Raw genomic sequence first — 72,089 nt, forward strand, 5'->3', positions numbered from 1 at the left:
GCAACGACTGCAGCGGTGCAGCAATGGTGACCCGGCTGCTTCGATGATGCTACGATGGCATGCGTCGAAGAAGGTGGTGGCGTCAATGGTGCTACTCTAAACATTAGCAACCTTCACTTTACCACAATCAGCATCGAGAAAGATGGTGTTCTAGTATTTGTACCATCACATGTGTAGTTACCTAGCAAAATCACTGCATATGGAGTACGTTAAAAAAGATCATTTAAATAGGCAGTTGTCCGAACGCTACCACATGTCACGAACTTTGGATACTTTTGCGTGTGGAAGACAGAGCATTCGCTACCTTCTTGTGTGGGAGATAGCGCTCGCGCCACACGATCATGTGGGATCGGACGGCTCCGGACGTGATGGATAAAGACAAGAAATCATCCGACTTATTTAAAACATTTTCCCTCGCCGAATGCTCATCTTTTACTCGCAATGGCCACTTGTCGGTTAGCCTGGTTGACGCATTTCTGTTTGTTTGTGACTTTGCAGTGTTTTTGCTGCTTTATTTGTTCTTTTATATATTTTTACTGGCCTTTCTTATTTTATCAACTTATGATTATTTTATTATATTATAAAAAATATGTCTGTTTTATTCTAGGTAATGCTTTTTATTTGCACTATTGACAGAAATAGTTCGTATTAAAAAGGTCCTTACTCATTTCAAAATATATAATACATTTGAAATTTGTTAATATATTCTAAATAAAATGTTCTTGTACTTTTGAATATGATTTACCTATTTCGAAAAATATTCATTTAGTTCGTAAAAAAATCTTTTATTCAAAACGAAATTACATGTATTCGCAAAGAGTGTTCACATATTTCTAAAAATGTCCATGTAATTATTAAAGTATTCTCACATTTAAAAATATATTCACATAAGTTTGGAAAATAATCATTTAGGACATAAAATAGAAAATACACTTGAATTTTTTTATCGCGTATTTAAAAAAAATACTCATCATATATTAAATAAATTTCATTGTGTAAAAAAATATTCATCATTTATTTAAAATACATACGTTGGTCATGTGTACTGTTATTTTCTAATTGCATAAGTAAAATAAGTAAGAAGAAAATCACAGAAAATAAAGAAAGAGAAAAATGTGGGAAAAGAACAACAAATAATAGGGAAATGAAAAAAGAGGCAAAGATAATTAAAAGAATTCAAGAAAAAAAATTGATTAAAAAAACCCACAAGAAACTAGTCGAAAACAAGAAAAAAAGATAATATCATGAACAAAAATCAGGTAGATACACCAAGAAGAGAGCCATGTGTTCAACGAACCTAAAAGTAACCAGTACATCGCATGTGCGTATCGGGCCATGGCCCGGGTGTTCTGCAGGCGAGCTCTAACTAAGAGCATCTCCACCCCCCCCCCCACCCCCAGGACGTCCCCCACGACACCTTTTTAGGCTCGGTTTTACGCTCGGACCATCTTTTTGCCGAAAAACGGCCCAGGAACGCCCCCAGCGCCCCCACAGGACATCAAAATAGCGCCGGCAAACCCAGGAAAAAAGCAGCACGTTGGGGGCTTTTGGGGGCGCCGGCAGAAGTTTCGGCGAATCGTGTCTCACCACATGTCTTTTTTCTTGGCCCACTTAGTCATTTTCCTCACAAACTTTTGATTGGGGTGGGGTGTGGCTGAGAAGATGCCCTCCTCATGCACCCATATTTCGGCCGGATGAAGCATTTGGACCCCCAAGACACCTACTTTTTTGGTTCGGTGGTGTTCTTGGTGCTCCAACGGCTGGAGATGCTCTAATACTTGGTACAATCGATATATATATATTATTTGCCACCCCGAAGCACGTCTAGTAGAAGAGTTTCTCAAGAAGGTTGGGCGAATGTGTGATAGCCCACCCTGAGATCTCCCAACCTTCTATATATATTATAGAAAAGAGTAAAAAAGACATGTTTAACCCTAAAACCGTACGAAAAGATAGTTATTGGCCAAGCTTGGCCTAAAAACGTGGATCTGCCGCTGGTTTTTAAGCTAGCAATGCCTACTGAGGCTGTCCTTCTATTATTAAGCGTAAATTAAATACTTGAGTAATTAAAAATTGGATAATGCCATCAGTGTGTTTTGACGCAAGCTAGAAGGTAGAGTATTTTTAAAGTTAAATATACATGTATCAAGTAACCGGTGCAGCTAGACTCGCATGATCGAGATAAACATTTATTTTGTAACCCTACCAAGTAATTAATAAACGAATACATTTGCTAAGGATTACAGTAATTCTAATGCACAGACGGTTGAATTGTTTTTACGTTTTTATCAATATTTTCTTTAATGTTTTTTATCCATCTCTTTGAAGTTTTTATTTTCTTTTTAAATTGTAGTTTTGTTATTTATTTATCGAGGTATTCATTTATATTTTGTTATTTTTATATGCACAATCACGACAAAAAGCCACGACTCCGCGTGCACTATGTCACCTCCCTCTGTTAAGCCCCTATTCCCTCACTCATTCATTCAAACTAGATGACACCCCGCACATTGTTGCGGGAACTGTTGTAGGAAAAATGGGATATGTTAGACAAATGAAATATAAATAATTTGGATATGCTTTCAGCCATATCGTTTCTTGGCTAAATTAAAACCATTTCATGAGATTGAACAATGCAGAACTGGCTAGAAAAAATACATAACATTTCCTTTAAAAAATATTAAAATTAGTGGTTTCAGTTCCCACTGGCAAAATATCGTGGCCCTGACAAACATTTGTGCATCAAATTGCCCACAAAGAATAAAAAATATAGCACAAATCAAATTGGCATTGGAGATTTGCTTCAGATGTGGTAATGATTCTTCTTATGTGCCCGCATCATAACTCACTACTTATCGTCATGGTGAAGAAAACAAACAATCACCTCCATTAATAGGAACTGAGTGCTGGCACTTGAAAAGTGGGAAAAATAATAGTGTGTAAGAGTTGATGACAGCGAGAACATAAATTGCCAATTCAGTTTGTCCCATAATTTCTGCACATAAAAAGCCGAACCACTCCTACATTTAGTGAAGGCAACATTATACAACAATTAGCATGAAAAAAAATCATGATGAAATAAAATGGTGATGCAATTTTGACTTCATAAGGCAAGACCATTCAAGGGAGAAATCTTTTGAACATAGCACGATGATGATCTTTTGGTCAATAACTGAACATGACAATTCATAAGCATATTATGCATTCAATATTCTATTCTAGATAATATTTTAAGTCTGAAATATCCATGGTTTGGGAAGTCAGGATGACCTGTTCCAAAACAAAGGCATGTACGTAAACCGAACAAATATGAAAATGAAGAGAGAATGGTGAAGTATGTATCTTACTGATTCCGCAAAGGTGAACATAATTAGATTAAAGGTGTTGAACTGAAGTAGTTATATAAGGGTCAAAGGATAAAAGTCAATAAGGAAAATTAAAGGAGGGCATGTTCTTATGTATATAGAATTGAATGAAGATTTGCTTCAGAGGTGGTAATGATTCTTCTTAGTTGCCCACGCCACAGTACTATTTTAAGGCCATGCAAGACTAATGAGAGTTGAATGAAAGAAATAGGCTGACCGTCCTTCGACTATTTTTGTATCATCTTCCTTCAACTGCTCTAAATAGGCTGACCGTCCTTCGACTATTTTTGTATCATCTTCCTTCAACTGCTCAGACCAATACTTGTCAACACTTTCGGGTGTGCATATATGCGGAAGTAACTCACAACATTAAAACATGAGAATGATTGGAAGCGAACTAATCCAGACAAAAGCTTTCTTTACCCCGTAAGTCAGACCAAAGTAACCTGCGAATATCAAGATATTTTGATTATTCTGAAATATGTTCAGAACACATCAGTAATTAAAAATAGAAGATGTATTGCACATCAAAGAAGATTATGGATATCATACCATCAAAAGAGATTTATGCATTTTGTAAGACAATTTCTTCAGAGGTCTCCTTTAGCAAGGGACGATAGAGTCTGTGTAGATTATGTAATCGTACCAACAAAATGGCTCAGCAAGAGTCACCTTTAGTGGATGGTCACAAAGAAATTCAGTAACATTAGTGATTCAACCTGCTAAAGAAAATAAGGTCAATAACAAATATGCATCTTGAAAGTAGTATTTGGTATCTCGGGTGTACCTATATATGTTCTTTAGTCTTGACTGCTAGCGTCTCTTCTCCTCTCAGCAGATCATAATGCAGTTGTCTCGAAAAACTATTTGAAGCAGCAGCTCTCCTCCTCCTGACCATGTCTACACTTCCGTTGGCTGCTGCTACTACTTTTCATGAAGTTAACACAATGTTTAATAAATAAAAAGAAATTTCATGAATTTACAAAAACCAGTGGACTAAGGATTGCTATGACGGGAAAAATTAACAAAACCTATTTTTTCTTTTGATTTTGCAGTGTTTTTGCTGTTTTATTTGATCTTTTTATTTATTTTTACTTGGTTATTTTTCTTTTTCTCCTATTGTATTTATTTAATATATAAAATAATGAGTGAATTCCGGTTTTTACCCCCTATTTTGCCATTTTTGACACTAATTACCCCGTTTAGTGGGATTTTATCCATTTTACCCCATTTAGCAAAAGTGTTACCTCAATTTACCCCGTGGTGAACATATGTGGACCAGCGAAGAATAAGTATATGTTTCCTGAGATACTATAGTGCAATCATATCGAGCCTAGCTTATCAGAAGAAGCTAGGGCGGTGCGGTTCGGCGTGCAGAAAAAGCATCAAGAAAAAACCTGTCGATGTGGCATCTAGCTAGACCTTACAATTGGGACCCATCGGTCAGAACACTCATAAATTTTAAACATGGTGAACTGTGGCAACACTTTTGCTAAATAATGTAAAATGGATGAAATTCTGCTAAATAGGGTAATTGGTGTAAAAAATGTCAAAATAGAGGGTAAAAACCAGAATTCACTCTAAAAATATTCTAAACTATTCTGGTTCAATTTTTTGATTCAATGAAACTGATCCATGTTGATTAAATGAAACTGATGCATATGCAATGATACGCATGGATGCTGATTAAACAAAACATATGCATATCAATCTTCGTATGGGTGCGCGGACCTTTTTCTTTTCGATTGCCTAGCAACTTAATAATTGATTGATGCATCTCAACCTTGGTATCACGGCGACCAAAACCGTGGATTCCTTGCCCTTCACTCCATCAGATCACCACCGGCCAACATTCCTCGCTCATGTCTAGTCTTCTTTCCTCTGCCTCCGCCTCCACGCACTCCTCCTTAGATATAATTAAACCAAACTGACCGCCCCATGGTGGCCCCCATCCTTGTCGGCATGAAATCCAATGCAACGTGCGGAGCAAGTAGTCATCCCTCCCTTGTGGCGAGCTCGGCGCCGTGTGTGGATGAGGCCGTAGGTATTCGCATACCAGGAGCACAAGACCATGTCAAGGAGTGGAGAGGAGGTCTATATGGAATGTTGTGTTGGCCAGAGACCACCAAACACATGTCACATGATCACATAACCCCTACCCACCCTAAATCATTGGTTCAGTGGCCAGAACCCCAACTGACCATAGCTCGATGTCTGGACCATGTCAAGGCACATGGAGAGAGAAGGGAGACTAGGGACTCACCAGAACTAACTCGCTATCTGGATCAGCTTGAAAGTTGACTACACGAGGATTGTATCAGCTTCCCTCCTTGACACTCTGACTTCCAGGGTTGTTTTTCCCCTTTAGCTCTCGTCATAATCAAAGAAACAACGATGTTAGATCTCTCTCAAATGAACATAACAAGAGACAGAAAAATATAGTTTGTGTTCAGCGGAGATAAAGATTATGCACCACTCATATAGCTGGTGAGGATATAATAGTAGCGAGCTACTCCACAACAGTTTAAGCAATCGTAATATTAACCAAACCACAAACAAAACCTATGTTCTGGAACCCATTCATCATCACCTAAGAAATAGCAAATTGCACAACACCTACACTACTCATGCGTGGGTAAAGTATCAAATATCTTCATCTAGTCTAAGTAGATAGTACCAAGGGTTATTTAGCAAGCCTATGTAAAGAGTTGCAATTCCCAAATTCCGGCATCAAGAGATATGCCCATAACAATCACATCCATTTGTTAAACATATATAATAGCATGACTAAAGGCTCTAATTATTAATAGGAGCATTAATATTGACCCCAGGTAAATGTGGAGCGATACAAAAGCAGCTACGTATCATCCAATGGCCTAGAATTGTCAACATCGAACGAAAACATGCCATCCTATTCAAACTGGCTAATTACAAGTAGGGAAAATCATATCTAGCAGACTATCATCACCAAAATCATAAGCAGGACAGTGCACCATGACAATATCATAATCATGACTTCAAAAGGTTAGGATAACTAAACAACATGCATCTTGACTAATATGTTTTTTCATAGAAGTTACAGCCTTACCAAGCCACTCAACCGATTTGAAACACCACGACATGTGTGGCCCATGCAGGTCCTTGCTGGCAGTCGCTGCGGGGTGATGGGAATTCAGATTGGCTCCGACGTGATCTACATGTCGGAACCGAACTTCATCGTCGACGTCGGCATCTGTGTTGCTGGCTCAACTGGTCACCTTTCCTGGACCAAGGACTACGCTTCGCGTCAAATCGTCATGATCAGGCGGGTGCCTTCATCATCAACTCTGATCCTAGCCGAAGTCATAGAGGAATTCGTCCATGGAGCTTGGGGGCTCAACGTCAACATTGCCCTCGTGTGATCATGCCATTTTTGTTGAACAATGGATTGTGTTCACCTTCTCCGCCTCCTCGAGTGTCGCTTTGATGATTGCTTCGGTGAAATTGTGTGGAATTGAGTCTACAACAACCTTGTAAAATTTCCTCGCGTTCCTATGGAGGTATCTCCGGCAATCTCCGACATACCGGAGCCCAATCGAATCTGGACGGGAATCTGGATGACTTTGTGGCGAGGAGTCTAGCGTCCATCCCGGACATCCGTTGGAAAATCCAACTGTTCATCGGTTGCGCAATTCCTATGTTGACCACCACTCAAATTTCAGCTTGGTCCGACCGTTCAAACTCTAGGGAACGTCCGAGTAGTAAATCAATTCTCTGATATGTTTTCTGCGCGCAAACAAATCTGACCCGAGTTCATCTTTTCATGAACAGGTTATCGGACATCCTTTTTGAATGAAATTGCTACTGCTGGTACACGTATGCCTACGGCCTCGTCCACACACGGCGCAGAGCTCGCTAGCACAGAGGGACGGCGGCCTGCTCACCGCGTAGCATTGGATTTGATGCCGCCAAGGATGGGGGCCTTCATGCTGTGGGCAGTTTGGTTTAATTAGGCGAAGGCAGAGCAGAGGAAAGAAGACTAGACAAAAGTGAGGGAGGTCGGGAGGTGGTGTTTTGAGGGAGTGAAGGGCGAGGCGTCCATGGCTTGGTCGCCGTGATACCAAGATTGAGATGCTTCAATCAATTATTAAGCTAGCAGGCAAACGGAAAGAAAAAGGTATGCATCAGTTTCGTTTTTATTAGTTTTGCCTTTTCTTTATTTCCCTCTTTTCCTTTTTTTTTTCCTTTCCTGTCTTAGTTCTTTCATAATTTTTTTGTTTTGACTTATTATCCCTTTTCATTTAGAAAATGAACAACATGACTTTTTTATCATATGATTTACATATTTTAATCACCTGATGAATTTTTTTAACACACGATGAATGTTTTTTGATATACAATGGCTATTTTCTTAAATACAGATAATTTTTTTTAAGTGTATATTCTGTTTTATATGATTTCTTTTCAAAATTATGTGAATTGTTTCATAAGCATGGCTACTTTAACAATCACATGTACATTTTCTAAAATACATAAACACACTTTGTAAATTCAAGATTTTTTTCTAAAGATTTATTTAGAAACTAAATGAATATTTTTCTAAATAGGTGAATTGGTTTGATAGTATAAGAAAAATTTATTTAGAATAGTTTTATCGTGAGTAAGCATTTTTTTTGTTTACACAAACTATTTTGTCAAATGTGCACAAAGAAAAATTGAACAAGAATACTTTAGAAATACTATATATGTAAGAGGAGAAAAAGTAAAACAACCAAGTGGAAATATATAAAAAGAACAAAAAAGGGCAAAAGCACTGGAAAATCACAAATATAGGAGTCTAGCTGCATGGGTTACTTGATATCATGTTTATTTAACATTTTTTCACTCTACCTTGTAGCTTGCATCAAAACACACTAATGTCCTTATCCATTTTTTATTTCGTCAAGTATTCATTTCACATTTAAGATGAGAGGGACTGAATCAGTAGCCATTGCTAGCTAAATAATAGGCGGCAGAACCGTGTTATTAGGCCAACCTTCTTGAGAGACTCTTTTATCAGACGTGCTGTCGGGCGCCAAATGATATATATCGCTTGTACCGGGCATTACCTAGAGCTTGCCTGCAGAACCGTCTTGATTTATTTTATTATTTTTGGCTTTTTGTTTATTCCCCTTTTGCTGTTCTTCTTTTTCTATTTTTTCTGTTTCTTTAGTTTTCTTTTGATTTTCTTTTTTTACTTTTTTTACTTTTTCATTTAGAGAATTAATATTAGACATGACTTTTTAATCACACGGTTATGGTCACGTAGCACGGTTTTATAATAACCGATTCCTAAATGTGAGCCAATAATAGTAACGATACAATTTGTATATAGAAAGTAAACCCTGGCCACTCCATGGCATATTCATCATGGAACCTACAAAGGACGCATATAAACTCCATTTTTTTTCCCTTTTTGCTTTCGTGTAGGAGGCGCATGACTCCATGGATGACCAGCCATCATTTTTTCTGTGACGTTGACCGTCACTAACAATTACGATGATGCATTTGACCGGTCAACTATTCTGGCATGAAGACCCAATGAGATGCTGACATGGCTGCTACCAAGTGGGTCCAGACGTGGGTAATTTGGCTTCTTACATGTGGATCCAATGCCATACGCGGGCGACGGCATGCATACCTATCCCAATTTGTAGATGCGGTCAATTTATTATATATTGCAATTGGCGGGCATATTTGAAAATTTAATCATTTTTATAATTCGTATATGAATTTGTGCGAGATTTCAATTTTAATGCCAAGTCAGCTATCCTTACTCGATTAAATGACAGACAATTATCACACAGACTTTCTGAACCATTACAATAAAAAACCATGGGACAGAGCCACACAATAAAATTAGGCACATGGCGCATTTTCATGACCATCAAACAATGCACTAGTATGATGGGGTTTGTTTGCTCAGCTATAGACATGGGATCCTGGCGTCGCAATCGTGGCGATGTACTTAAGCGTCCTATCAAGATCATTAAGCTTCTTTCGATAGCTAACGTTTTCTCTTTCTTAGCATTCTTGATGACTTCAAGTTCTCCCTTCTGGTTGCGCCAACCTCGGTTTGTGTCAGTGGTGGCCGCCCGGTGGCGCGAGGCGCGTGATGCCCCCCATCGCGCCCTTTCGGCCGTTGACTCCTGACACTTTTGTGCTAAGCGGTCCCGGCAATTCATGAAAGGATGGGGTGCAAATGTGGGCCGTGACATTCGCGAGCGTAAGAAAGCCCTTCTTGAGGCCATCCAGGCCCTCGATCTGCGGGCTGATGCCGCAGGCCTCTCTGCTGAGGAGTGGATGCTTAGGTACGACCTGGAAGACTAGCTCACGGTCATCTACACGGACGAGGAGGCCTACTGGCGCTTGCGAGGTACGCAGAATTGGGTCCTCAAGGGGGATGCCAATACCGCCTACTTCCAGGCCATTGCCAACGGTCGTCGTCGCCGTAATTCCATCCCGCTTCTCTGGGACGGCGAGACCCTCCTGCAGCTGCCAGAGGACATCCGGGCCCATGTAGTCGGCTTTGACAGAGACCTATTCTCTGCCTCCCCTCGGGGAGGTCTTGCCCTGGCGCAAGACATCTGGCCGGCCCACAGTTGTGTCTCTCCTGCGGACAACGCGGCCCTTACGGCCCCGTTCTCTAAGGCTGAAGTGTGGGCGACAATTAAGGGTATGAACCCTTCTTCGGCCCCCGGTCCGGATGGCCTCCCAGTGAAGTTCTTCCAGACTTTCTGGGAGGTAATAAAACCGGAGGTGATGGCCTTGTCTGAGGAATTCTTTGTAGGGTCCATTGACCTCGCCAGGCTGGACTTTGGGATCATCACCCTCATCCCCAAAGTAACTGGGGCTTCGGATATTCGCCAGTTTCGGCCGATTACGGTGATTAATGTCATCTTCCGCATCCTCGCGAGGGGGTACGCCCTTAGGGTGGCCCCCATTGCCGACGGGATCACTCATCCTGATCAGTCGGCATTTATTCAGGGCCAGTATATCCTTGACGGAGTTCTGGTTTTTCACGAAGCACTCCATGAGGTTCACTCCAAACACCTCAAGGCAGTCTTCCTGAAACTGGATTTCCACAAGGCGTATGACACGGTCAGTTGGCCCTTCCTTCGGGAATGCTTGCTGCGGAAGGGCTTCAACGACAGGTGGGTCTCCCGAGTGATGCAAATGGTATCCTCAGGCCGGACCGCGGTGAACATTAATGGCGAGGTTGGCCCATTCTTCCCCACATCTTGTGGGATGTGCCAGGGCGACCCCTTCTCACCGTTCCTCTTCAACATGGTTGTCGATGCTCTGACAGCCATCTTAGATAAAGCCAAGGCTGCGGGCCACATTAAGGGCATAGCCCCGCATCTAGTTGGGGGGGGGGGAACGGGATCTCCCTCCTCCAATATGCGGATGACACCATTATCATGGTGGAAGGCTCGGCGACCGACATCATGAACTTGAAGTTCCTCCTGATATGCTTCCAGCAGATGTCTGGCCTCGGGATCAACTTCAATAAGAGTGTGGTAATGGTCTTGGGATACTCCCAAGACGAACGGCAGAGCATCACGGATCAGCTCAATTGCCAGCTTGGGTGTTTCCCCACGACCTATCTGGGGATCCCCATTAGTGATTTGAGGCTCACGGTGGCTGAGCTTCGCCCCACAGTTGGGAAGCTTCAACACCGCATCGAGGCTTGGCAGGGCCGATGTCTCTCGAAGGCGGCCCTGACAGTGCTTATTAACTCGTCCCTGGCCATCCTTCTCTTATTCATCATGAGCTTCTACAGCCTTCCTGAGACTCTGATCACGAGATTGCCATAGTTCAGGGGCGCTTCTTCTGGGCCGGCGAGGGCGACAAGTAGAAATACAACATGGTTCGTTGGTCGGAGATTTGTAAACCGCCCTACCAGGGTGGTCTCGGGATCATGTCCTCCAAACGCATGAACATTGCCCTCCTAACGAGATGGTTTTGGCGGATTGCCAACGGACAGGGTGGCCTGTGGCTTCACCTCATTCAGCAGAAATACCTCCGTGGCCAGCCTCTCACCTTCTGCCAGTGGTCTGGAGGTTCCTAGTTCTGGCAATCCATCATACAGCTCCTACCGATCCTCCGCATCGGCACCTTGATCGCGGTTGGATCGGGCACCTCCACGATGTTCTGGTTCCATAGATGGGCTGGAGACTTACCCCTCGCGGCACGTTTTCCCTACCTATTCTCCATCGCGGTTGACCCGCGGATCTCTGTCGCGACGACCCTTATTGACTTAGGGCAACTCGCGTTCCGGAGAGCGTTTGGCCTGCCTGAGAACGCGGACTGGCATGAGCTGCTGGAATGCATCGCGCTGCACGAACCTGATCTTGAGGTAGGAGAAGACCGTGCCAGGTGGCGTCTAGAGCCATCTGAGCAATTCTCCACTAAATCTCTATACCAGGCCATCACAGCTTCGCTGGGTCATGAGGTACACACCACCATCTGGGATATATGGCTCCCCTTGAAGATTAGGATTTTCTTGTGACAGTGGATTCGCGGCTGCCTCCCATCCGGCGTGGAGGTCCTGAAGCACAACGGCCCAGGGGATGGGCGATGCCCGCTCTGCGGGCCTGAAGAGGATTTGAACCATATCTTCTTCACATGCTTGTCCGCGCAGTTCCTATGGAGCTGTTTCCGTGAAATAGTGGGTGGAAGCAGGGACCACAACAACTTCCCCGCTCTTTTCGCGGAACTCCAGGCGTCAGCTCCCTCAATTCGCCACATTAGGTGGCTGATCATCGGGGTGCTAACCTGGACGCTGTGGACTGTTAGGAATAAACTTTTGATTCAGCGCATTCCTTTTCGACGTGCTACTGACGCTTTGTTCAAATGGTCTGGTTAGTTGCAGTTTTGGCGGCCGCTTAGCCGTCCCCGGGAGATAGACGCCATCACCTCCATCATCATCCAGCTTCGCTCGATGGCTCTCCTTATGGCTCCACCGCTTCCCCCACCAGCGCCGGAGCCGGATTAGATCTTCTACACCTCGCCACCGCCGTTATGTTTGTTGTGTGTGTCTTGCGCCGATGTTGGGCTTGTTGTGCTGTGCCCACAGCTGAACTTGGGTTTCGACTGTGTGTGTGTGTTCGTCGGAACTGCCTGCGGTGGCTGTGTGTGTGTGTTTTTGTGGTCGGAACCTTGTTAACTTTGTGCTCGATGGTTGCTTTTTTTATAAAGAGGGGAGAAAGCCTTTTTCGGTAAGGGAAGTGTTGATAGATTCAAGATGATTATGCAGATCTAACACGGCCATTATCAGGCATTCCATTTAGTCTTGCCGCTCTGGCAGAGCCTTCTTGACACCTTCAAGTATGTTTTTGCTAGTGTAAAAGTGTACGTAATCTTCACATATTGAAGTTCATGCTACGCACCTGGCACGACATGCTTCATGTTCTTGCTGCTGCTCTTCTAGGTCCATCTTGACAGCTTCAAGTTCTAGTTGTTGCTCTGCTAGGGTCTTCTTAACGGCTCCAAGTTCTATTTTCTGCTCACCTAGGGCCTTCTTCATAGCATGAAGTTCCTACTGCTGTACAACCAATGTGTGCTCGACTGCTTCTTTTGCTTCATGGTGCACCACCACCACATTGTTGATAGCTTCAGGTTACTGTTTCTGGACCCCAATACTTGCAAGAAAGTCATCATTTGAGAATCCTTGCTTTCCTACAAAATAATATATACGGAGGTTACAACATATGGATGAATTCCAAAATATATATGCACATGCCGCAATACACAGAGGTAGGGTAAATAAAGATAATTACATGTAAATTTTATAAAACATGTGAACATTCTTAGGAAAAAAGAAAATCATTTTCTAAATACATGAGTATCTATTATAAATTATATGGATATTTGTCTAGATAGTTCATGAATCATTTTTGAAAGTACAATAATTTTTTATTTAGAATAGTCAAACACTTTCTAAATTCAATTACATATTTTTAAATGAGTGGGCACTTATTTTTGTACAGGAACTATTTTTTCAACAACAACAACAAAGCCTTTAGTCCCAAACAAGTTGGGGTAGGCTAGAGGTGAAACCCATAAGATTTCGCAACCAACTCATGGCTCTGGCACATGGATAGCAAGTTTCCACGCACCTCTGTCCATAGCTAGCTCTTTGGTGATACTCCAATCCTTCAGGTCTCTCTTAACAGACTCCTCCCATGTCAAATTTGGTCTACCCCGCCCTCTGTTAACATTCTCCGCATGCTTTAGCCGTCCGCTATGCACGGGAGCTTCTGGAGGCCTGCGCTGAATATGCCCAAACCATCTCAGACGATGTTGGACAAGCTTCTCTTCAATTGGTGCTACCCCAACTCTATCTCGTATATCATCATTCCGGACTCTCGATCCTTCCTCGTGTGGCCACACATCCATCACAACATACGCATCTCCGCCACACCTAACTGTTGAACATGTCGCCTTTTAGTCGGCCAACACTCAGCGCCATACAACATTCCGGGTCAAACCGCTGTCCTGCAGAACTTGCCTTTTAGCTTTTGTGGTACTCTCTTGTCACAGAGAATGCCAGAAGCTTGGCGCCACTTCATCCATCCGGCTTTGATTCGATGGTTCACACCTTCATCAATACCCCCATCCTCCTACAACATGGACCCCAAATACCGAAAGGTGTCCTTCTGGGGTACCACCTGGCCATCAAGGCTAACCTCCTCCTTCTCACACCTAGTAGTACTGAAATCGCACATCATATACTCGGTTTTAGTTCTACTAAGCCTAAACCCTTTCAATTCCAAGGTTTGTCTCCATAACTCTAACTCCTATTTACCCCCGTCCGACTATCGTCAACTAGCACCACATCATCCACAAAGAGCATACACCATGGGATATCTCCTTGCATATCCCTTGTGACCTCATCCATCACCAATGCAAAAAGATAAGGGCTCAAAGCTGACCCCTAATGCAGTCCTATCTTAATCGGGAAGTCATCAGTGTCGACATCACTTGTTCGAACACTTGTCACAACATTATCATACATGTCCTTGATGAGGGTAATGTACTTTGCTGGGACTTTGTATTTCTCCAAGGCCCACCGCATGACATTCCGCGGTATCTTATCATAGGCCTTCTCCACGTCAATGAACACCATATGCAAGTCCTTCTTTTGCTCCATATATCTCTCCATAAGTTGTCGTACCAAGAAAATGGCTTCCATGGTCGACCTCTGATACGTCCATTTTGCATGATGCTTTTATATCGATATTTATTGCATTATGGGTTGTTATTACACATTATGTCACAATACTTATGCCTATTCTCTCTCATTTTACAAGGTTTACATGAAGAGGGAGAATGCCGGCAGCTGGAATTCTGGGCTGGAAAAGGAGCAAATATTAGAGACCTATTTTGCACAGCTCCAAAAGTCCTGAAACTTCACGGAGGCACGTTTTGGAATATATAAAAAATACTGGAGAAAGAATCAACCAGAGGGGGCCCACACCCTGGCCACGAGGGTGGGGGCGCGCCCCCTGCCTCGTGGGCCCCCTGGCAGGCCTTCGGTGCCCATATTCTGCTATATGAAGTCTTTCACCTTGGAAAAAATCATAAGCAAGCTTTCGGGACGAAACACCGCCGCCACGAGGCAAAACCTTGGCGGAACCAACCTAGGGCTCCGTTGGAGCTGTTATGCCGGGGAGACATCCCTCCGGGAGGGGGAAATCATCACCATCGATCCTCTCAGCGGGAGGTGGTCAATCTCCATCAACATCTTCACCAGCACCATCTCCTCTAAAACCCTAGTTCATCTCTTGTATCCAATCTTTGTCCCAAAACCTCAGATTGGCACCTGTGGGTTGCTAGTAGTGTTGATTACTCCTTGTAGTTGATGCTAATTGGTTTATTTGGTGGAAGATCATATGTTCAGATCCTTAATGCATATTAATACCCCTCTGTTTATGAACATGAATATGATTTGTGAGTAGTTACGTTTGTTCCTGAGAACATGGGAGAAGTCTTGCTATAAGTAGTCATGTGAATTTGGTATTCGTTCGATATTTTGATAAGATGTATGTTGTCTTTCCTCTAGTGGTGTTATGTGAACGTCGACTACATGACACTTCACCATTGTTTGGGCCTAGAGGAAGGCATTGAGAAGTAATAAGTAGATGATGGGTTGCTAGAGTGACAAAAGCTTAAACTCTAGTTTATGCGTTGCTTCGTAAGGGGCTGATTTGGATCCATATGTTTCATGCTATGGTTAGGTTTACCTTAATACTTCTTTTGTAGTTGCGGATGCTTGCAATAGGGGTTAATCATAAGTGAGATGCTTGTCCAAGGAAGGGCAGTACCCAAGCACCGGTCCACCCACATATCAAATTATCAAAGTAACGAACGCGAATCATATGAGCGTGATTTAAACTAGCTTGACGATAATTCCCATATGTCCCCGGGAGCGTTTTCCTTCATATAAGAGTTTGTCCAGGCTTGTCCTTGGCTACAAAAAGGATTGGGACATCTTGCTGCAGCTTATTTACTTTGATTACTTGTTACCCGTTACAAATTACCTTATCACAAAACTATCTGTTACCGATAATATCAGTGCTTGCAGAGTATACCGTACTGAAAACCGCTTGTCCTTTCCTTCTGCTCCTCGTTGGGTTCGACACTCTTACTTATCGAAAGGACTACGATAGATCTCCTATACTTGTGGGTCATCAAGACTCTTTTCTGGCGCCGTTGCCAGGGAGTGAAGCGCCTTTGGTAGGTGGAATTTGGTAAGGAAAAAATTATATAGTGTGCTGAAATTTACTGTCACTTGTTACTATGGAACATAATCCTTTGAGGGGCTTGTTCGGGGTATCTTCACCCCGGCCAATAGAGCAAAGAGTTGCTCCTCAACCTACTGAACCTGCCGATACAAACACACACACACACACACACACACACACACACAAGGCCGGATACAAGGACGCTGATAACAGCAACACTACCCCGACAAAATCCTAGCCAACATCAGATGAACATAATAAGCACTACTACGAAGATGTCGGGGCCCTCAACCGTGGGCGGGCCACCGCGAGGAGGAGAAGTCGTGTAGGACGAACAATGAGCTCCAAAGCGACGCCTTCAGCAAGGGAACGACACCATTGTGTCGCCACCGCCCAATCCAAGGATTAGAGTTTCCCCCGGAGCACTCCGACGACAAATGAGATGCCGCGACGGCGCCTTCAAGAAGAGGACGACGCTAGAACGCCGGTGCCGTCGGCCTGGCAAAGCAGAACGGGTTTTCACCACCGGCAGGGGCACCCTGCCCCTTCCCGAAGTCCCGTGCCACCACCGGCAGGCCTCGCGCGCACCACCACACCATGGCGCCACCCCGACCCGACAAGCGCGTCGCTGAGTCCAAAGAAGAGGGAGGGAGCTCACCCGAGTCCGACGCTGATGAACCGCCGCCGGAGAGACCCGCAGTTGCCGCGCGCATATCAGACAACCACCAGGCCACAGCAGCGCCGCTGCAGACCACCCCACTCCGAGGTCAAGACCGACCTCAGCCACCGTCCCGCGCCGCCCGCCGCCATCCAGGAGCCGGATCCGGGAGGGTCGGGCCGGATCCGCGCCAGCACGCCACTGCCCAGATCGGGAATCCCAGCGGCCGCCACACCATAAACGAGCCTGCCACTCGACATCGTGTCCCCACCAGGCAACCCCGCCGCCGAACTCCGAGCACGCCGCCGCGCCGCCGGCCCTGCCAAAGACCGGCGCCCCCACTCGACCGGCTGTCTCACGCCAGCCGCGGAGCACGAGGGCGAGGAAGAAGAGGCCCCGCCGCCGCCCCCACCGACCGGGCTTCGCCCGACGGCGTCGCTGGGCGGCGGCGAGGGAGGAGAGCAGAGGAGAGGGAGGACAGGTCACGGCAGCTAGGGTTCACCCCGGTCGCTCGCAAGAGCGACACGGGAGAGGAGGGGAGAGGGATTATATCCCGTGATGCCCTGTACGTTTTGAGGGGAAATGGGTACTTGGATTTGGATAGATGAAACAATCAAGCACCTTTTCAATCACGAACAGAGAAACTGAAACACTAACCATTACTGATAAAAAAAACCTAACCATTACATACGTAATACAAAATGAATATATGGAGAAAAAAATGGAGAAATTAATCAATTCGGCTGCTGCACACGGATTAATTGCTTGTTCATCATCACAATACAATTAGCAAGACACCTTTTGTGCCATGACAATGACATACATCAAAGCTAAGCAAGACTAGTACATCATCTCTTGGATCATCTCCTGGATGCAGGTTTCGGAGTTCTTCATCACGCACTCGGCCCTCACGTGGTGAAAGGATCCACTCTCCTAGACTAGTACAGTCGTGTCGTCGCACAAGCCGAGCAGCTCATCTAACGTGCACCGGAAGGCCTCGTCTTCATCATCTGCAGCACTAGTGCCTTCTTGGACTTCGCCGTCGAGTTTGCCGGGCAAGAACCCCTGCGCCACCACAGCGTCATGGAGCACGGGAAAATCTTGAAGCATGTCGTCGGTGAAGAACCCGCCTGGATCCACGCTTCCGTCGTCCACAGCTCCGGGCGGCAAGAACGTCTCGCCTTCGTCGGACATGAACCAGCGCCCATACTCGTGAAGCATCCCGGGTTGTTGGACGATCGGCGGTTCCTGGCGGCGTGGGGTTTGGGGACGTGGAGCATCCGGGTGCTGGACGTCGGCGGCCTTCCTTTTCCTGGAACCGGGAGCATTGATTACCTCGTGGTATGTGGTCTCGCTCCTGTGACGAGACACGCAGACCTTGCAGAGCACCAAGCCGTCTTGCTTGTCATCGCTGTACTCGTTCATGCACCAGCCGATCCTGATCCTCTCTTTCTCTCCCGGCAACTTCTTGACGTAGCTGAGGTTTCGTCTATGGCCTACGAGTTTACCTTGGTTGTCTAGCACGGGTATCCCGCCCTTCTCCGAGTGCCAGTAGTAACCCTCGCCGGCGTCGGCCACGCCACGCTGTCGCCTCCCGCCACCGCGGCCGCCTTTGGTCTGGTGACGACGGGCAGGGGTGAAGAAGTACCAGACGCCCCCTTTCCCGTCGCCCTTGTCCGTTCCTTGCGCGTGTTGATACATCTCGACGAGGTCGCCGGGGGCGGCGGAGTAGGCGTCGAACTCGTGGATGAGGCGGCTGGCGAAGAAGGCGTCGGCGATCCGTGGGCGGAGGAACTTGGTGATCAGCTCGTGCTCGGCTGGGTCGAAGGCGTAGCCGGCGGGAGGATCCAGCTTGCCGTCGGCCATCGCAGAGCTAGCTACGCACGTACGAGATGGATCAAGTAGCTAGGTATGTACGTGTAACCCTGAACTCGCTAGCTGCTTGCCATCTGGGTACCTAGCTTATATAGATGGATCGACAGCGAGCCCGCCCGGGATTCAGTTTCCTTGACCGGTCATACGTACGTGTCCTAAGCAATCCGTACATGAAATGGATTAGTACAGCAATCCGTACATAAAATGGACTAGTGCAGCACGCCCCATGATGCTCCGTCGCGGCACCGACCTTGCTCCATTGCAGCTCGCGTCGGTGCACCTTGCCGCTCGGTAATACTCAGCATGCTTCGACGGACATGGTGATGCTACGAGGCGTGCTACATCGACCGCCGCGATGGCGCTTTGACGGCCACGACAATGCTTCAATGGCAGACTTCGACGGTCGCGGTGATGCTACGGGACGTGCTTCGACGACCATGGCAATGGTGCGGCAACATGCTTCTAACGTCGGTGTTGTACTTGGATGGCAGCGATGATGTTGTGACGACATGGTTGGACAGCCACGACGTCCTGCTTCGACAACCATGATGATGTTGCGGCAACGTGTTCCAGGGCCACGAAAGTGTTGCAATGATGGACATGGCTGCACCAACGATAATGCAACGACTGCAGCGGTGCAGCAATGGTGACCCGGCTGCTTCGATGATGCTACGATGGCATGCGTCGAAGAAGGTGGTGGCGTCAATGGTGCTACTCTAAACATTAGCAACCTTCACTTTACCACAATCAGCATCGAGAAAGATGGTGTTCTAGTATTTGTACCATCACATGTGTAGTTACCTAGCAAAATCACTGCATATGGAGTACGTTAAAAAAGATCATTTAAATAGGCAGTTGTCCGAACGCTACCACATGTCACGAACTTTGGATACTTTTGCGTGTGGAAGACAGAGCATTCGCTACCTTCTTGTGTGGGAGATAGCGCTCGCGCCACACGATCATGTGGGATCGGACGGCTCCGGACGTGATGGATAAAGACAAGAAATCATCCGACTTATTTAAAACATTTTCCCTCGCCGAATGCTCATCTTTTACTCGCAATGGCCACTTGTCGGTTAGCCTGGTTGACGCATTTCTGTTTGTTTGTGACTTTGCAGTGTTTTTGCTGCTTTATTTGTTCTTTTATATATTTTTACTGGCCTTTCTTATTTTATCAACTTATGATTATTTTATTATATTATAAAAAATATGTCTGTTTTATTCTAGGTAATGCTTTTTATTTGCACTATTGACAGAAATAGTTCGTATTAAAAAGGTCCTTACTCATTTCAAAATATATAATACATTTGAAATTTGTTAATATATTCTAAATAAAATGTTCTTGTACTTTTGAATATGATTTACCTATTTCGAAAAATATTCATTTAGTTCGTAAAAAAATCTTTTATTCAAAACGAAATTACATGTATTCGCAAAGAGTGTTCACATATTTCTAAAAATGTCCATGTAATTATTAAAGTATTCTCACATTTAAAAATATATTCACATAAGTTTGGAAAATAATCATTTAGGACATAAAATAGAAAATACACTTGAATTTTTTTATCGCGTATTTAAAAAAAATACTCATCATATATTAAATAAATTTCATTGTGTAAAAAAATATTCATCATTTATTTAAAATACATACGTTGGTCATGTGTACTGTTATTTTCTAATTGCATAAGTAAAATAAGTAAGAAGAAAATCACAGAAAATAAAGAAAGAGAAAAATGTGGGAAAAGAACAACAAATAATAGGGAAATGAAAAAAGAGGCAAAGATAATTAAAAGAATTCAAGAAAAAAAATTGATTAAAAAAACCCACAAGAAACTAGTCGAAAACAAGAAAAAAAGATAATATCATGAACAAAAATCAGGTAGATACACCAAGAAGAGAGCCATGTGTTCAACGAACCTAAAAGTAACCAGTACATCGCATGTGCGTATCGGGCCATGGCCCGGGTGTTCTGCAGGCGAGCTCTAACTAAGAGCATCTCCACCCCCCCCCCCCACCCCCAGGACGTCCCCCACGACACCTTTTTAGGCTCGGTTTTACGCTCGGACCATCTTTTTGCCGAAAAACGGCCCAGGAACGCCCCCAGCGCCCCCACAGGACATCAAAATAGCGCCGGCAAACCCAGGAAAAAAGCAGCACGTTGGGGGCTTTTGGGGGCGCCGGCAGAAGTTTCGGCGAATCGTGTCTCACCACATGTCTTTTTTCTTGGCCCACTTAGTCATTTTCCTCACAAACTTTTGATTGGGGTGGGGTGTGGCTGAGAAGATGCCCTCCTCATGCACCCATATTTCGGCCGGATGAAGCATTTGGACCCCCAAGACACCTACTTTTTTGGTTCGGTGGTGTTCTTGGTGCTCCAACGGCTGGAGATGCTCTAATACTTGGTACAATCGATATATATATATTATTTGCCACCCCGAAGCACGTCTAGTAGAAGAGTTTCTCAAGAAGGTTGGGCGAATGTGTGATAGCCCACCCTGAGATCTCCCAACCTTCTATATATATTATAGAAAAGAGTAAAAAAGACATGTTTAACCCTAAAACCGTACGAAAAGATAGTTATTGGCCAAGCTTGGCCTAAAAACGTGGATCTGCCGCTGGTTTTTAAGCTAGCAATGCCTACTGAGGCTGTCCTTCTATTATTAAGCGTAAATTAAATACTTGAGTAATTAAAAATTGGATAATGCCATCAGTGTGTTTTGACGCAAGCTAGAAGGTAGAGTATTTTTAAAGTTAAATATACATGTATCAAGTAACCGGTGCAGCTAGACTCGCATGATCGAGATAAACATTTATTTTGTAACCCTACCAAGTAATTAATAAACGAATACATTTGCTAAGGATTACAGTAATTCTAATGCACAGACGGTTGAATTGTTTTTACGTTTTTATCAATATTTTCTTTAATGTTTTTTATCCATCTCTTTGAAGTTTTTATTTTCTTTTTAAATTGTAGTTTTGTTATTTATTTATCGAGGTATTCATTTATATTTTGTTATTTTTATATGCACAATCACGACAAAAAGCCACGACTCCGCGTGCACTATGTCACCTCCCTCTGTTAAGCCCCTATTCCCTCACTCATTCATTCAAACTAGATGACACCCCGCACATTGTTGCGGGAACTGTTGTAGGAAAAATGGGATATGTTAGACAAATGAAATATAAATAATTTGGATATGCTTTCAGCCATATCGTTTCTTGGCTAAATTAAAACCATTTCATGAGATTGAACAATGCAGAACTGGCTAGAAAAAATACATAACATTTCCTTTAAAAAATATTAAAATTAGTGGTTTCAGTTCCCACTGGCAAAATATCGTGGCCCTGACAAACATTTGTGCATCAAATTGCCCACAAAGAATAAAAAATATAGCACAAATCAAATTGGCATTGGAGATTTGCTTCAGATGTGGTAATGATTCTTCTTATGTGCCCGCATCATAACTCACTACTTATCGTCATGGTGAAGAAAACAAACAATCACCTCCATTAATAGGAACTGAGTGCTGGCACTTGAAAAGTGGGAAAAATAATAGTGTGTAAGAGTTGATGACAGCGAGAACATAAATTGCCAATTCAGTTTGTCCCATAATTTCTGCACATAAAAAGCCGAACCACTCCTACATTTAGTGAAGGCAACATTATACAACAATTAGCATGAAAAAAAATCATGATGAAATAAAATGGTGATGCAATTTTGACTTCATAAGGCAAGACCATTCAAGGGAGAAATCTTTTGAACATAGCACGATGATGATCTTTTGGTCAATAACTGAACATGACAATTCATAAGCATATTATGCATTCAATATTCTATTCTAGATAATATTTTAAGTCTGAAATATCCATGGTTTGGGAAGTCAGGATGACCTGTTCCAAAACAAAGGCATGTACGTAAACCGAACAAATATGAAAATGAAGAGAGAATGGTGAAGTATGTATCTTACTGATTCCGCAAAGGTGAACATAATTAGATTAAAGGTGTTGAACTGAAGTAGTTATATAAGGGTCAAAGGATAAAAGTCAATAAGGAAAATTAAAGGAGGGCATGTTCTTATGTATATAGAATTGAATGAAGATTTGCTTCAGAGGTGGTAATGATTCTTCTTAGTTGCCCACGCCACAGTACTATTTTAAGGCCATGCAAGACTAATGAGAGTTGAATGAAAGAAATAGGCTGACCGTCCTTCGACTATTTTTGTATCATCTTCCTTCAACTGCTCTAAATAGGCTGACCGTCCTTCGACTATTTTTGTATCATCTTCCTTCAACTGCTCAGACCAATACTTGTCAACACTTTCGGGTGTGCATATATGCGGAAGTAACTCACAACATTAAAACATGAGAATGATTGGAAGCGAACTAATCCAGACAAAAGCTTTCTTTACCCCGTAAGTCAGACCAAAGTAACCTGCGAATATCAAGATATTTTGATTATTCTGAAATATGTTCAGAACACATCAGTAATTAAAAATAGAAGATGTATTGCACATCAAAGAAGATTATGGATATCATACCATCAAAAGAGATTTATGCATTTTGTAAGACAATTTCTTCAGAGGTCTCCTTTAGCAAGGGACGATAGAGTCTGTGTAGATTATGTAATCGTACCAACAAAATGGCTCAGCAAGAGTCACCTTTAGTGGATGGTCACAAAGAAATTCAGTAACATTAGTGATTCAACCTGCTAAAGAAAATAAGGTCAATAACAAATATGCATCTTGAAAGTAGTATTTGGTATCTCGGGTGTACCTATATATGTTCTTTAGTCTTGACTGCTAGCGTCTCTTCTCCTCTCAGCAGATCATAATGCAGTTGTCTCGAAAAACTATTTGAAGCAGCAGCTCTCCTCCTCCTGACCATGTCTACACTTCCGTTGGCTGCTGCTACTACTTTTCATGAAGTTAACACAATGTTTAATAAATAAAAAGAAATTTCATGAATTTACAAAAACCAGTGGACTAAGGATTGCTATGACGGGAAAAATTAACAAAACCTATTTTTTCTTTTGATTTTGCAGTGTTTTTGCTGTTTTATTTGATCTTTTTATTTATTTTTACTTGGTTATTTTTCTTTTTCTCCTATTGTATTTATTTAATATATAAAATAATGAGTGAATTCCGGTTTTTACCCCCTATTTTGCCATTTTTGACACTAATTACCCCGTTTAGTGGGATTTTATCCATTTTACCCCATTTAGCAAAAGTGTTACCTCAATTTACCCCGTGGTGAACATATGTGGACCAGCGAAGAATAAGTATATGTTTCCTGAGATACTATAGTGCAATCATATCGAGCCTAGCTTATCAGAAGAAGCTAGGGCGGTGCGGTTCGGCGTGCAGAAAAAGCATCAAGAAAAAACCTGTCGATGTGGCATCTAGCTAGACCTTACAATTGGGACCCATCGGTCAGAACACTCATAAATTTTAAACATGGTGAACTGTGGCAACACTTTTGCTAAATAATGTAAAATGGATGAAATTCTGCTAAATAGGGTAATTGGTGTAAAAAATGTCAAAATAGAGGGTAAAAACCAGAATTCACTCTAAAAATATTCTAAACTATTCTGGTTCAATTTTTTGATTCAATGAAACTGATCCATGTTGATTAAATGAAACTGATGCATATGCAATGATACGCATGGATGCTGATTAAACAAAACATATGCATATCAATCTTCGTATGGGTGCGCGGACCTTTTTCTTTTCGATTGCCTAGCAACTTAATAATTGATTGATGCATCTCAACCTTGGTATCACGGCGACCAAAACCGTGGATTCCTTGCCCTTCACTCCATCAGATCACCACCGGCCAACATTCCTCGCTCATGTCTAGTCTTCTTTCCTCTGCCTCCGCCTCCACGCACTCCTCCTTAGATATAATTAAACCAAACTGACCGCCCCATGGTGGCCCCCATCCTTGTCGGCATGAAATCCAATGCAACGTGCGGAGCAAGTAGTCATCCCTCCCTTGTGGCGAGCTCGGCGCCGTGTGTGGATGAGGCCGTAGGTATTCGCATACCAGGAGCACAAGACCATGTCAAGGAGTGGAGAGGAGGTCTATATGGAATGTTGTGTTGGCCAGAGACCACCAAACACATGTCACATGATCACATAACCCCTACCCACCCTAAATCATTGGTTCAGTGGCCAGAACCCCAACTGACCATAGCTCGATGTCTGGACCATGTCAAGGCACATGGAGAGAGAAGGGAGACTAGGGACTCACCAGAACTAACTCGCTATCTGGATCAGCTTGAAAGTTGACTACACGAGGATTGTATCAGCTTCCCTCCTTGACACTCTGACTTCCAGGGTTGTTTTTCCCCTTTAGCTCTCGTCATAATCAAAGAAACAACGATGTTAGATCTCTCTCAAATGAACATAACAAGAGACAGAAAAATATAGTTTGTGTTCAGCGGAGATAAAGATTATGCACCACTCATGTAGCTGGTGAGGATATAATAGTAGCGAGCTACTCCACAACAGTTTAAGCAATCGTAATATTAACCAAACCACAAACAAAACCTATGTTCTGGAACCCATTCATCATCACCTAAGAAATAGCAAATTGCACAACACCTACACTACTCATGCGTGGGTAAAGTATCAAATATCTTCATCTAGTCTAAGTAGATAGTACCAAGGGTTATTTAGCAAGCCTATGTAAAGAGTTGCAATTCCCAAATTCCGGCATCAAGAGATATGCCCATAACAATCACATCCATTTGTTAAACATATATAATAGCATGACTAAAGGCTCTAATTATTAATAGGAGCATTAATATTGACCCCAGGTAAATGTGGAGCGATACAAAAGCAGCTACGTATCATCCAATGGCCTAGAATTGTCAACATCGAACGAAAACATGCCATCCTATTCAAACTGGCTAATTACAAGTAGGGAAAATCATATCTAGCAGACTATCATCACCAAAATCATAAGCAGGACAGTGCACCATGACAATATCATAATCATGACTTCAAAAGGTTAGGATAACTAAACAACATGCATCTTGACTAATATGTTTTTTCATAGAAGTTACAGCCTTACCAAGCCACTCAACCGATTTGAAACACCACGACATGTGTGGCCCATGCAGGTCCTTGCTGGCAGTCGCTGCGGGGTCATGGGAATTCAGATTGGCTCCGACGTGATCTACATGTCGGAACCGAACTTCATCGTCGACGTCGGCATCTGTGTTGCTGGCTCAACTGGTCACCTTTCCTGGACCAAGGACTACGCTTCGCGTCAAATCGTCATGATCAGGCGGGTGCCTTCATCATCAACTCTGATCCTAGCCGAAGTCATAGAGGAATTCGTCCATGGAGCTTGGGGGCTCAACGTCAACATTGCCCTCGTGTGATCATGCCATTTTTGTTGAACAACGGATTGTGTTCACCTTCTCCGCCTCCTCGAGTGTCGCTTTGATGATTGCTTCGGTGAAATTGTGTGGAATTGAGTCTACAACAACCTTGTAAAATTTCCTCGCGTTCCTATGGAGGTATCTCCGGCAATCTCCGACATACCGGAGCCCAATCGAATCTGGACGGGAATCTGGATGACTTTGTGGCGAGGAGTCTAGCGTCCATCCCGGACATCCGTTGGAAAATCCAACTGTTCATCGGTTGCGCAATTCCTATGTTGACCACCACTCAAATTTCAGCTTGGTCCGACCGTTCAAACTCTAGGGAACGTCCGAGTAGTAAATCAATTCTCTGATATGTTTTCTGCGCGCAAACAAATCTGACCCGAGTTCATCTTTTCATGAACGGGTTATCGGACATCCTTTTTGAATGAAATTGCTACTGCTGGTACACGTATGCCTACGGCCTCGTCCACACACGGCGCAGAGCTCGCTAGCACAGAGGGACGGCGGCCTGCTCACCGCGTAGCATTGGATTTGATGCCGCCAAGGATGGGGGCCTTCATGCTGTGGGCAGTTTGGTTTAATTAGGCGAAGGCAGAGCAGAGGAAAGAAGACTAGACAAAAGTGAGGGAGGTCGGGAGGTGGTGTTTTGAGGGAGTGAAGGGCGAGGCGTCCATGGCTTGGTCGCCGTGATACCAAGATTGAGATGCTTCAATCAATTATTAAGCTAGCAGGCAAACGGAAAGAAAAAGGTATGCATCAGTTTCGTTTTTATTAGTTTTGCCTTTTCTTTATTTCCCTCTTTTCCTTTTTTTTTTCCTTTCCTGTCTTAGTTCTTTCATAATTTTTTTGTTTTGACTTATTATCCCTTTTCATTTAGAAAATGAACAACATGACTTTTTTATCATATGATTTACATATTTTAATCACCTGATGAATTTTTTTAACACACGATGAATGTTTTTTGATATACAATGGCTATTTTCTTAAATACAGATAATTTTTTTTAAGTGTATATTCTGTTTTATATGATTTCTTTTCAAAATTATGTGAATTGTTTCATAAGCATGGCTACTTTAACAATCACATGTACATTTTCTAAAATACATAAACACACTTTGTAAATTCAAGATTTTTTTCTAAAGATTTATTTAGAAACTAAATGAATATTTTTCTAAATAGGTGAATTGGTTTGATAGTATAAGAAAAATTTATTTAGAATAGTTTTATCGTGAGTAAGCATTTTTTTTGTTTACACAAACTATTTTGTCAAATGTGCACAAAGAAAAATTGAACAAGAATACTTTAGAAATACTATATATGTAAGAGGAGAAAAAGTAAAACAACCAAGTGGAAATATATAAAAAGAACAAAAAAGGGCAAAAGCACTGGAAAATCACAAATATAGGAGTCTAGCTGCATGGGTTACTTGATATCATGTTTATTTAACATTTTTTCACTCTACCTTGTAGCTTGCATCAAAACACACTAATGTCCTTATCCATTTTTTATTTCGTCAAGTATTCATTTCACATTTAAGATGAGAGGGACTGAATCAGTAGCCATTGCTAGCTAAATAATAGGCGGCAGAACCGTGTTATTAGGCCAACCTTCTTGAGAGACTCTTTTATCAGACGTGCTGTCGGGCGCCAAATGATATATATCGCTTGTACCGGGCATTACCTAGAGCTTGCCTGCAGAACCGTCTTGATTTATTTTATTATTTTTGGCTTTTTGTTTATTCCCCTTTTGCTGTTCTTCTTTTTCTATTTTTTCTGTTTCTTTAGTTTTCTTTTGATTTTCTTTTTTTACTTTTTTTACTTTTTCATTTAGAGAATTAATATTAGACATGACTTTTTAATCACACGGTTATGGTCACGTAGCACGGTTTTATAATAACCGATTCCTAAATGTGAGCCAATAATAGTAACGATACAATTTGTATATAGAAAGTAAACCCTGGCCACTCCATGGCATATTCATCATGGAACCTACAAAGGACGCATATAAACTCCATTTTTTTTCCCTTTTTGCTTTCGTGTAGGAGGCGCATGACTCCATGGATGACCAGCCATCATTTTTTCTGTGACGTTGACCGTCACTAACAATTACGATGATGCATTTGACCGGTCAACTATTCTGGCATGAAGACCCAATGAGATGCTGACATGGCTGCTACCAAGTGGGTCCAGACGTGGGTAATTTGGCTTCTTACATGTGGATCCAATGCCATACGCGGGCGACGGCATGCATACCTATCCCAATTTGTAGATGCGGTCAATTTATTATATATTGCAATTGGCGGGCATATTTGAAAATTTAATCATTTTTATAATTCGTATATGAATTTGTGCGAGATTTCAATTTTAATGCCAAGTCAGCTATCCTTACTCGATTAAATGACAGACAATTATCACACAGACTTTCTGAACCATTACAATAAAAAACCATGGGACAGAGCCACACAATAAAATTAGGCACATGGCGCATTTTCATGACCATCAAACAATGCACTAGTATGATGGGGTTTGTTTGCTCAGCTATAGACATGGGATCCTGGCGTCGCAATCGTGGCGATGTACTTAAGCGTCCTATCAAGATCATTAAGCTTCTTTCGATAGCTAACGTTTTCTCTTTCTTAGCATTCTTGATGACTTCAAGTTCTCCCTTCTGGTTGCGCCAACCTCGGTTTGTGTCAGTGGTGGCCGCCCGGTGGCGCGAGGCGCGTGATGCCCCCCATCGCGCCCTTTCGGCCGTTGACTCCTGACACTTTTGTGCTAAGCGGTCCCGGCAATTCATGAAAGGATGGGGTGCAAATGTGGGCCGTGACATTCGCGAGCGTAAGAAAGCCCTTCTTGAGGCCATCCAGGCCCTCGATCTGCGGGCTGATGCCGCAGGCCTCTCTGCTGAGGAGTGGATGCTTAGGTACGACCTGGAAGACTAGCTCACGGTCATCTACACGGACGAGGAGGCCTACTGGCGCTTGCGAGGTACGCAGAATTGGGTCCTCAAGGGGGATGCCAATACCGCCTACTTCCAGGCCATTGCCAACGGTCGTCGTCGCCGTAATTCCATCCCGCTTCTCTGGGACGGCGAGACCCTCCTGCAGCTGCCAGAGGACATCCGGGCCCATGTAGTCGGCTTTGACAGAGACCTATTCTCTGCCTCCCCTCGGGGAGGTCTTGCCCTGGCGCAAGACATCTGGCTGGCCCACAGTTGTGTCTCTCCTGCGGACAACGCGGCCCTTACGGCCCCGTTCTCTAAGGCTGAAGTGTGGGCGACAATTAAGGGTATGAACCCTTCTTCGGCCCCCGGTCCGGATGGCCTCCCAGTGAAGTTCTTCCAGACTTTCTGGGAGGTAATAAAACCGGAGGTGATGGCCTTGTCTGAGGAATTCTTTGTAGGGTCCATTGACCTCGCCAGGCTGGACTTTGGGATCATCACCCTCATCCCCAAAGTAACTGGGGCTTCGGATATTCGCCAGTTTCGGCCGATTACGGTGATTAATGTCATCTTCCGCATCCTCGCGAGGGGGTACGCCCTTAGGGTGGCCCCCATTGCCGACGGGATCACTCATCCTGATCAGTCGGCATTTATTCAGGGCCAGTATATCCTTGACGGAGTTCTGGTTTTTCACGAAGCACTCCATGAGGTTCACTCCAAACACCTCAAGGCAGTCTTCCTGAAACTGGATTTCCACAAGGCGTATGACACGGTCAGTTGGCCCTTCCTTCGGGAATGCTTGCTGCGGAAGGGCTTCAACGACAGGTGGGTCTCCCGAGTGATGCAAATGGTATCCTCAGGCCGGACCGCGGTGAACATTAATGGCGAGGTTGGCCCATTCTTCCCCACATCTTGTGGGATGTGCCAGGGCGACCCCTTCTCACCGTTCCTCTTCAACATGGTTGTCGATGCTCTGACAGCCATCTTAGATAAAGCCAAGGCTGCGGGCCACATTAAGGGCATAGCCCCGCATCTAGTTGGGGGGGGGGAACGGGATCTCCCTCCTCCAATATGCGGATGACACCATTATCATGGTGGAAGGCTCGGCGACCGACATCATGAACTTGAAGTTCCTCCTGATATGCTTCCAGCAGATGTCTGGCCTCGGGATCAACTTCAATAAGAGTGTGGTAATGGTCTTGGGATACTCCCAAGACGAACGGCAGAGCATCACGGATCAGCTCAATTGCCAGCTTGGGTGTTTCCCCACGACCTATCTGGGGATCCCCATTAGTGATTTGAGGCTCACGGTGGCTGAGCTTCGCCCCACAGTTGGGAAGCTTCAACACCGCATCGAGGCTTGGCAGGGCCGATGTCTCTCGAAGGCGGCCCTGACAGTGCTTATTAACTCGTCCCTGGCCATCCTTCTCTTATTCATCATGAGCTTCTACAGCCTTCCTGAGACTCTGATCACGAGATTGCCATAGTTCAGGGGCGCTTCTTCTGGGCCGGCGAGGGCGACAAGTAGAAATACAACATGGTTCGTTGGTCGGAGATTTGTAAACCGCCCTACCAGGGTGGTCTCGGGATCATGTCCTCCAAACGCATGAACATTGCCCTCCTAACGAGATGGTTTTGGCGGATTGCCAACGGACAGGGTGGCCTGTGGCTTCACCTCATTCAGCAGAAATACCTCCGTGGCCAGCCTCTCACCTTCTGCCAGTGGTCTGGAGGTTCCTAGTTCTGGCAATCCATCATACAGCTCCTACCGATCCTCCGCATCGGCACCTTGATCGCGGTTGGATCGGGCACCTCCACGATGTTCTGGTTCCATAGATGGGCTGGAGACTTACCCCTCGCGGCACGTTTTCCCTACCTATTCTCCATCGCGGTTGACCCGCGGATCTCTGTCGCGACGACCCTTATTGACTTAGGGCAACTCGCGTACCGGAGAGCGTTTGGCCTGCCTGAGAACGCGGACTGGCATGAGCTGCTGGAATGCATCGCGCTGCACGAACCTGATCTTGAGGTAGGAGAAGACCGTGCCAGGTGGCGTCTAGAGCCATCTGAGCAATTCTCCACTAAATCTCTATACCAGGCCATCACAGCTTCGCTGGGTCATGAGGTACACACCACCATCTGGGATATATGGCTCCCCTTGAAGATTAGGATTTTCTTGTGACAGTGGATTCGCGGCTGCCTCCCATCCGGCGTGGAGGTCCTGAAGCACAACGGCCCAGGGGATGGGCGATGCCCGCTCTGCGGGCCTGAAGAGGATTTGAACCATATCTTCTTCACATGCTTGTCCGCGCAGTTCCTATGGAGCTGTTTCCGTGAAATAGTGGGTGGAAGCAGGGACCACAACAACTTCCCCGCTCTTTTCGCGGAACTCCAGGCGTCAGCTCCCTCAATTCGCCACATTAGGTGGCTGATCATCGGGGTGCTAACCTGGACGCTGTGGACTGTTAGGAATAAACTTTTGATTCAGCGCATTCCTTTTCGACGTGCTACTGACGCTTTGTTCAAATGGTCTGGTTAGTTGCAGTTTTGGCGGCCGCTTAGCCGTCCCCGGGAGATAGACGCCATCACCTCCATCATCATCCAGCTTCGCTCGATGGCTCTCCTTATGGCTCCACCGCTTCCCCCACCAGCGCCGGAGCCGGATTAGATCTTCTACACCTCGCCACCGCCGTTATGTTTGTTGTGTGTGTCTTGCGCCGATGTTGGGCTTGTTGTGCTGTGCCCACAGCTGAACTTGGGTTTCGACTGTGTGTGTGTGTTCGTCGGAACTGCCTGCGGTGGCTGTGTGTGTGTGTTTTTGTGGTCGGAACCTTGTTAACTTTGTGCTCGATGGTTGCTTTTTTTATAAAGAGGGGAGAAAGCCTTTTTCGGTAAGGGAAGTGTTGATAGATTCAAGATGATTATGCAGATCTAACACGGCCATTATCAGGCATTCCATTTAGTCTTGCCGCTCTGGCAGAGCCTTCTTGACACCTTCAAGTATGTTTTTGCTAGTGTAAAAGTGTACGTAATCTTCACATATTGAAGTTCATGCTACGCACCTGGCACGACATGCTTCATGTTCTTGCTGCTGCTCTTCTAGGTCCATCTTGACAGCTTCAAGTTCTAGTTGTTGCTCTGCTAGGGTCTTCTTAACGGCTCCAAGTTCTATTTTCTGCTCACCTAGGGCCTTCTTCATAGCATGAAGTTCCTACTGCTGTACAACCAATGTGTGCTCGACTGCTTCTTTTGCTTCATGGTGCACCACCACCACATTGTTGATAGCTTCAGGTTACTGTTTCTGGACCCCAATACTTGCAAGAAAGTCATCATTTGAGAATCCTTGCTTTCCTACAAAATAATATATACGGAGGTTACAACATATGGATGAATTCCAAAATATATATGCACATGCCGCAATACACAGAGGTAGGGTAAATAAAGATAATTACATGTAAATTTTATAAAACATGTGAACATTCTTAGGAAAAAAGAAAATCATTTTCTAAATACATGAGTATCTATTATAAATTATATGGATATTTGTCTAGATAGTTCATGAATCATTTTTGAAAGTACAATAATTTTTTATTTAGAATAGTCAAACACTTTCTAAATTCAATTACATATTTTTAAATGAGTGGGCACTTATTTTTGTACAGGAACTATTTTTTCAACAACAACAACAAAGCCTTTAGTCCCAAACAAGTTGGGGTAGGCTAGAGGTGAAACCCATAAGATTTCGCAACCAACTCATGGCTCTGGCACATGGATAGCAAGTTTCCACGCACCTCTGTCCATAGCTAGCTCTTTGGTGATACTCCAATCCTTCAGGTCTCTCTTAACAGACTCCTCCCATGTCAAATTTGGTCTACCCCGCCCTCTGTTAACATTCTCCGCATGCTTTAGCCGTCCGCTATGCACGGGAGCTTCTGGAGGCCTGCGCTGAATATGCCCAAACCATCTCAGACGATGTTGGACAAGCTTCTCTTCAATTGGTGCTACCCCAACTCTATCTCGTATATCATCATTCCGGACTCTCGATCCTTCCTCGTGTGGCCACACATCCATCACAACATACGCATCTCCGCCACACCTAACTGTTGAACATGTCGCCTTTTAGTCGGCCAACACTCAGCGCCATACAACATTCCGGGTCAAACCGCTGTCCTGCAGAACTTGCCTTTTAGCTTTTGTGGTACTCTCTTGTCACAGAGAATGCCAGAAGCTTGGCGCCACTTCATCCATCCGGCTTTGATTCGATGGTTCACACCTTCATCAATACCCCCATCCTCCTACAACATGGACCCCAAATACCGAAAGGTGTCCTTCTGGGGTACCACCTGGCCATCAAGGCTAACCTCCTCCTTCTCACACCTAGTAGTACTGAAATCGCACATCATATACTCGGTTTTAGTTCTACTAAGCCTAAACCCTTTCAATTCCAAGGTTTGTCTCCATAACTCTAACTCCTATTTACCCCCGTCCGACTATCGTCAACTAGCACCACATCATCCACAAAGAGCATACACCATGGGATATCTCCTTGCATATCCCTTGTGACCTCATCCATCACCAATGCAAAAAGATAAGGGCTCAAAGCTGACCCCTAATGCAGTCCTATCTTAATCGGGAAGTCATCAGTGTCGACATCACTTGTTCGAACACTTGTCACAACATTATCATACATGTCCTTGATGAGGGTAATGTACTTTGCTGGGACTTTGTATTTCTCCAAGGCCCACCGCATGACATTCCGCGGTATCTTATCATAGGCCTTCTCCACGTCAATGAACACCATATGCAAGTCCTTCTTTTGCTCCATATATCTCTCCATAAGTTGTCGTACCAAGAAAATGGCTTCCATGGTCGACCTCTGATACGTCCATTTTGCATGATGCTTTTATATCGATATTTATTGCATTATGGGTTGTTATTACACATTATGTCACAATACTTATGCCTATTCTCTCTCATTTTACAAGGTTTACATGAAGAGGGAGAATGCCGGCAGCTGGAATTCTGGGCTGGAAAAGGAGCAAATATTAGAGACCTATTTTGCACAGCTCCAAAAGTCCTGAAACTTCACGGAGGCACGTTTTGGAATATATAAAAAATACTGGAGAAAGAATCAACCAGAGGGGGCCCACACCCTGGCCACGAGGGTGGGGGCGCGCCCCCTGCCTCGTGGGCCCCCTGGCAGGCCTTCGATGCCCATATTCTGCTATATGAAGTCTTTCACCTTGGAAAAAATCATAAGCAAGCTTTCGGGACGAAACACCGCCGCCACGAGGCAAAACCTTGGCGGAACCAACCTAGGGCTCCGTTGGAGCTGTTATGCCGGGGAGACATCCCTCCGGGAGGGGGAAATCATCACCATCGATCCTCTCAGCGGGAGGTGGTCAATCTCCATCAACATCTTCACCAGCACCATCTCCTCTAAAACCCTAGTTCATCTCTTGTATCCAATCTTTGTCCCAAAACCTCAGATTGGCACCTGTGGGTTGCTAGTAGTGTTGATTACTCCTTGTAGTTGATGCTAATTGGTTTATTTGGTGGAAGATCATATGTTCAGATCCTTAATGCATATTAATACCCCTCTGTTTATGAACATGAATATGATTTGTGAGTAGTTACGTTTGTTCCTGAGAACATGGGAGAAGTCTTGCTATAAGTAGTCATGTGAATTTGGTATTCGTTCGATATTTTGATAAGATGTATGTTGTCTTTCCTCTAGTGGTGTTATGTGAACGTCAACTACATGACACTTCACCATTGTTTGGGCCTAGAGGAAGGCATTGAGAAGTAATAAGTAGATGATGGGTTGCTAGAGTGACAAAAGCTTAAACTCTAGTTTATGCGTTGCTTCGTAAGGGGCTGATTTGGATCCATATGTTTCATGCTATGGTTAGGTTTACCTTAATACTTCTTTTGTAGTTGCGGATGCTTGCAATAGGGGTTAATCATAAGTGAGATGCTTGTCCAAGGAAGGGCAGTACCCAAGCACCGGTCCACCCACATATCAAATTATCAAAGTAACGAACGCGAATCATATGAGCGTGATTTAAACTAGCTTGACGATAATTCCCATATGTCCCCGGGAGCGTTTTCCTTCATATAAGAGTTTGTCCAGGCTTGTCCTTTGCTACAAAAAGGATTGGGACATCTTGCTGCAGCTTATTTACTTTGATTACTTGTTACCCGTTACAAATTACCTTATCACAAAACTATCTGTTACCGATAATATCAGTGCTTGCAGAGTATACCGTACTGAAAACCGCTTGTCCTTTCCTTCTGCTCCTCGTTGGGTTCGACACTCTTACTTATCGAAAGGACTACGATAGATCTCCTATACTTGTGGGTCATCAAGACTCTTTTCTGGCGCCGTTGCCAGGGAGTGAAGCGCCTTTGGTAGGTGGAATTTGGTAAGGAAAAAATTATATAGTGTGCTGAAATTTACTGTCACTTGTTACTATGGAACATAATCCTTTGAGGGGCTTGTTCGGGGTATCTTCACCCCGGCCAATAGAGCAAAGAGTTGCTCCTCAACCTACTGAACCTGCCGATACAAACACACACACACACACACACACACACACAAGGCCGGATACAAGGACGCTGATAACAGCAACACTACCCCGACAAAATCCTAGCCAACATCAGATGAACATAATAAGCACTACTACGAAGATGTCGGGGCCCTCAACCGTGGGCGGGCCACCGCGAGGAGGAGAAGTCGTGTAGGACGAACAATGAGCTCCAAAGCGACGCCTTCAGCAAGGGAACGACACCATTGTGTCGCCACCGCCCAATCCAAGGATTAGAGTTTCCCCCGGAGCACTCCGACGACAAATGAGATGCCGCGACGGCGCCTTCAAGAAGAGGACGACGCTAGAACGCCGGTGCCGTCGGCCTGGCAAAGCAGAACGGGTTTTCACCACCGGCAGGGGCACCCTGCCCCTTCCCGAAGTCCCGTGCCACCACCGGCAGGCCTCGCGCGCACCACCACACCATGGCGCCACCCCGACCCGACAAGCACGTCGCTGAGTCCAAAGAAGAGGGAGGGAGCTCACCCGAGTCCGACGCTGATGAACCGCCGCCGGAGAGACCCGCAGTTGCCGCGCGCATATCAGACAACCACCAGGCCACAGCAGCGCCGCTGCAGACCACCCCACTCCGAGGTCAAGACCGACCTCAGCCACCGTCCCGCGCCGCCCGCCGCCATCCAGGAGCCGGATCCGGGAGGGTCGGGCCGGATCCGCGCCAGCACGCCACTGCCCAGATCGGGAATCCCAGCGGCCGCCACACCATAAACGAGCCTGCCACTCGACATCGTGTCCCCACCAGGCAACCCCGCCGCCGAACTCCGAGCACGCCGCCGCGCCGCCGGCCCTGCCAAAGACCGGCGCCCCCACTCGACCGGCTGTCTCACGCCAGCCGCGGAGCACGAGGGCGAGGAAGAAGAGGCCCCGCCGCCGCCCCCACCGACCGGGCTTCGCCCGACGGCGTCGCTGGGCGGCGGCGAGGGAGGAGAGCAGAGGAGAGGGAGGACAGGTCACGGCAGCTAGGGTTCACCCCGGTCGCTCGCAAGAGCGACACGGGAGAGGAGGGGAGAGGGATTATATCCCGTGATGCCCTGTACGTTTTGAGGGGAAATGGGTACTTGGATTTGGATAGATGAAACAATCAAGCACCTTTTCAATCACGAACAGAGAAACTGAAACACTAACCATTACTGATAAAAAAAACCTAACCATTACATACGTAATACAAAATGAATATATGGAGAAAAAAATGGAGAAATTAATCAATTCGGCTGCTGCACACGGATTAATTGCTTGTTCATCATCACAATACAATTAGCAAGACACCTTTTGTGCCATGACAATGACATACATCAAAGCTAAGCAAGACTAGTACATCATCTCTTGGATCATCTCCTGGATGCAGGTTTCGGAGTTCTTCATCACGCACTCGGCCCTCACGTGGTGAAAGGATCCACTCTCCTAGACTAGTACAGTCGTGTCGTCGCACAAGCCGAGCAGCTCATCTAACGTGCACCGGAAGGCCTCGTCTTCATCATCTGCAGCACTAGTGCCTTCTTGGACTTCGCCGTCGAGTTTGCCGGGCAAGAACCCCTGCGCCACCACAGCGTCATGGAGCACGGGAAAATCTTGAAGCATGTCGTCGGTGAAGAACCCGCCTGGATCCACGCTTCCGTCGTCCACAGCTCCGGGCGGCAAGAACGTCTCGCCTTCGTCGGACATGAACCAGCGCCCATACTCGTGAAGCATCCCGGGTTGTTGGACGATCGGCGGTTCCTGGCGGCGTGGGGTTTGGGGACGTGGAGCATCCGGGTGCTGGACGTCGGCGGCCTTCCTTTTCCTGGAACCGGGAGCATTGATTACCTCGTGGTATGTGGTCTCGCTCCTGTGACGAGACACGCAGACCTTGCAGAGCACCAAGCCGTCTTGCTTGTCATCGCTGTACTCGTTCATGCACCAGCCGATCCTGATCCTCTCTTTCTCTCCCGGCAACTTCTTGACGTAGCTGAGGTTTCGTCTATGGCCTACGAGTTTACCTTGGTTGTCTAGCACGGGTATCCCGCCCTTCTCCGAGTGCCAGTAGTAACCCTCGCCCGCGTCGGCCACGCCACGCTGTCGCCTCCCGCCACCGCGGCCGCCTTTGGTCTGGTGACGACGGGCAGGGGTGAAGAAGTACCAGACGCCCCCTTTCCCGTCGCCCTTGTCCGTTCCTTGCGCGTGTTGATACATCTCGACGAGGTCGCCGGGGGCGGCGGAGTAGGCGTCGAACTCGTGGATGAGGCGGCTGGCGAAGAAGGCGTCGGCGATCCGTGGGCGGAGGAACTTGGTGATCAGCTCGTGCTCGGCTGGGTCGAAGGCGTAGCCGGCGGGAGGATCCAGCTTGCCGTCGGCCATCGCAGAGCTAGCTACGCACGTACGAGATGGATCAAGTAGCTAGGTATGTACGTGTAACCCTGAACTCGCTAGCTGCTTGCCATCTGGGTACCTAGCTTATATAGATGGATCGACAGCGAGCCCGCCCGGGATTCAGTTTCCTTGACCGGTCATACGTACGTGTCCTAAGCAATCCGTACATGAAATGGATTAGTACAGCAATCCGTACATAAAATGGACTAGTGCAGCACGCCCCATGATGCTCCGTCGCGGCACCGACCTTGCTCCATTGCAGCTCGCGTCGGTGCACCTTGCCGCTCGGTAATACTCAGCATGCTTCGACGGACATGGTGATGCTACGAGGCGTGCTACATCGACCGCCGCGATGGCGCTTTGACGGCCACGACAATGCTTCAATGGCAGACTTCGACGGTCGCGGTGATGCTACGGGACGTGCTTCGACGACCATGGCAATGGTGCGGCAACATGCTTCTAACGTCGGTGTTGTACTTGGATGGCAGCGATGATGTTGTGACGACATGGTTGGACAGCCACGACGTCCTGCTTCGACAACCATGATGATGTTGCGGCAACGTGTTCCAGGGCCACGAAAGTGTTGCAATGATGGACATGGCTGCACCAACGATAATGCAACGACTGCAGCGGTGCAGCAATGGTGACCCGGCTGCTTCGATGATGCTACGATGGCATGCGTCGAAGAAGGTGGTGGCGTCAATGGTGCTACTCTAAACATTAGCAACCTTCACTTTACCACAATCAGCATCGAGAAAGATGGTGTTCTAGTATTTGTACCATCACATGTGTAGTTACCTAGCAAAATCACTGCATATGGAGTACGTTAAAAAAGATCATTTAAATAGGCAGTTGTCCGAACGCTACCACATGTCACGAACTTTGGATACTTTTGCGTGTGGAAGACAGAGCATTCGCTACCTTCCTGTGTGGGAGATAGCGCTCGCGCCACACGATCATGTGGGATCGGACGGCTCCGGACGTGATGGATAAAGACAAGAAATCATCCGACTTATTTAAAACATTTTCCCTCGCCGAATGCTCATCTTTTACTCGCAATGGCCACTTGTCGGTTAGCCTGGTTGACGCATTTCTGTTTGTTTGTGACTTTGCAGTGTTTTTGCTGCTTTATTTGTTCTTTTATATATTTTTACTGGCCTTTCTTATTTTATCAACTTATGATTATTTTATTATATTATAAAAAATATGTCTGTTTTATTCTAGGTAATGCTTTTTATTTGCACTATTGACAGAAATAGTTCGTATTAAAAAGGTCCTTACTCATTTCAAAATATATAATACATTTGAAATTTGTTAATATATTCTAAATAAAATGTTCTTGTACTTTTGAATATGATTTACCTATTTCGAAAAATATTCATTTAGTTCGTAAAAAAATCTTTTATTCAAAACGAAATTACATGTATTCGCAAAGAGTGTTCACATATTTCTAAAAATGTCCATGTAATTATTAAAGTATTCTCACATTTAAAAATATATTCACATAAGTTTGGAAAATAATCATTTAGGACATAAAATAGAAAATACACTTGAATTTTTTTATCGCGTATTTAAAAAAAATACTCATCATATATTAAATAAATTTCATTGTGTAAAAAAATATTCATCATTTATTTAAAATACATACGTTGGTCATGTGTACTGTTATTTTCTAATTGCATAAGTAAAATAAGTAAGAAGAAAATCACAGAAAATAAAGAAAGAGAAAAATGTGGGAAAAGAACAACAAATAATAGGGAAATGAAAAAAGAGGCAAAGATAATTAAAAGAATTCAAGAAAAAAATTGATTAAAAAAACCCACAAGAAACTAGTCGAAAACAAGAAAAAAAGATAATATCATGAACAAAAATCATGTAGATACACCAAGAAGAGAGCCATGTGTTCAACGAACCTAAAAGTAACCAGTACATCGCATGTGCGTATCGGGCCATGGCCCGGGTGTTCTGCAGGCGAGCTCTAACTAAGAGCATCTCCACCCCCCCCCCACCCCCAGGACGTCCCCCACGACACCTTTTTAGGCTCGGTTTTACGCTCGGACCATCTTTTTGCCGAAAAACGGCCCAGGAACGCCCCCAGCGCCCCCACAGGACATCAAAATAGCGCCGGCAAACCCAGGAAAAAAGCAGCACGTTGGGGGCTTTTGGGGGCGCCGGCAGAAGTTTCGGCGAATCGTGTCTCACCACATGTCTTTTTTCTTGGCCCACTTAGTCATTTTCCTCACAAACTTTTGATTGGGGTGGGGTGTGGCTGAGAAGATGCCCTCCTCATGCACCCATATTTCGGCCGGATGAAGCATTTGGACCCCCAAGACACCTACTTTTTTGGTTCGGTGGTGTTCTTGGTGCTCCAACGGCTGGAGATGCTCTAATACTTGGTACAATCGATATATATATATTATTTGCCACCCCGAAGCACGTCTAGTAGAAGAGTTTCTCAAGAAGGTTGGGCGAATGTGTGATAGCCCACCCTGAGATCTCCCAACCTTCTATATATATTATAGAAAAGAGTAAAAAAGACATGTTTAACCCTAAAACCGTACGAAAAGATAGTTATTGGCCAAGCTTGGCCTAAAAACGTGGATCTGCCGCTGGTTTTTAAGCTAGCAATGCCTACTGAGGCTGTCCTTCTATTATTAAGCGTAAATTAAATACTTGAGTAATTAAAAATTGGATAATGCCATCAGTGTGTTTTGACGCAAGCTAGAAGGTAGAGTATTTTTAAAGTTAAATATACATGTATCAAGTAACCGGTGCAGCTAGACTCGCATGATCGAGATAAACATTTATTTTGTAACCCTACCAAGTAATTAATAAACGAATACATTTGCTAAGGATTACAGTAATTCTAATGCACAGACGGTTGAATTGTTTTTACGTTTTTATCAATATTTTCTTTAATGTTTTTTATCCATCTCTTTGAAGTTTTTATTTTCTTTTTAAATTGTAGTTTTGTTATTTATTTATCGAGGTATTCATTTATATTTTGTTATTTTTATATGCACAATCACGAAAAAAAGCCACGACTCCGCGTGCACTATGTCACCTCCCTCTGTTAAGCCCCTATTCCCTCACTCATTCATTCAAACTAGATGACACCCCGCACATTGTTGCGGGAACTGTTGTAGGAAAAATGGGATATGTTAGACAAATGAAATATAAATAATTTGGATATGCTTTCAGCCATATCGTTTCTTGGCTAAATTAAAACCATTTCATGAGATTGAACAATGCAGAACTGGCTAGAAAAAATACATAACATTTCCTTTAAAAAATATTAAAATTAGTGGTTTCAGTTCCCACTGGCAAAATATCGTGGCCCTGACAAACATTTGTGCATCAAATTGCCCACAAAGAATAAAAAATATAGCACAAATCAAATTGGCATTGGAGATTTGCTTCAGATGTGGTAATGATTCTTCTTATGTGCCCGCATCATAACTCACTACTTATCGTCATGGTGAAGAAAACAAACAATCACCTCCATTAATAGGAACTGAGTGCTGGCACTTGAAAAGTGGGAAAAATAATAGTGTGTAAGAGTTGATGACAGCGAGAACATAAATTGCCAATTCAGTTTGTCCCATAATTTCTGCACATAAAAAGCCGAACCACTCCTACATTTAGTGAAGGCAACATTATACAACAATTAGCATGAAAAAAAATCATGATGAAATAAAATGGTGATGCAATTTTGACTTCATAAGGCAAGACCATTCAAGGGAGAAATCTTTTGAACATAGCACGATGATGATCTTTTGGTCAATAACTGAACATGACAATTCATAAGCATATTATGCATTCAATATTCTATTCTAGATAATATTTTAAGTCTGAAATATCCATGGTTTGGGAAGTCAGGATGACCTGTTCCAAAACAAAGGCATGTACGTAAACCGAACAAATATGAAAATGAAGAGAGAATGGTGAAGTATGTATCTTACTGATTCCGCAAAGGTGAACATAATTAGATTAAAGGTGTTGAACTGAAGTAGTTATATAAGGGTCAAAGGATAAAAATCAATAAGGAAAATTAAAGGAGGGCATGTTCTTATGTATATAGAATTGAATGAAGATTTGCTTCAGAGGTGGTAATGATTCTTCTTAGTTGCCCACGCCACAGTACTATTTTAAGGCCATGCAAGACTAATGAGAGTTGAATGAAAGAAATAGGCTGACCGTCCTTCGACTATTTTTGTATCATCTTCCTTCAACTTCTCTAAATAGGCTGACCGTCCTTCGACTATTTTTGTATCATCTTCCTTCAACTGCTCAGACCAATACTTGTCAACACTTTCGGGTGTGCATATATGCGGAAGTAACTCACAACATTAAAACATGAGAATGATTGGAAGCGAACTAATCCAGACAAAAGCTTTCTTTACCCCGTAAGTCAGACCAAAGTAACCTGCGAATATCAAGATATTTTGATTATTCTGAAATATGTTCAGAACACATCAGTAATTAAAAATAGAAGATGTATTGCACATCAAAGAAGATTATGGATATCATACCATCAAAAGAGATTTATGCATTTTGTAAGACAATTTCTTCAGAGGTCTCCTTTAGCAAGGGACGATAGAGTCTGTGTAGATTATGTAATCGTACCAACAAAATGGCTCAGCAAGAGTCACCTTTAGTGGATGGTCACAAAGAAATTCAGTAACATTAGTGATTCAACCTGCTAAAGAAAATAAGGTCAATAACAAATATGCATCTTGAAAGTAGTATTTGGTATCTCGGGTGTACCTATATATGTTCTTTAGTCTTGACTGCTAGCGTCTCTTCTCCTCTCAGCAGATCATAATGCAGTTGTCTCGAAAAACTATTTGAAGCAGCAGCTCTCCTCCTCCTGACCATGTCTACACTTCCGTTGGCTGCTGCTACTACTTTTCATGAAGTTAACACAATGTTTAATAAATAAAAAGAAATTTCATGAATTTACGAAAACCAGTGGACTAAGGATTGCTATGACGGGAAAAATTAACAAAACCTATTTTTTCTTTTGATTTTGCAGTGTTTTTGCTGTTTTATTTGATCTTTTTATTTATTTTTACTTGGTTATTTTTCTTTTTCTCCTATTGTATTTATTTAATATATAAAATAATGAGTGAATTCCGGTTTTTACCCCCTATTTTGCCATTTTTGACACTAATTACCCCGTTTAGTGGGATTTTATCCATTTTACCCCATTTAGCAAAAGTGTTACCTCAATTTACCCCGTGGTGAACATATGTGGACCAGCGAAGAATAAGTATATGTTTCCTGAGATACTATAGTGCAATCATATCGAGCCTAGCTTATCAGAAGAAGCTAGGGCGGTGCGGTTCGGCGTGCAGAAAAAGCATCAAGAAAAAACCTGTCGATGTGGCATCTAGCTAGACCTTACAATTGGGACCCATCGGTCAGAACACTCATAAATTTTAAACATGGTGAACTGTGGCAACACTTTTGCTAAATAATGTAAAATGGATGAAATTCTGCTAAATAGGGTAATTGGTGTAAAAAATGTCAAAATAGAGGGTAAAAACCAGAATTCACTCTAAAAATATTCTAAACTATTCTGGTTCAATTTTTTGATTCAATGAAACTGATCCATGTTGATTAAATGAAACTGATGCATATGCAATGATACGCATGGATGCTGATTAAACAAAACATATGCATATCAATCTTCGTATGGGTGCGCGGACCTTTTTCTTTTCGATTGCCTAGCAACTTAATAATTGATTGATGCATCTCAACCTTGGTATCACGGCGACCAAAACCGTGGATTCCTTGCCCTTCACTCCATCAGATCACCACCGGCCAACATTCCTCGCTCATGTCTAGTCTTCTTTCCTCTGCCTCCGCCTCCACGCACTCCTCCTTAGATATAATTAAACCAAACTGACCGCCCCATGGTGGCCCCCATCCTTGTCGGCATGAAATCCAATGCAACGTGCGGAGCAAGTAGTCATCCCTCCCTTGTGGCGAGCTCGGCGCCGTGTGTGGATGAGGCCGTAGGTATTCGCATACCAGGAGCACAAGACCATGTCAAGGAGTGGAGAGGAGGTCTATATGGAATGTTGTGTTGGCCAGAGACCACCAAACACATGTCACATGATCACATAACCCCTACCCACCCTAAATCATTGGTTCAGTGGCCAGAACCCCAACTGACCATAGCTCGATGTCTGGACCATGTCAAGGCACATGGAGAGAGAAGGGAGACTAGGGACTCACCAGAACTAACTCGCTATCTGGATCAGCTTGAAAGTTGACTACACGAGGATTGTATCAGCTTCCCTCCTTGACACTCTGACTTCCAGGGTTGTTTTTCCCCTTTAGCTCTCGTCATAATCAAAGAAACAACGATGTTAGATCTCTCTCAAATGAACATAACAAGAGACAGAAAAATATAGTTTGTGTTCAGCGGAGATAAAGATTATGCACCACTCATATAGCTGGTGAGGATATAATAGTAGCGAGCTACTCCACAACAGTTTAAGCAATCGTAATATTAACCAAACCACAAACAAAACCTATGTTCTGGAACCCATTCATCATCACCTAAGAAATAGCAAATTGCACAACACCTACACTACTCATGCGTGGGTAAAGTATCAAATATCTTCATCTAGTCTAAGTAGATAGTACCAAGGGTTATTTAGCAAGCCTATGTAAAGAGTTGCAATTCCCAAATTCCGGCATCAAGAGATATGCCCATAACAATCACATCCATTTGTTAAACATATATAATAGCATGACTAAAGGCTCTAATTATTAATAGGAGCATTAATATTGACCCCAGGTAAATGTGGAGCGATACAAAAGCAGCTACGTATCATCCAATGGCCTAGAATTGTCAACATCGAACGAAAACATGCCATCCTATTCAAACTGGCTAATTACAAGTAGGGAAAATCATATCTAGCAGACTATCATCACCAAAATCATAAGCAGGACAGTGCACCATGACAATATCATAATCATGACTTCAAAAGGTTAGGATAACTAAACAACATGCATCTTGACTAATATGTTTTTTCATAGAAGTTACAGCCTTACCAAGCCACTCAACCGATTTGAAACACCACGACATGTGTGGCCCATGCAGGTCCTTGCTGGCAGTCGCTGCGGGGTCATGGGAATTCAGATTGGCTCCGACGTGATCTACATGTCGGAACCGAACTTCATCGTCGACGTCGGCATCTGTGTTGCTGGCTCAACTGGTCACCTTTCCTGGACCAAGGACTACGCTTCGCGTCAAATCATCATGATCAGGCGGGTGCCTTCATCATCAACTCTGATCCTAGCCGAAGTCATAGAGGAATTCGTCCATGGAGCTTGGGGGCTCAACGTCAACATTGCCCTCGTGTGATCATGCCGTTTTTGTTGAACAACGGATTGTGTTCACCTTCTCCGCCTCCTCGAGTGTCGCTTTGATGATTGCTTCGGTGAAATTGTGTGGAATTGAGTCTACAACAACCTTGTAAAATTTCCTCGCGTTCCTATGGAGGTATCTCCGGCAATCTCCGACATACCGGAGCCCAATCGAATCTGGACGACTTTGTGGCGAGGAGTCTAGCGTCCATCCCGGACATCCGTTGGAAAATCCAACTGTTCATCGGTTGCGCAATTCCTATGTTGACCACCACTCAAATTTCAGCTTGGTCCGACCGTTCAAACTCTAGGGAACGTCCGAGTAGTAAATCAATTCTCTGATATGTTTTCTGCGCGCAAACAAATCTGACCCGAGTTCATCTTTTCATGAACGGGTTATCGGACATCCTTTTTGAATGAAATTGCTACTGCTGGTACACGTATGCCTACGGCCTCGTCCACACACAGCGCAGAGCTCGCTAGCACAGAGGGACGGCGGCCTGCTCACCGCGTAGCATTGGATTTGATGCCGCCAAGGATGGGGGCCTTCATGCTGTGGGCAGTTTGGTTTAATTAGGCGAAGGCAGAGCAGAGGAAAGAAGACTAGACAAAAGTGAGGGAGGTCGGGAGGTGGTGTTTTGAGGGAGTGAAGGGCGAGGCGTCCATGGCTTGGTCGCCGTGATACCAAGATTGAGATGCTTCAATCAATTATTAAGCTAGCAGGCAAACGGAAAGAAAAAGGTATGCATCAGTTTCGTTTTTATTAGTTTTGCCTTTTCTTTATTTCCCTCTTTTCCTTTTTTTTTCCTTTCCTGTCTTAGTTCTTTCATAATTTTTTTGTTTTGACTTATTATCCCTTTTCATTTAGAAAATGAACAACATGACTTTTTTATCATATGATTTACATATTTTAATCACCTGATGAATTTTTTTAACACACGATGAATGTTTTTTGATATACAATGGCTATTTTCTTAAATACAGATAATTTTTTTTAAGTGTATATTCTGTTTTATATGATTTCTTTTCAAAATTATGTGAATTGTTTCATAAGCATGGCTACTTTAACAATCACATGTACATTTTCTAAAATACATAAACACACTTTGTAAATTCAAGATTTTTTTCTAAAGATTTATTTAGAAACTAAATGAATATTTTTCTAAATAGGTGAATTGGTTTGATAGTATAAGAAAAATTTATTTAGAATAGTTTTATCGTGAGTAAGCATTTTTTTTGTTTACACAAACTATTTTGTCAAATGTGCACAAAGAAAAATTGAACAAGAATACTTTAGAAATACTATATATGTAAGAGGAGAAAAAGTAAAACAACCAAGTGGAAATATATAAAAAGAACAAAAAAGGGCAAAAGCACTGGAAAATCACAAATATAGGAGTCTAGCTGCATGGGTTACTTGATATCATGTTTATTTAACATTTTTTCACTCTACCTTGTAGCTTGCATCAAAACACACTAATGTCCTTATCCATTTTTTATTTCGTCAAGTATTCATTTCACATTTAAGATGAGAGGGACTGAATCAGTAGCCATTGCTAGCTAAATAATAGGCGGCAGAACCGTGTTATTAGGCCAACCTTCTTGAGAGACTCTTTTATCAGACGTGCTGTCGGGCGCCAAATGATATATATCGCTTGTACCGGGCATTACCTAGAGCTTGCCTGCAGAACCGTCTTGATTTATTTTATTATTTTTGGCTTTTTGTTTATTCCCCTTTTGCTGTTCTTCTTTTTCTATTTTTTCTGTTTCTTTAGTTTTCTTTTGATTTTCTTTTTTTACTTTTTTTACTTTTTCATTTAGAGAATTAATATTAGACATGACTTTTTAATCACACGGTTATGGTCACGTAGCACGGTTTTATAATAACCGATTCCTAAATGTGAGCCAATAATAGTAACGATACAATTTGTATATAGAAAGTAAACCCTGGCCACTCCATGGCATATTCATCATGGAACCTACAAAGGACGCATATAAACTCCATTTTTTTTCCCTTTTTGCTTTCGTGTAGGAGGCGCATGACTCCATGGATGACCAGCCATCATTTTTTCTGTGACGTTGACCGTCACTAACAATTACGATGATGCATTTGACCGGTCAACTATTCTGGCATGAAGACCCAATGAGATGCTGACATGGCTGCTACCAAGTGGGTCCAGACGTGGGTAATTTGGCTTCTTACATGTGGATCCAATGCCATACGCGGGCGACGGCATGCATACCTATCCCAATTTGTAGATGCGGTCAATTTATTATATATTGCAATTGGCGGGCATATTTGAAAATTTAATCATTTTTATAATTCGTATATGAATTTGTGCGAGATTTCAATTTTAATGCCAAGTCAGCTATCCTTACTCGATTAAATGACAGACAATTATCACACAGACTTTCTGAACCATTACAATAAAAAACCATGGGACAGAGCCACACAATAAAATTAGGCACATGGCGCATTTTCATGACCATCAAACAATGCACTAGTATGATGGGGTTTGTTTGCTCAGCTATAGACATGGGATCCTGGCGTCGCAATCGTGGCGATGTACTTAAGCGTCCTATCAAGATCATTAAGCTTCTTTCGATAGCTAACGTTTTCTCTTTCTTAGCATTCTTGATGACTTCAAGTTCTCCCTTCTGGTTGCGCCAACCTCGGTTTGTGTCAGTGGTGGCCGCCCGGTGGCGCGAGGCGCGTGATGCCCCCCATCGCGCCCTTTCGGCCGTTGACTCCTGACACTTTTGTGCTAAGCGGTCCCGGCAATTCATGAAAGGATGGGGTGCAAATGTGGGCCGTGACATTCGCGAGCGTAAGAAAGCCCTTCTTGAGGCCATCCAGGCCCTCGATCTGCGGGCTGATGCCGCAGGCCTCTCTGCTGAGGAGTGGATGCTTAGGTACGACCTGGAAGACTAGCTCACGGTCATCTACACGGACGAGGAGGCCTACTGGCGCTTGCGAGGTACGCAGAATTGGGTCCTCAAGGGGGATGCCAATACCGCCTACTTCCAGGCCATTGCCAACGGTCGTCGTCGCCGTAATTCCATCCCGCTTCTCTGGGACGGCGAGACCCTCCTGCAGCTGCCAGAGGACATCCGGGCCCATGTAGTCGGCTTTGACAGAGACCTATTCTCTGCCTCCCCTCGGGGAGGTCTTGCCCTGGCGCAAGACATCTGGCTGGCCCACAGTTGTGTCTCTCCTGCGGACAACGCGGCCCTTACGGCCCCGTTCTCTAAGGCTGAAGTGTGGGCGACAATTAAGGGTATGAACCCTTCTTCGGCCCCCGGTCCGGATGGCCTCCCAGTGAAGTTCTTCCAGACTTTCTGGGAGGTAATAAAACCGGAGGTGATGGCCTTGTCTGAGGAATTCTTTGTAGGGTCCATTGACCTCGCCAGGCTGGACTTTGGGATCATCACCCTCATCCCCAAAGTAACTGGGGCTTCGGATATTCGCCAGTTTCGGCCGATTACGGTGATTAATGTCATCTTCCGCATCCTCGCGAGGGGGTACGCCCTTAGGGTGGCCCCCATTGCCGACGGGATCACTCATCCTGATCAGTCGGCATTTATTCAGGGCCAGTATATCCTTGACGGAGTTCTGGTTTTTCACGAAGCACTCCATGAGGTTCACTCCAAACACCTCAAGGCAGTCTTCCTGAAACTGGATTTCCACAAGGCGTATGACACGGTCAGTTGGCCCTTCCTTCGGGAATGCTTGCTGCGGAAGGGCTTCAACGACAGGTGGGTCTCCCGAGTGATGCAAATGGTATCCTCAGGCCGGACCGCGGTGAACATTAATGGCGAGGTTGGCCCATTCTTCCCCACATCTTGTGGGATGTGCCAGGGCGACCCCTTCTCACCGTTCCTCTTCAACATGGTTGTCGATGCTCTGGCAGCCATCTTAGATAAAGCCAAGGCTGCGGGCCACATTAAGGGCATAGCCCCGCATCTAGTTGGGGGGGGGGGGGAACGGGATCTCCCTCCTCCAATATGCGGATGACACCATTATCATGGTGGAAGGCTCGGCGACCGACATCATGAACTTGAAGTTCCTCCTGATATGCTTCCAGCAGATGTCTGGCCTCGGGATCAACTTCAATAAGAGTGTGGTAATGGTCTTGGGATACTCCCAAGACGAACGGCAGAGCATCACGGATCAGCTCAATTGCCAGCTTGGGTGTTTCCCCACGACCTATCTGGGGATCCCCATTAGTGATTTGAGGCTCACGGTGGCTGAGCTTCGCCCCACAGTTGGGAAGCTTCAACACCGCATCGAGGCTTGGCAGGGCCGATGTCTCTCGAAGGCGGCCCCGACAGTGCTTATTAACTCGTCCCTGGCCATCCTTCTCTTATTCATCATGAGCTTCTACAGCCTTCCTGAGACTCTGATCACGAGATTGCCATAGTTCAGGGGCGCTTCTTCTGGGCCGGCGAGGGCGACAAGTAGAAATACAACATGGTTCGTTGGTCGGAGATTTGTAAACCGCCCTACCAGGGTGGTCTCGGGATCATGTCCTCCAAACGCATGAACATTGCCCTCCTAACGAGATGGTTTTGGCGGATTGCCAACGGACAGGGTGGCCTGTGGCTTCACCTCATTCAGCAGAAATACCTCCGTGGCCAGCCTCTCACCTTCTGCCAGTGGTCTGGAGGTTCCTAGTTCTGGCAATCCATCATACAGCTCCTACCGATCCTCCGCATCGGCACCTTGATCGCGGTTGGATCGGGCACCTCCACGATGTTCTGGTTCCATAGATGGGCTGGAGACTTACCCCTCGCGGCACGTTTTCCCTACCTATTCTCCATCGCGGTTGACCCGCGGATCTCTGTCGCGACGACCCTTATTGACTTAGGGCAACTCGCGTTCCGGAGAGCGTTTGGCCTGCCTGAGAACGCGGACTGGCATGAGCTGCTGGAATGCATCGCGCTGCACGAACCTGATCTTGAGGTAGGAGAAGACCGTGCCAGGTGGCGTCTAGAGCCATCTGAGCAATTCTCCACTAAATCTCTATACCAGGCCATCACAGCTTCGCTGGGTCATGAGGTACACACCACCATCTGGGATATACGGCTCCCCTTGAAGATTAGGATTTTCTTGTGACAGTGGATTCGCGGCTGCCTCCCATCCGGCGTGGAGGTCCTGAAGCGCAACGGCCCAGGGGATGGGCGATGCCCGCTCTGCGGGCCTGAAGAGGATTTGAACCATATCTTCTTCACATGCTTGTCCGCGCAGTTCCTATGGAGCTGTTTCCGTGAAATAGTGGGTGGAAGCAGGGACCACAACAACTTCCCCGCTCTTTTCGCGGAACTCCAGGCGTCAGCTCCCTCAATTCGCCACATTAGGTGGCTGATCATCGGGGTGCTAACCTGGACGCTGTGGACTGTTAGGAATAAACTTTTGATTCAGCGCATTCCTTTTCGACGTGCTACTGACGCTTTGTTCAAATGGTCTGGTTAGTTGCAGTTTTGGCGGCCGCTTAGCCGTCCCCGGGAGATAGACGCCATCACCTCCATCATCATCCAGCTTCGCTCGATGGCTCTCCTTATGGCTCCACCGCTTCCCCCACCAGCGCCGGAGCCGGATTAGATCTTCTACACCTCGCCACCGCCGTTATGTTTGTTGTGTGTGTCTTGCGCCGATGTTGGGCTTGTTGTGCTGTGCCCACAGCTGAACTTGGGTTTCGACTGTGTGTGTGTGTTCGTCGGAACTGCCTGCGGTGGCTGTGTGTGTGTGTTTTTGTGGTCGGAACCTTGTTAACTTTGTGCTCGATGGTTGCTTTTTTTATAAAGAGGGGAGAAAGCCTTTTTCGGTAAGGGAAGTGTTGATAGATTCAAGATGATTATGCAGATCTAACAGGGCCATTATCAGGCATTCCATTTAGTCTTGCCGCTCTGGCAGAGCCTTCTTGACACCTTCAAGTATGTTTTTGCTAGTGTAAAAGTGTACGTAATCTTCACATATTGAAGTTCATGCTACGCACCTGGCACGACATGCTTCATGTTCTTGCTGCTGCTCTTCTAGGTCCATCTTGACAGCTTCAAGTTCTAGTTGTTGCTCTGCTAGGGTCTTCTTAACGGCTCCAAGTTCTATTTTCTGCTCACCTAGGGCCTTCTTCATAGCATGAAGTTCCTACTGCTGTACAACCAATGTGTGCTCGACTGCTTCTTTTGCTTCATGGTGCACCACCACCACATTGTTGATAGCTTCAGGTTACTGTTTCTGGACCCCAATACTTGCAAGAAAGTCATCATTTGAGAATCCTTGCTTTCCTACAAAATAATATATACGGAGGTTACAACATATGGATGAATTCCAAAATATATATGCACATGCCGCAATACACAGAGGTAGGGTAAATAAAGATAATTACATGTAAATTTTATAAAACATGTGAACATTCTTAGGAAAAAAGAAAATCATTTTCTAAATACATGAGTATCTATTATAAATTATATGGATATTTGTCTAGATAGTTCATGAATCATTTTTGAAAGTACAATAATTTTTTATTTAGAATAGTCAAACACTTTCTAAATTCAATTACATATTTTTAAATGAGTGGGCACTTATTTTTGTACAGGAACTATTTTTTCAACAACAACAACAAAGCCTTTAGTCCCAAACAAGTTGGGGTAGGCTAGAGGTGAAACCCATAAGATTTCGCAACCAACTCATGGCTCTGGCACATGGATAGCAAGTTTCCACGCACCCCTGTCCATAGCTAGCTCTTTGGTGATACTCCAATCCTTCAGGTCTCTCTTAACAGACTCCTCCCATGTCAAATTTGGTCTACCCCGCCCTCTGTTAACATTCTCCGCATGCTTTAGCCGTCCGCTATGCACGGGAGCTTCTGGAGGCCTGCGCTGAATATGCCCAAACCATCTCAGACGATGTTGGACAAGCTTCTCTTCAATTGGTGCTACCCCAACTCTATCTCGTATATCATCATTCCGGACTCTCGATCCTTCCTCGTGTGGCCACACATCCATCACAACATACGCATCTCCGCCACACCTAACTGTTGAACATGTCGCCTTTTAGTCGGCCAACACTCAGCGCCATACAACATTCCGGGTCAAACCGCTGTCCTGCAGAACTTGCCTTTTAGCTTTTGTGGTACTCTCTTGTCACAGAGAATGCCAGAAGCTTGGCGCCACTTCATCCATCCGGCTTTGATTCGATGGTTCACACCTTCATCAATACCCCCATCCTCCTACAACATGGACCCCAAATACCGAAAGGTGTCCTTCTGGGGTACCACCTGGCCATCAAGGCTAACCTCCTCCTTCTCACACCTAGTAGTACTGAAATCGCACATCATATACTCGGTTTTAGTTCTACTAAGCCTAAACCCTTTCAATTCCAAGGTTTGTCTCCATAACTCTAACTCCTATTTACCCCCGTCCGACTATCGTCAACTAGCACCACATCATCCACAAAGAGCATACACCATGGGATATCTCCTTGCATATCCCTTGTGACCTCATCCATCACCAATGCAAAAAGATAAGGGCTCAAAGCTAACCCCTAATGCAGTCCTATCTTAATCGGGAAGTCATCAGTGTCGACATCACTTGTTCGAACACTTGTCACAACATTATCATACATGTCCTTGATGAGGGTAATGTACTTTGCTGGGACTTTGTATTTCTCCAAGGCCCACCGCATGACATTCCGCGGTATCTTATCATAGGCCTTCTCCACGTCAATGAACACCATATGCAAGTCCTTCTTTTGCTCCATATATCTCTCCATAAGTTGTCGTACCAAGAAAATGGCTTCCATGGTCGACCTCTGATACGTCCATTTTGCATGATGCTTTTATATCGATATTTATTGCATTATGGGTTGTTATTACACATTATGTCACAATACTTATGCCTATTCTCTCTCATTTTACAAGGTTTACATGAAGAGGGAGAATGCCGGCAGCTGGAATTCTGGGCTGGAAAAGGAGCAAATATTAGAGACCTATTTTGCACAGCTCCAAAAGTCCTGAAACTTCACGGAGGCACGTTTTGGAATATATAAAAAATACTGGAGAAAGAATCAACCAGAGGGGGCCCACACCCTGGCCACGAGGGTGGGGGCGCGCCCCCTGCCTCGTGGGCCCCCTGGCAGGCCTTCGGTGCCCATATTCTGCTATATGAAGTCTTTCACCTTGGAAAAAATCATAAGCAAGCTTTCGGGACGAAACACCGCCGCCACGAGGCAAAACCTTGGCGGAACCAACCTAGGGCTCCGTTGGAGCTGTTATGCCGGGGAGACATCCCTCCGGGAGGGGGAAATCATCACCATCGATCCTCTCAGCGGGAGGTGGTCAATCTCCATCAACATCTTCACCAGCACCATCTCCTCTAAAACCCTAGTTCATCTCTTGTATCCAATCTTTGTCCCAAAACCTCAGATTGGCACCTGTGGGTTGCTAGTAGTGTTGATTACTCCTTGTAGTTGATGCTAATTGGTTTATTTGGTGGAAGATCATATGTTCAGATCCTTAATGCATATTAATACCCCTCTGTTTATGAACATGAATATGATTTGTGAGTAGTTACGTTTGTTCCTGAGAACATGGGAGAAGTCTTGCTATAAGTAGTCATGTGAATTTGGTATTCGTTCGATATTTTGATAAGATGTATGTTGTCTTTCCTCTAGTGGTGTTATGTGAACGTCGACTACATGACACTTCACCATTGTTTGGGCCTAGAGGAAGGCATTGAGAAGTAATAAGTAGATGATGGGTTGCTAGAGTGACAAAAGCTTAAACTCTAGTTTATGCGTTGCTTCGTAAGGGGCTGATTTGGATCCATATGTTTCATGCTATGGTTAGGTTTACCTTAATACTTCTTTTGTAGTTGCGGATGCTTGCAATAGGGGTTAATCATAAGTGAGATGCTTGTCCAAGGAAGGGCAGTACCCAAGCACCGGTCCACCCACATATCAAATTATCAAAGTAACGAACGCGAATCATATGAGCGTGATTTAAACTAGCTTGACGATAATTCCCATATGTCCCCGGGAGCGTTTTCCTTCATATAAGAGTTTGTCCAGGCTTGTCCTTTGCTACAAAAAGGATTGGGACATCTTGCTGCAGCTTATTTACTTTGATTACTTGTTACCCGTTACAAATTACCTTATCACAAAACTATCTGTTACCGATAATATCAGTGCTTGCAGAGTATACCTTACTGAAAACCGCTTGTCCTTTCCTTCTGCTCCTCGTTGGGTTCGACACTCTTACTTATCGAAAGGACTACGATAGATCTCCTATACTTGTGGGTCATCAAGACTCTTTTCTGGCGCCGTTGCCAGGGAGTGAAGCGCCTTTGGTAGGTGGAATTTGGTAAGGAAAAAATTATATAGTGTGCTGAAATTTACTGTCACTTGTTACTATGGAACATAATCCTTTGAGGGGCTTGTTCGGGGTATCTTCACCCCGGCCAATAGAGCAAAGAGTTGCTCCTCAACCTACTGAACCTGCCGATACAAACACACACACACACACACACACACACACACACACACAAGGCCGGATACAAGGACGCTGATAACAGCAACACTACCCCGACAAAATCCTAGCCAACATCAGATGAACATAATAAGCACTACTACGAAGATGTCGGGGCCCTCAACCGTGGGCGGGCCACCGCGAGGAGGAGAAGTCGTGTAGGACGAACAATGAGCTCCAAAGCGACGCCTTCAGCAAGGGAACGACACCATTGTGTCGCCACCGCCCAATCCAAGGATTAGAGTTTCCCCCGGAGCACTCCGACGACAAATGAGATGCCGCGACGGCGCCTTCAAGAAGAGGACGACGCTAGAACGCCGGTGCCGTCGGCCTGGCAAAGCAGAACGGGTTTTCACCACCGGCAGGGGCACCCTGCCCCTTCCCGAAGTCCCGTGCCACCACCGGCAGGCCTCGCGCGCACCACCACACCATGGCGCCACCCCGACCCGACAAGCGCGTCGCTGAGTCCAAAGAAGAGGGAGGGAGCTCACCCGAGTCCGACGCTGATGAACCGCCGCCGGAGAGACCCGCAGTTGCCGCGCGCATATCAGACAACCACCAGGCCACAGCAGCGCCGCTGCAGACCACCCCACTCCGAGGTCAAGACCGACCTCAGCCACCGTCCCGCGCCGCCCGCCGCCATCCAGGAGCCGGATCCGGGAGGGTCGGGCCGGATCCGCGCCAGCACGCCACTGCCCAGATCGGGAATCCCAGCGGCCGCCACACCACAAACGAGCCTGCCACTCGACATCGTGTCCCCACCAGGCAACCCCGCCGCCGAACTCCGAGCACGCCGCCGCGCCGCCGGCCCTGCCAAAGACCGGCGCCCCCACTCGACCGGCTGTCTCACGCCAGCCGCGGAGCACGAGGGCGAGGAAGAAGAGGCCCCGCCGCCGCCCCCACCGACCGGGCTTCGCCCGACGGCGTCGCTGGGCGGCGGCGAGGGAGGAGAGCAGAGGAGAGGGAGGACAGGTCACGGCAGCTAGGGTTCACCCCGGTCGCTCGCAAGAGCGACACGGGAGAGGAGGGGAGAGGGATTATATCCCGTGATGCCCTGTACGTTTTGAGGGGAAATGGGTACTTGGATTTGGATAGATGAAACAATCAAGCACCTTTTCAATCACGAACAGAGAAACTGAAACACTAACCATTACTGATAAAAAAAACCTAACCATTACATACGTAATACAAAATGAATATATGGAGAAAAAAATGGAGAAATTAATCAATTCGGCTGCTGCACACGGATTAATTGCTTGTTCATCATCACAATACAATTAGCAAGACACCTTTTGTGCCATGACAATGACATACATCAAAGCTAAGCAAGACTAGTACATCATCTCTTGGATCATCTCCTGGATGCAGGTTTCGGAGTTCTTCATCACGCACTCGGCCCTCACGTGGTGAAAGGATCCACTCTCCTAGACTAGTACAGTCGTGTCGTCGCACAAGCCGAGCAGCTCATCTAACGTGCACCGGAAGGCCTCGTCTTCATCATCTGCAGCACTAGTGCCTTCTTGGACTTCGCCGTCGAGTTTGCCGGGCAAGAACCCCTGCGCCACCACAGCGTCATGGAGCACGGGAAAATCTTGAAGCATGTCGTCGGTGAAGAACCCGCCTGGATCCACGCTTCCGTCGTCCACAGCTCCGGGCGGCAAGAACGTCTCGCCTTCGTCGGACATGAACCAGCGCCCATACTCGTGAAGCATCCCGGGTTGTTGGACGATCGGCGGTTCCTGGCGGCGTGGGGTTTGGGGACGTGGAGCATCCGGGTGCTGGACGTCGGCGGCCTTCCTTTTCCTGGAACCGGGAGCATTGATTACCTCGTGGTATGTGGTCTCGCTCCTGTGACGAGACACGCAGACCTTGCAGAGCACCAAGCCGTCTTGCTTGTCATCGCTGTACTCGTTCATGCACCAGCCGATCCTGATCCTCTCTTTCTCTCCCGGCAACTTCTTGACGTAGCTGAGGTTTCGTCTATGGCCTACGAGTTTACCTTGGTTGTCTAGCACGGGTATCCCGCCCTTCTCCGAGTGCCAGTAGTAACCCTCGCCGGCGTCGGCCACGCCACGCTGTCGCCTCCCGCCACCGCGGCCGCCTTTGGTCTGGTGACGACGGGCAGGGGTGAAGAAGTACCAGACGCCCCCTTTCCCGTCGCCCTTGTCCGTTCCTTGCGCGTGTTGATACATCTCGACGAGGTCGCCGGGGGCGGCGGAGTAGGCGTCGAACTCGTGGATGAGGCGGCTGGCGAAGAAGGCGTCGGCGATCCGTGGGCGGAGGAACTTGGTGATCAGCTCGTGCTCGGCTGGGTCGAAGGCGTAGCCGGCGGGAGGATCCAGCTTGCCGTCGGCCATCGCAGAGCTAGCTACGCACGTACGAGATGGATCAAGTAGCTAGGTATGTACGTGTAACCCTGAACTCGCTAGCTGCTTGCCATCTGGGTACCTAGCTTATATAGATGGATCGACAGCGAGCCCGCCCGGGATTCAGTTTCCTTGACCGGTCATACGTACGTGTCCTAAGCAATCCGTACATGAAATGGATTAGTACAGCAATCCGTACATAAAATGGACTAGTGCAGCACGCCCCATGATGCTCCGTCGCGGCACCGACCTTGCTCCATTGCAGCTCGCGTCGGTGCACCTTGCCGCTCGGTAATACTCAGCATGCTTCGACGGACATGGTGATGCTACGAGGCGTGCTACATCGACCGCCGCGATGGCGCTTTGACGGCCACGACAATGCTTCAATGGCAGACTTCGACGGTCGCGGTGATGCTACGGGACGTGCTTCGACGACCATGGCAATGGTGCGGCAACATGCTTCTAACGTCGGTGTTGTACTTGGATGGCAGCGATGATGTTGTGACGACATGGTTGGACAGCCACGACGTCCTGCTTCGACAACCATGATGATGTTGCGGCAACGTGTTCCAGGGCCACGAAAGTGTTGCAATGATGGACATGGCTGCACCAACGATAATGCAACGACTGCAGCGGTGCAGCAATGGTGACCCGGCTGCTTCGATGATGCTACGATGGCATGCGTCGAACAAGGTGGTGGCGTCAATGGTGCTACTCTAAACATTAGCAACCTTCACTTTACCACAATCAGCATCGAGAAAGATGGTGTTCTAGTATTTGTACCATCACATGTGTAGTTACCTAGCAAAATCACTGCATATGGAGTACGTTAAAAAAGATCATTTAAATAGGCAGTTGTCCGAACGCTACCACATGTCACGAACTTTGGATACTTTTGCGTGTGGAAGACAGAGCATTCGCTACCTTCCTGCGTGGGAGATAGCGCTCGCGCCACACGATCATGTGGGATCGGACGGCTCTGGACGTGATTGATAAAGACAAGAAATCATCCGACTTATTTAAAACATTTTCCCTCGCCGAATGCTCACCTTTTACTCGCAATGGCCACTTGTCAGTTAGCCTGGTTGACGCATTTCTGTTTGTTTGTGACTTTGCAGTGTTTTTGCTGCTTTATTTGTTCTTTTATATATTTTTACTGGCCTTTCTTATTTTATCAACTTATGATTATTTTATTATATTATAAAAAATATGTCTGTTTTATTCTAGGTAATGCTTTTTATTTGCACTATTGACAGAAATAGTTCGTATTAAAAAGGTCCTTACTCATTTCAAAATATATAATACATTTGAAATTTGTTAATATATTCTAAATAAAATGTTCTTGTACTTTTGAATATGATTTACCTATTTCGAAAAATATTCATTTAGTTCGTAAAAAAATCTTTTATTCAAAACGAAATTACATGTATTCGCAAAGAGTGTTCACGTATTTCTAAAAATGTCCATGTAATTATTAAAGTATTCTCACATTTAAAAATATATTCACATAAGTTTGGAAAATAATCATTTAGGACATAAAATAGAAAATACACTTGAATTTTTTTATCGCGTATTTAAAAAAAATACTCATCATATATTAAATAAATTTCATTGTGTAAAAAAATATTCATCATTTATTTAAAATACATACGTTGGTCATGTGTACTGTTATTTTCTAATTGCATAAGTAAAATAAGTAAGAAGAAAATCACAGAAAATAAAGAAAGAGAAAAATGTGGGAAAAGAACAACAAATAATAGGGAAATGAAAAAAGAGGCAAAGATAATTAAAAGAATTCAAGAAAAAAAATTGATTAAAAAAACCCACAAGAAACTAGTCGAAAACAAGAAAAAAAGATAATATCATGAACAAAAATCAGGTAGATACACCAAGAAGAGAGCCATGTGTTCAACGAACCTAAAAGTAACCAGTACATCGCATGTGCGTATCGGGCCATGGCCCGGGTGTTCTGCAGGCGAGCTCTAACTAAGAGCATCTCCACCCCCCCCCCCCACCCCCAGGACGTCCCCCACGACACCTTTTTAGGCTCGGTTTTACGCTCGGACCATCTTTTTGCCGAAAAACGGCCCAGCAACGCCCCCAGCGCCCCCACAGGACATCAAAATAGCGCCGGCAAACCCAGGAAAAAAGCAGCACGTTGGGGGCTTTTGGGGGCGCCGGCAGAAGTTTCGGCGAATCGTGTCTCACCACATGTCTTTTTTCTTGGCCCACTTAGTCATTTTCCTCACAAACTTTTGATTGGGGTGGGGTGTGGCTGAGAAGATGCCCTCCTCATGCACCCATATTTCGGCCGGATGAAGCATTTGGACCCCCAAGACACCTACTTTTTTGGTTCGGTGGTGTTCTTGGTGCTCCAACGGCTGGAGATGCTCTAATACTTGGTACAATCGATATATATATATATTATTTGCCACCCCGAAGCACGTCTAGTAAAAGAGTTTCTCAAGAAGGTTGGGCGAATGTGTGATAGCCCACCCTGAGATCTCCCAACCTTCTATATATATTATAGAAAAGAGTAAAAAAGACATGTTTAACCCTAAAACCGTACGAAAAGATAGTTATTGGCCAAGCTTGGCCTAAAAACGTGGATCTGCCGCTGGTTTTTAAGCTAGCAATGCCTACTGAGGCTGTCCTTCTATTATTAAGCGTAAATTAAATACTTGAGTAATTAAAAATTGGATAATGCCATCAGTGTGTTTTGACGCAAGCTAGAAGGTAGAGTATTTTTAAAGTTAAATATACATGTATCAAGTAACCGGTGCAGCTAGACTCGCATGATCGAGATAAACATTTATTTTGTAACCCTACCAAGTAATTAATAAACGAATACATTTGCTAAGGATTACAGTAATTCTAATGCACAGACGGTTGAATTGTTTTTACGTTTTTATCAATATTTTCTTTAATGTTTTTTATCCATCTCTTTGAAGTTTTTATTTTCTTTTTAAATTGTAGTTTTGTTATTTATTTATCGAGGTATTCATTTATATTTTGTTATTTTTATATGCACAATCACGACAAAAAGCCACGACTCCGCGTGCACTATGTCACCTCCCTCTGTTAAGCCCCTATTCCCTCACTCATTCATTCAAACTAGATGACACCCCGCACATTGTTGCGGGAACTGTTGTAGGAAAAATGGGATATGTTAGACAAATGAAATATAAATAATTTGGATATGCTTTCAGCCATATCGTTTCTTGGCTAAATTAAAACCATTTCATGAGATTGAACAATGCAGAACTGGCTAGAAAAAATACATAACATTTCCTTTAAAAAATATTAAAATTAGTGGTTTCAGTTCCCACTGGCAAAATATCGTGGCCCTGACAAACATTTGTGCATCAAATTGCCCACAAAGAATAAAAAATATAGCACAAATCAAATTGGCATTGGAGATTTGCTTCAGATGTGGTAATGATTCTTCTTATGTGCCCGCATCATAACTCACTACTTATCGTCATGGTGAAGAAAACAAACAATCACCTCCATTAATAGGAACTGAGTGCTGGCACTTGAAAAGTGGGAAAAATAATAGTGTGTAAGAGTTGATGACAGCGAGAACATAAATTGCCAATTCAGTTTGTCCCATAATTTCTGCACATAAAAAGCCGAACCACTCCTACATTTAGTGAAGGCAACATTATACAACAATTAGCATGAAAAAAAATCATGATGAAATAAAATGGTGATGCAATTTTGACTTCATAAGGCAAGACCATTCAAGGGAGAAATCTTTTGAACATAGCACGATGATGATCTTTTGGTCAATAACTGAACATGACAATTCATAAGCATATTATGCATTCAATATTCTATTCTAGATAATATTTTAAGTCTGAAATATCCATGGTTTGGGAAGTCAGGATGACCTGTTCCAAAACAAAGGCATGTACGTAAACCGAACAAATATGAAAATGAAGAGAGAATGGTGAAGTATGTATCTTACTGATTCCGCAAAGGTGAACATAATTAGATTAAAGGTGTTGAACTGAAGTAGTTATATAAGGGTCAAAGGATAAAAGTCAATAAGGAAAATTAAAGGAGGGCATGTTCTTATATATATAGAATTGAATGAAGATTTGCTTCAGAGGTGGTAATGATTCTTCTTAGTTGCCCACGCCACAGTACTATTTTAAGGCCATGCAAGACTAATGAGAGTTGAATGAAAGAAATAGGCTGACCGTCCTTCGACTATTTTTGTATCATCTTCCTTCAACTGCTCTAAATAGGCTGACCGTCCTTCGACTATTTTTGTATCATCTTCCTTCAACTGCTCAGACCAATACTTGTCAACACTTTCGGGTGTGCATATATGCGGAAGTAACTCACAACATTAAAACATGAGAATGATTGGAAGCGAACTAATCCAGACAAAAGCTTTCTTTACCCCGTAAGTCAGACCAAAGTAACCTGCGAATATCAAGATATTTTGATTATTCTGAAATATGTTCAGAACACATCAGTAATTAAAAATAGAAGATGTATTGCACATCAAAGAAGATTATGGATATCATACCATCAAAAGAGATTTATGCATTTTGTAAGACAATTTCTTAAGAGGTCTCCTTTAGCAAGGGACGATAGAGTCTGTGTAGATTATGTAATCGTACCAACAAAATGGCTCAGCAAGAGTCACCTTTAGTGGATGGTCACAAAGAAATTCAGTAACATTAGTGATTCAACCTGCTAAAGAAAATAAGGTCAATAACAAATATGCATCTTGAAAGTAGTATTTGGTATCTCGGGTGTACCTATATATGTTCTTTAGTCTTGACTGCTAGCGTCTCTTCTCCTCTCAGCAGATCATAATGCAGTTGTCTCGAAAAACTATTTGAAGCAGCAGCTCTCCTCCTCCTGACCATGTCTACACTTCCGTTGGCTGCTGCTACTACTTTTCATGAAGTTAACACAATGTTTAATAAATAAAAAGAAATTTCATGAATTTACAAAAACCAGTGGACTAAGGATTGCTATGACGGGAAAAATTAACAAAACCTATTTTTTCTTTTGATTTTGCAGTGTTTTTGCTGTTTTATTTGATCTTTTTATTTATTTTTACTTGGTTATTTTTCTTTTTCTCCTATTGTATTTATTTAATATATAAAATAATGAGTGAATTCCGGTTTTTACCCCCTATTTTGCCATTTTTGACACTAATTACCCCGTTTAGTGGGATTTTATCCATTTTACCCCATTTAGCAAAAGTGTTACCTCAATTTACCCCGTGGTGAACATATGTGGACCAGCGAAGAATAAGTATATGTTTCCTGAGATACTATAGTGCAATCATATCGAGCCTAGCTTATCAGAAGAAGCTAGGGCGGTGCGGTTCGGCGTGCAGAAAAAGCATCAAGAAAAAACCTGTGGATGTGGCATCTAGCTAGACCTTACAATTGGGACCCATCGGTCAGAACACTCATAAATTTTAAACATGGTGAACTGTGGCAACACTTTTGCTAAATAATGTAAAATGGATGAAATTCTGCTAAATAGGGTAATTGGTGTAAAAAATGTCAAAATAGAGGGTAAAAACCAGAATTCACTCTAAAAATATTCTAAACTATTCTGGTTCAATTTTTTGATTCAATGAAACTGATCCATGTTGATTAAATGAAACTGATGCATATGCAATGATACGCATGGATGCTGATTAAACAAAACATATGCATATCAATCTTCGTATGGGTGCGCGGACCTTTTTCTTTTCGATTGCCTAGCAACTTAATAATTGATTGATGCATCTCAACCTTGGTATCACGGCGACCAAAACCGTGGATTCCTTGCCCTTCACTCCATCAGATCACCACCGGCCAACATTCCTCGCTCATGTCTAGTCTTCTTTCCTCTGCCTCCGCCTCCACGCACTCCTCCTTAGATATAATTAAACCAAACTGACCGCCCCATGGTGGCCCCCATCCTTGTCGGCATGAAATCCAATGCAACGTGCGGAGCAAGTAGTCATCCCTCCCTTGTGGCGAGCTCGGCGCCGTGTGTGGATGAGGCCGTAGGTATTCGCATACCAGGAGCACAAGACCATGTCAAGGAGTGGAGAGGAGGTCTATATGGAATGTTGTGTTGGCCAGAGACCACCAAACACATGTCACATGATCACATAACCCCTACCCACCCTAAATCATTGGTTCAGTGGCCAGAACCCCAACTGACCATAGCTCGATGTCTGGACCATGTCAAGGCACATGGAGAGAGAAGGGAGACTAGGGACTCACCAGAACTAACTCGCTATCTGGATCAGCTTGAAAGTTGACTACACGAGGATTGTATCAGCTTCCCTCCTTGACACTCTGACTTCCAGGGTTGTTTTTCCCCTTTAGCTCTCGTCATAATCAAAGAAACAACGATGTTAGATCTCTCTCAAATGAACATAACAAGAGACAGAAAAATATAGTTTGTGTTCAGCGGAGATAAAGATTATGCACCACTCATATAGCTGGTGAGGATATAATAGTAGCGAGCTACTCCACAACAGTTTAAGCAATCGTAATATTAACCAAACCACAAACAAAACCTATGTTCTGGAACCCATTCATCATCACCTAAGAAATAGCAAATTGCACAACACCTACACTACTCATGCGTGGGTAAAGTATCAAATATCTTCATCTAGTCTAAGTAGATAGTACCAAGGGTTATTTAGCAAGCCTATGTAAAGAGTTGCAATTCCCAAATTCCGGCATCAAGAGATATGCCCATAACAATCACATCCATTTGTTAAACATATATAATAGCATGACTAAAGGCTCTAATTATTAATAGGAGCATTAATATTGACCCCAGGTAAATGTGGAGCGATACAAAAGCAGCTACGTATCATCCAATGGCCTAGAATTGTCAACATCGAACGAAAACATGCCATCCTATTCAAACTGGCTAATTACAAGTAGGGAAAATCATATCTAGCAGACTATCATCACCAAAATCATAAGCAGGACAGTGCACCATGACAATATCATAATCATGACTTCAAAAGGTTAGGATACTAAACAACATGCATCTTGACTAATATGTTTTTTCATAGAAGTTACAGCCTTACCAAGCCACTCAACCGATTTGAAACACCACGACATGTGTGGCCCATGCAGGTCCTTGCTGGCAGTCGCTGCGGGGTCATGGGAATTCAGATTGGCTCCGACGTGATCTACATGTCGGAACCGAACTTCATCGTCGACGTCGGCATCTGTGTTGCTGGCTCAACTGGTCACCTTTCCTGGACCAAGGACTACGCTTCGCGTCAAATCGTCATGATCAGGCGGGTGCCTTCATCATCAACTCTGATCCTAGCCGAAGTCATAGAGGAATTCGTCCATGGAGCTTGGGGGCTCAACGTCAACATTGCCCTCGTGTGATCATGCCGTTTTTGTTGAACAACGGATTGTGTTCACCTTCTCCGCCTCCTCGAGTGTCGCTTTGATGATTGCTTCGGTGAAATTGTGTGGAATTGAGTCTACAACAACCTTGTAAAATTTCCTCGCGTTCCTATGGAGGTATCTCCGGCAATCTCCGACATACCGGAGCCCAATCGAATCTGGACGGGAATCTGGATGACTTTGTGGCGAGGAGTCTAGCGTCCATCCCGGACATCCGTTGGAAAATCCAACTGTTCATCGGTTGCGCAATTCCTATGTTGACCACCACTCAAATTTCAGCTTGGTCCGACCGTTCAAACTCTAGGGAACGTCCGAGTAGTAAATCAATTCTCTGATATGTTTTCTGCGCGCAAACAAATCTGACCCGAGTTCATCTTTTCATGAACGGGTTATCGGACATCCTTTTTGAATGAAATTGCTACTGCTGGTACACGTATGCCTACGGCCTCGTCCACACACGGTGCAGAGCTCGCTAGCACAGAGGGACGGCGGCCTGCTCACCGCGTAGCATTGGATTTGATGCCGCCAAGGATGGGGGCCTTCATGCTGTGGGCAGTTTGGTTTAATTAGGCGAAGGCAGAGCAGAGGAAAGAAGACTAGACAAAAGTGAGGGAGGTCGGGAGGTGGTGTTTTGAGGGAGTGAAGGGCGAGGCGTCCATGGCTTGGTCGCCGTGATACCAAGATTGAGATGCTTCAATCAATTATTAAGCTAGCAGGCAAACGGAAAGAAAAAGGTATGCATCAGTTTCGTTTTTATTAGTTTTGCCTTTTCTTTATTTCCCTCTTTTCCTTTTTTTTTTCCTTTCCTGTCTTAGTTCTTTCATAATTTTTTTGTTTTGACTTATTATCCCTTTTCATTTAGAAAATGAACAACATGACTTTTTTATCATATGATTTACATATTTTAATCACCTGATGAATTTTTTTAACACACGATGAATGTTTTTTGATATACAATGGCTATTTTCTTAAATACAGATAATTTTTTTAAGTGTATATTCTGTTTTATATGATTTCTTTTCAAAATTATGTGAATTGTTTCATAAGCATGGCTACTTTAACAATCACATGTACATTTTCTAAAATACATAAACACACTTTGTAAATTCAAGATTTTTTTCTAAAGATTTATTTAGAAACTAAATGAATATTTTTCTAAATAGGTGAATTGGTTTGATAGTATAAGAAAAATTTATTTAGAATAGTTTTATCGTGAGTAAGCATTTTTTTTGTTTACACAAACTATTTTGTCAAATGTGCACAAAGAAAAATTGAACAAGAATACTTTAGAAATACTATATATGTAAGAGGAGAAAAAGTAAAACAACCAAGTGGAAATATATAAAAAGAACAAAAAAGGGCAAAAGCACTGGAAAATCACAAATATAGGAGTCTAGCTGCATGGGTTACTTGATATCATGTTTATTTAACATTTTTTCACTCTACCTTGTAGCTTGCATCAAAACACACTAATGTCCTTATCCATTTTTTATTTCGTCAAGTATTCATTTCACATTTAAGATGAGAGGGACTGAATCAGTAGCCATTGCTAGCTAAATAATAGGCGGCAGAACCGTGTTATTAGGCCAACCTTCTTGAGAGACTCTTTTATCAGACGTGCTGTCGGGCGCCAAATGATATATATCGCTTGTACCGGGCATTACCTAGAGCTTGCCTGCAGAACCGTCTTGATTTATTTTATTATTTTTGGCTTTTTGTTTATTCCCCTTTTGCTGTTCTTCTTTTTCTATTTTTTCTGTTTCTTTAGTTTTCTTTTGATTTTCTTTTTTTACTTTTTTTACTTTTTCATTTAGAGAAGTAATATTAGACATGACTTTTTAATCACACGGTTATGGTCACGTAGCACGGTTTTATAATAACCGATTCCTAAATGTGAGCCAATAATAGTAACGATACAATTTGTATATAGAAAGTAAACCCTGGCCACTCCATGGCATATTCATCATGGAACCTACAAAGGACGCATATAAACTCCATTTTTTTCCCTTTTTGCTTTCGTGTAGGAGGCGCATGACTCCATGGATGACCAGCCATCATTTTTTCTGTGACGTTGACCGTCACTAACAATTACGATGATGCATTTGACCGGTCAACTATTCTGGCATGAAGACCCAATGAGATGCTGACATGGCTGCTACCAAGTGGGTCCAGACGTGGGTAATTTGGCTTCTTACATGTGGATCCAATGCCATACGCGGGCGACGGCATGCATACCTATCCCAATTTGTAGATGCGGTCAATTTATTATATATTGCAATTGGCGGGCATATTTGAAAATTTAATCATTTTTATAATTCGTATATGAATTTGTGCGAGATTTCAATTTTAATGCCAAGTCAGCTATCCTTACTCGATTAAATGACAGACAATTATCACACAGACTTTCTGAACCATTACAATAAAAAACCATGGGACAGAGCCACACAATAAAATTAGGCACATGGCGCATTTTCATGACCATCAAACAATGCACTAGTATGATGGGGTTTGTTTGCTCAGCTATAGACATGGGATCCTGGCGTCGCAATCGTGGCGATGTACTTAAGCGTCCTATCAAGATCATTAAGCTTCTTTCGATAGCTAACGTTTTCTCTTTCTTAGCATTCTTGATGACTTCAAGTTCTCCCTTCTGGTTGCGCCAACCTCGGTTTGTGTCAGTGGTGGCCGCCCGGTGGCGCGAGGCGCGTGATGCCCCCCATCGCGCCCTTTCGGCCGTTGACTCCTGACACTTTTGTGCTAAGCGGTCCCGGCAATTCATGAAAGGATGGGGTGCAAATGTGGGCCGTGACATTCGCGAGCGTAAGAAAGCCCTTCTTGAGGCCATCCAGGCCCTCGATCTGCAGGCTGATGCCGCAGGCCTCTCTGCTGAGGAGTGGATGCTTAGGTACGACCTGGAAGACTAGCTCACGGTCATCTACACGGACGAGGAGGCCTACTGGCGCTTGCGAGGTACGCAGAATTGGGTCCTCAAGGGGGATGCCAATACCGCCTACTTCCAGGCCATTGCCAACGGTCGTCGTCGCCGTAATTCCATCCCGCTTCTCTGGGACGGCGAGACCCTCCTGCAGCTGCCAGAGGACATCCGGGCCCATGTAGTCGGCTTTGACAGAGACCTATTCTCTGCCTCCCCTCGGGGAGGTCTTGCCCTGGCGCAAGACATCTGGCCGGCCCACAGTTGTGTCTCTCCTGCGGACAACGCGGCCCTTACGGCCCCGTTCTCTAAGGCTGAAGTGTGGGCGACAATTAAGGGTATGAACCCTTCTTCGGCCCCCGGTCCGGATGGCCTCCCAGTGAAGTTCTTCCAGACTTTCTGGGAGGTAATAAAACCGGAGGTGATGGCCTTGTCTGAGGAATTCTTTGTAGGGTCCATTGACCTCGCCAGGCTGGACTTTGGGATCATCACCCTCATCCCCAAAGTAACTGGGGCTTCGGATATTCGCCAGTTTCGGCCGATTACGGTGATTAATGTCATCTTCCGCATCCTCGCGAGGGGGTACGCCCTTAGGGTGGCCCCCATTGCTGACGGGATCACTCACCCTGATCAGTCGGCATTTATTCAGGGCCAGTATATCTTTGACGGAGTTCTGGTTTTTCACGAAGCACTCCATGAGGTTCACTCCAAACACCTCAAGGCAGTCTTCCTGAAACTGGATTTCCACAAGGCGTATGACACGGTCAGTTGGCCCTTCCTTCGGGAATGCTTGCTGCGGAAGGGCTTCAACGACAGGTGGGTCTCCCGAGTGATGCAAATGGTATCCTCAGGCCGGACCGCGGTGAACATTAATGGCGAGGTTGGCCCATTCTTCCCCACATCTTGTGGGATGTGCCAGGGCGACCCCTTCTCACCGTTCCTCTTCAACATGGTTGTCGATGCTCTGGCAGCCATCTTAGATAAAGCCAAGGCTGCGGGCCACATTAAGGGCATAGCCCCGCATCTAGTTGGGGGGGGGGGGACGGGATCTCCCTCCTCCAATATGCGGATGACACCATTATCATGGTGGAAGGCTCGGCGACCGACATCATGAACTTGAAGTTCCTCCTGATATGCTTCCAGCAGATGTCTGGCCTCGGGATCAACTTCAATAAGAGTGTGGTAATGGTCTTGGGATACTCCCAAGACGAACGGCAGAGCATCACGGATCAGCTCAATTGCCAGCTTGGGTGTTTCCCCACGACCTATCTGGGGATCCCCATTAGTGATTTGAGGCTCACGGTGGCTGAGCTTCGCCCCACAGTTGGGAAGCTTCAACACCGCATCGAGGCTTGGCAGGGCCGATGTCTCTCGAAGGCGGCCCTGACAGTGCTTATTAACTCGTCCCTGGCCATCCTTCTCTTATTCATCATGAGCTTCTACAGCCTTCCTGAGACTCTGATCACGAGATTGCCATAGTTCAGGGGCGCTTCTTCTGGGCCGGCGAGGGCGACAAGTAGAAATACAACATGGTTCGTTGGTCGGAGATTTGTAAACCGCCCTACCAGGGTGGTCTCGGGATCATGTCCTCCAAACGCATGAACATTGCCCTCCTAACGAGATGGTTTTGGCGGATTGCCAACGGACAGGGTGGCCTGTGGCTTCACCTCATTCAGCAGAAATACCTCCGTGGCCAGCCTCTCACCTTCTGCCAGTGGTCTGGAGGTTCCTAGTTCTGGCAATCCATCATACAGCTCCTACCGATCCTCCGCATCGGCACCTTGATCGCGGTTGGATCGGGCACCTCCACGATGTTCTGGTTCCATAGATGGGCTGGAGACTTACCCCTCGCGGCACGTTTTCCCTACCTATTCTCCATCGCGGTTGACCCGCGGATCTCTGTCGCGACGACCCTTATTGACTTAGGGCAACTCGCGTTCCGGAGAGCGTTTGGCCTGCCTGAGAACGCGGACTGGCATGAGCTGCTGGAATGCATCGCGCTGCACGAACCTGATCTTGAGGTAGGAGAAGACCGTGCCAGGTGGCGTCTAGAGCCATCTGAGCAATTCTCCACTAAATCTCTATACCAGGCCATCACAGCTTCGCTGGGTCATGAGGTACACACCACCATCTGGGATATATGGCTCCCCTTGAAGATTAGGATTTTCTTGTGACAGTGGATTCGCGGCTGCCTCCCATCCGGCGTGGAGGTCCTGAAGCGCAACGGCCCAGGGGATGGGCGATGCCCGCTCTGCGGGCCTGAAGAGGATTTGAACCATATCTTCTTCACATGCTTGTCCGCGCAGTTCCTATGGAGCTGTTTCCGTGAAATAGTGGGTGGAAGCAGGGACCACAACAACTTCCCCGCTCTTTTCGCGGAACTCCAGGCGTCAGCTCCCTCAATTCGCCACATTAGGTGGCTGATCATCGGGGTGCTAACCTGGACGCTGTGGACTGTTAGGAATAAACTTTTGATTCAGCGCATTCCTTTTCGACGTGCTACTGACGCTTTGTTCAAATGGTCTGGTTAGTTGCAGTTTTGGCGGCCGCTTAGCCGTCCCCGGGAGATAGACGCCATCACCTCCATCATCATCCAGCTTCGCTCGATGGCTCTCCTTATGGCTCCACCGCTTCCCCCACCAGCGCCGGAGCCGGATTAGATCTTCTACACCTCGCCACCGCCGTTATGTTTGTTGTGTGTGTCTTGCGCCGATGTTGGGCTTGTTGTGCTGTGCCCACAGCTGAACTTGGGTTTCGACTGTGTGTGTGTGTTCGTCGGAACTGCCTACGGTGGCTGTGTGTGTGTGTTTTTGTGGTCGGAACCTTGTTAACTTTGTGCTCGGTGGTTGCTTTTTTTATAAAGAGGGGAGAAAGCCTTTTTCGGTAAGGGAAGTGTTGATAGATTCAAGATGATTATGCAGATCTAACAGGGCCATTATCAGGCATTCCATTTAGTCTTGCCGCTCTGGCAGAGCCTTCTTGACACCTTCAAGTATGTTTTTGCTAGTGTAAAAGTGTACGTAATCTTCACATATTGAAGTTCATGCTACGCACCTGGCACGACATGCTTCATGTTCTTGCTGCTGCTCTTCTAGGTCCATCTTGACAGCTTCAAGTTCTAGTTGTTGCTCTGCTAGGGTCTTCTTAACGGCTCCAAGTTCTATTTTCTGCTCACCTAGGGCCTTCTTCATAGCATGAAGTTCCTACTGCTGTACAACCAATGTGTGCTCGACTGCTTCTTTTGCTTCATGGTGCACCACCACCACATTGTTGATAGCTTCAGGTTACTGTTTCTGGACCCCAATACTTGCAAGAAAGTCATCATTTGAGAATCCTTGCTTTCCTACAAAATAATATATACGGAGGTTACAACATATGGATGAATTCCAAAATATATATGCACATGCCGCAATACACAGAGGTAGGGTAAATAAAGATAATTACATGTAAATTTTATAAAACATGTGAACATTCTTAGGAAAAAAGAAAATCATTTTCTAAATACATGAGTATCTATTATAAATTATATGGATATTTGTCTAGATAGTTCATGAATCATTTTTGAAAGTACAATAATTTTTTATTTAGAATAGTCAAACACTTTCTAAATTCAATTACATATTTTTAAATGAGTGGGCACTTATTTTTGTACAGGAACTATTTTTTCAACAACAACAACAAAGCCTTTAGTCCCAAACAAGTTGGGGTAGGCTAGAGGTGAAACCCATAAGATTTCGCAACCAACTCATGGCTCTGGCACATGGATAACAAGTTTCCACGCACCCCTGTCCATAGCTAGCTCTTTGGTGATACTCCAATCCTTCAGGTCTCTCTTAACAGACTCCTCCCATGTCAAATTTGGTCTACCCCGCCCTCTGTTAACATTCTCCGCATGCTTTAGCCGTCCGCTATGCACGGGAGCTTCTGGAGGCCTGCGCTGAATATGCCCAAACCATCTCAGACGATGTTGGACAAGCTTCTCTTCAATTGGTGCTACCCCAACTCTATCTCGTATATCATCATTCCGGACTCTCGATCCTTCCTCGTGTGGCCACACATCCATCACAACATACGCATCTCCGCCACACCTAACTGTTGAACATGTCGCCTTTTAGTCGGCCAACACTCAGCGCCATACAACATTCCGGGTCAAACCGCTGTCCTGCAGAACTTGCCTTTTAGCTTTTGTGGTACTCTCTTGTCACAGAGAATGCCAGAAGCTTGGCGCCACTTCATCCATCCGGCTTTGATTCGATGGCTCACACCTTCATCAATACCCCCATCCTCCTACAACATGGACCCCAAATACCGAAAGGTGTCCTTCTGGGGTACCACCTGGCCATCAAGGCTAACCTCCTCCTTCTCACACCTAGTAGTACTGAAATCGCACATCATATACTCGGTTTTAGTTCTACTAAGCCTAAACCCTTTCAATTCCAAGGTTTGTCTCCATAACTCTAACTCCTATTTACCCCCGTCCGACTATCGTCAACTAGCACCACATCATCCACAAAGAGCATACACCA

General features: G+C 44.8%; 4 protein-coding genes and 1 pseudogene across 4 annotated transcripts; 2 read left to right on the forward strand and 3 right to left on the reverse strand.

Moving 5' to 3' along the window:
* Positions 1 to 17,174: 17,174 nt before the first annotated feature.
* Positions 17,175 to 18,823, reverse strand: LOC141022724 (uncharacterized). Its single transcript, XM_073498982.1, has one exon. The coding sequence runs from the start codon at positions 18,654 to 18,656 to the stop codon at positions 17,724 to 17,726; it is 933 nt and encodes a 310-aa protein (XP_073355083.1). The 5' UTR covers positions 18,657 to 18,823; the 3' UTR covers positions 17,175 to 17,723.
* A 17,632-nt stretch (positions 18,824 to 36,455) lies between these two features.
* Positions 36,456 to 38,548, reverse strand: LOC141023182 (uncharacterized; annotated as a pseudogene).
* Positions 38,549 to 48,696: 10,148 nt separating this feature from the next.
* LOC141023183 (uncharacterized) lies at positions 48,697 to 50,805 on the forward strand. The gene is made up of 4 exons (XM_073499523.1): positions 48,697 to 49,282; positions 49,368 to 49,456; positions 50,029 to 50,391; positions 50,452 to 50,805. Exons 1-4 carry the CDS (start codon positions 48,697 to 48,699, stop codon positions 50,803 to 50,805), a joined length of 1,392 nt encoding a protein of 463 aa, XP_073355624.1.
* Positions 50,806 to 55,731: 4,926 nt separating this feature from the next.
* Positions 55,732 to 57,380, reverse strand: LOC141022725 (uncharacterized). The gene has a single exon (XM_073498983.1). It carries the CDS (start codon positions 57,211 to 57,213, stop codon positions 56,281 to 56,283), a length of 933 nt encoding a protein of 310 aa, XP_073355084.1. The 5' UTR covers positions 57,214 to 57,380; the 3' UTR covers positions 55,732 to 56,280.
* A 10,607-nt stretch (positions 57,381 to 67,987) lies between these two features.
* On the forward strand, positions 67,988 to 70,094 carry LOC141023184 (uncharacterized). The gene is made up of 4 exons (XM_073499524.1): positions 67,988 to 68,573; positions 68,657 to 68,745; positions 69,318 to 69,680; positions 69,741 to 70,094. The coding sequence occupies exons 1-4, from the start codon at positions 67,988 to 67,990 to the stop codon at positions 70,092 to 70,094; spliced, it is 1,392 nt and encodes a 463-aa protein (XP_073355625.1).
* The last annotated feature ends 1,995 nt before the right edge of the window (positions 70,095 to 72,089 follow it).

The sequence above is a fragment of the Aegilops tauschii genome, chromosome 5 (assembly GCF_002575655.3).
Source record: "Aegilops tauschii subsp. strangulata cultivar AL8/78 chromosome 5, Aet v6.0, whole genome shotgun sequence".
Taxonomy (NCBI): domain Eukaryota; kingdom Viridiplantae; phylum Streptophyta; class Magnoliopsida; order Poales; family Poaceae; genus Aegilops; species Aegilops tauschii.

Bases quoted from the DNA above. Each gene is read 5' to 3' on its own strand.
- LOC141022724 (XM_073498982.1), bottom strand. From the start codon at position 18,656: ATGGCCGACGGCAAGCTGGATCCTCCCGCCGGCTACGCCTTCGACCCA.
- LOC141023183 (XM_073499523.1), top strand. From the start codon at position 48,697: ATGGCCTTGTCTGAGGAATTCTTTGTAGGGTCCATTGACCTCGCCAGG. The intron at 49,457-50,028 runs GTAATGGTCTTG...TCCATCATACAG, and splicing joins TCAACTTCAATAAGAGTGTG to CTCCTACCGATCCTCCGCAT. The intron at 50,392-50,451 runs GTACACACCACC...TTCTTGTGACAG, and splicing joins CAGCTTCGCTGGGTCATGAG to TGGATTCGCGGCTGCCTCCC.
- LOC141022725 (XM_073498983.1), bottom strand. From the start codon at position 57,213: ATGGCCGACGGCAAGCTGGATCCTCCCGCCGGCTACGCCTTCGACCCA.
- LOC141023184 (XM_073499524.1), top strand. From the start codon at position 67,988: ATGGCCTTGTCTGAGGAATTCTTTGTAGGGTCCATTGACCTCGCCAGG. The intron at 68,574-68,656 runs GCATAGCCCCGC...TCATGGTGGAAG, and splicing joins GGCTGCGGGCCACATTAAGG to GCTCGGCGACCGACATCATG. The intron at 68,746-69,317 runs GTAATGGTCTTG...TCCATCATACAG, and splicing joins TCAACTTCAATAAGAGTGTG to CTCCTACCGATCCTCCGCAT.